This window comes from Mobula birostris, chromosome 9 (genome assembly GCF_030028105.1).
Source record: "Mobula birostris isolate sMobBir1 chromosome 9, sMobBir1.hap1, whole genome shotgun sequence".
Lineage (NCBI taxonomy): Eukaryota > Metazoa > Chordata > Chondrichthyes > Myliobatiformes > Myliobatidae > Mobula > Mobula birostris.
The window spans coordinates 147611363-147682660 of NC_092378.1; the positions used below are offsets into that span (position 1 = coordinate 147611363).

The 71298-nt window shown below is 48.5% G+C and overlaps 1 protein-coding gene across 3 annotated transcripts; it reads left to right on the top strand.

Annotated features, from left to right (window-relative positions):
* The first annotated feature begins 2098 nt into the window (after positions 1-2098).
* LOC140203173 (cytochrome P450 2K1-like) lies at positions 2099-44654 on the top strand. Of its 3 annotated transcripts, none has more exons than XM_072269086.1 (9): positions 2099-2329; positions 12805-12967; positions 15189-15338; positions 24285-24445; positions 32890-33063; positions 34758-34899; positions 34995-35182; positions 42353-42494; positions 44067-44654. In XM_072269086.1, exons 1-9 carry the CDS (start codon positions 2129-2131, stop codon positions 44243-44245), a joined length of 1500 nt encoding a protein of 499 aa, XP_072125187.1. In that variant the 5' UTR covers positions 2099-2128; the 3' UTR covers positions 44246-44654. The 3 variants fall into 3 exon arrangements, with proteins under 3 accessions (XP_072125187.1, XP_072125188.1, XP_072125189.1); XM_072269087.1 differs by having other exon boundaries at positions 32971-33063; XM_072269088.1 differs by lacking the exon at positions 2099-2329 and adding an exon at positions 4226-4456.
* The last annotated feature ends 26644 nt before the right edge of the window (positions 44655-71298 follow it).

Here is a 71298-nt window from a genome sequence, read left to right on the forward strand (position 1 = left end):
TACCCTTTGCCTCACTGTGTCAAATCTGGCCCCGTCAATCAGTGTGCTGTCCGCATTCTGTATGCCAGCCACTTCCATCAGCTCTTGTAGTTTGGAGGTTCCCATCAGCCTTATCAGCAGCGCCTACAAATCTCCCACAGCCAACATTCGTCCCGTGGTTTCTTCCTCAAAGGCCCTAATCCACTTCCCTGCACCCTCATGTGGGCTGGGCAAGGTGTTTTTCAGCCCTTCCAGGTCCTGGGATCCCCAAGGAATATACTGTACTTATCCCAATCCATTTACTAACAACGGCATCATTCTCCCTTTCCTTTCCCACATATCCTGACTCTCCTCCTCGCCTGACTCCCCATCTGCTTCTGAGCACGTTTTCACTGGCTGCCACATGATTCTTTCCGGGGTTTTCTTTCTCCCTTGGCCTCCTCGTGGAGTTCTTCCTTTCTGCCTTGAGCTAGCATTTGCTTGGGCCCATGTGAAATCCTCAAACTCCCATTGGAAATTCATTCTCTGCTGTAATTTCCTAATCTCTCCCTCTGTTTCTAATATCTGCCTTTTCACTCTTTCTTTTCCCCCTTCAAGACTTCTATCTCCTATTCTCTGCCTACACTCTCCTGCACCCTCTCTTTCGCTACTTAACTCTTGCTCTCCCGACAAGTTACCTTCTGCACTGGCCTGTTCAGTTCCGTGCCCATATAACAAAGATTTCTCTTCATCCCTTTTCGCTTTTAATTCCTGTAACCCTTTGATCTCTTCTTCTATTTCCCTTTTTCCTGTTCTATCTTTGCTCTGTCTTCTTCTATTACCTTCCATAGTTCCTCTTGCTCCTTTTCGTCATTCTTTCTTTCCTCCTCGGTATCGCCGACTTTAATTTCTCCATTTAGATCCACTTTTCCTGTTGTCATCGGACACTGCTTAAGGATTTCTTTCTCATAAAAGGGAAAAGGTTTTCCTACGTCTTTCAGGTCTGGGTATAGAGCTGAAGCCGGCTCCGTGTTATGCTTTTTCTTTTCTTTATCAGACTGCCCCTTTCGTTTCTCAGTGTCTTTTTTACTTACTATTAATATACTTACCGTCTTTCTTAACCTTGACACCCCGGGAATTTTCTGCTTAATATTTCTACTGCTGTGCTCTTGATTAGTCCTCTGAGCCTCCTTTTATCCCCAATTCTGCCAGATTCTTTGGATCGGAGAGACCCTTCGGCAGTTGCTTCACACTTCTGAGTCCCCGAGACCCCCCAAAACCAACAGAATTCTTAGTCCGAATTAACGCAAAAAGGGCTCATCTTTTTTCTTTGGGTGCACCCTTAATTCTGTTAGCCCCGTGAAGGTCCCCGAGGGACTGGGAAGCGTCCCAATCTGCCGTTCCTTTCCTCGCGGGTCTCTATCCGATTCTGTTCGTGACGCCAATTTTCTCGTGGTTTCTCGTTTCTCACAAACGACAAGGAGACGCAGAAAACTCGTCAAGACGTTTTAAACTTTAATTTGCTAATCAAAGCTGAGAGAATCAGAAAGCTAGTAGCTGACAGCCCACCGAAGCTTGTATATAGCATTTTTATAGCAATTTCCTATCTTAGCTACATTATCATATCCAGTCGGCCTGTGATTACTTATCATCAATATATCCGCTCTCGACTTTCCACTATTGTTTTACTCCCCAACTTAATTATGTCCTAGTTTACATTTTAGACCATATGTCCTTTCATCCCTAACCACAGTTATTTCTTAACTAGTCTTGCGTTGACATACTGCCACATATTTCATCACCTTACTCGCCACCGTTATCTTTCTACTTGGTTTCATTCTAGTTCTCGTCATGAATTAATAGTGATCAGGTCAAAGGTCATGGCTACAGAGTGAATACCACCTATTCAGCTAGCAGTGGTTACATAGTAAATATTGAAAATGCAAATTGTCCATTTGAGTAAACACTGCGCTTATTATTCAATGCGCATCTGGGAGGAGCGGCTACGGTTGTTGCTGCAGCAACGAGCGTAACCACGCCTCCCGCGTGCGGGTTAACGTCTCTCCGGTTGCAGAACTAAGCATTACAGTGGATCCGAGTTCGCTCAGTGTTTGCCTGGAATCCTGGTCCTGACTACTGGACGAAGTCGTAAATCAAAAGGTGCCGGGCGATGTCTTTCCCCGGTGTTTTCTCACTGGATACTGTGTTTTTGGTGCTCCTCTGCGCCCTCACCGTGTTGATTATCGCTTATTTTCGCAATGGGTCTAAATCTCACGCAGAGCTCAACTTCCCCCCAGGGCCCACTCCTCTTCCTATCATCGGGAACCTACACCTCCTGGGTCTAAAGAACTCCCACGTAACTCTCATGGAGGTAAGAGGAGTCGTGATCCAGACCAGCAAAGACTGCACATTGTGTATCGGTCCTACCGAGTGCCTGGGAGTGTCGTTAGCGATTCAATTCAGTATTCCGGGAAACACGGCAGGAAAGTTACACGTAACACACATAAAAAAAATGCTGGTGTACGCAGCAGACCGGGCAGCATCTATAGGTAGAGGTACAGGACTGACGAATGGTCTCGGCCTGATACATCGACTGTACCTCCTCCTATAGATGCTGTCTGGCCTTCTGCGTACACCAGCAATTTTTATGTGTGTTGCTTGAAATTTCAGCATCTGCAGATTTCCTCGTGTTTGCGAGGGAAGTTACATAATACTTTCGCAACTTCCAAAACAACTCCCACTTGGAAATTCCCCTCCAAGTCACTCATTTTCCTGACTTGGAAGCATATCGCCGTCCCATCATTGTCGTTGGGTCAAAATCATGCAATTCCCATCCCAATAGCACTGTGGGTGTACCTTTGCCTCAGGGACTGCAGCGCTTCAAGGCGGCAGCTGATCGCCACCTTCTCAAGGGCAACTAGGGATGGGCAATAAATGCTGTCTTAGCTGGCGATGTCCACATCCCAAACATTAATAGTTTAAAAAAAAACTTGTTGCAGATACTACCTGTTCGAGATAAAGCTAGTCAGTGTTTCGACAATAGGAGGTTTTCTGTTAGTACTTTTTCTGTAATGGATGAATATTTACAAGAAAAAAACCGTGCAACATGTTAGTCAATGCGTTAAGTTTTTCAAAATACATTTTAAAATATTAGTATTGCTGTTATTTATGTGCTCCCCCCGGGATGGTATGCTTCCACAATAATTGAGTGGCTTTCTCACCCGACCCGGCCACTCTCTATCCAGTAGCGGAAGAACCCTCGGTCAACTGGAGTCTTCATTTCCTCCCTTGGAAACCCCAGACAATTCGGATTGGCAGCGACATCTTCTCCATAATTTCCAACAGCACAGGAGAGGTTAACCAAAAGGTTTTGTGCTTAACCCCGCTTTATATTTATGGTTGCGAGGCTAAGCATAGCTCCAATGCCATACTTAAATTGGCTGACGACACCGTTGTTGTTAGCTGAATATGAGGTGGTGATGAATCTGCATATATCTGGGAGATTGAAAATCTGGCCAAGTGTGACCTCAACAGCAATCTCAGCAAGTTCGAAGAGCTGATTACTGACTTCAGGAGGAGGAAACCAGAGATCCACGAACCAGTTCTTATCGTGAGATCAGAGGTGGAGGGGGTCAGCAACTTTAAAGTTCTCGGTGTGTTACTTGGTTATGTGTGTGTACATTTTATTAGTTTGTCTTTTGTATTTGTAAAGTGTGCTGCCTTTTGCACAACGCCTGTTTGCCCAGTCGGGCATGGTCCTTCTGATTCGATGTTATGGTTCTTGGATTTACTGTGCCCGAAAGAAAGCAAATCTCAGGGTTGTAAATGGTGATATATATACTTTCAATTTAGAGCTATACTTGTAGCTCTTCCCTACCGAGCTTTTGCGGTAGTCGCGCCTAGCGTCCTTCAGCACGTACTCCCGCAGGCAGGAATGTGCCAGTCGGTAAAATTCCCCTGCGGACATCTCGATGTGCTGACAGACCAAAGGGCGTCTGGCATCAAGTTGATCTTTCAGCAACACGTGTCTCCGGGGGAATAACCACAGATCAGAATGTCCTGTTACACAGCAGCTCAAGATGAACTGTGACGCACGCTCATGCATCTTTCGCCGCACTCGCTTCGCCAATCAGAAAACTTGCTCCTGGGCTTAACAGCGACAGCAAACCTTGGCTCTTGGAATCGGACAGCGGACGTTTCTGCCTGGGCGAACAGCCCGGCGAAGAAACCTGCCGTGTCCATGGGTACAGCGATGGGAGCATTTAAATTTAGTTGGTGTTTGTGAACGTGTTAGTCTCTGTTATTGTCTACATGTTGTTGTTGTATTGCAGAATGTAATTTGTATTAAAGGGGTTTATATAAAATATACGCAAATTCAGATATTAATAGAATGGAGCCAGGGAGTGTAAACTGAGAGCAGCCGCCAGAGAGAGAGTCCACCTCTAACATGTGGAAGTTGTTTAAAGACCAGCTGATGCGCACACTGCAGGATGTCAAGGTACGGTAATGTGAGTTTGGATGACCAGAGCGGTTATGGAACATGGAACATAAAACATTACAGCACGGGAGCAGGCCCTGCGGCCTGCCGTGACCAATCGCTAATCAACCTAAGCTCTTCTCCCCATACAATGTCCATGTCCCTCAATTTTCCTCACATTCATGTGCCTATCTTAACGTCTCTTAAAAGTCCCTAAAGTATCTACTTCCATCATCACCCCAGACAGACCATTACAGGTATCCACTACGCCCTGTGTAAAAATTTTGCCTCTCACTTCTTCGAAATTAGCCTACTTCACCTTAAATGCATGTCATCTGGTATTAGAGCTTTCAACCTGAAGAGAAAGATATTGTCTGTCCACTCTCTCTGTGCCTCTGATAATCTTATAAAGCTCTGTCACGTCTCCCTGCAGCCTCTGGCTCGACAGCGAAAGCAACCCAAATCTGTCCTACCGCTCATGATAGTCATGGTCCGGTCCGTGAAATCTGCATTCCAGTTCACAGTCTGGTCCAGTTCCTTATTCCGGGTTTTCCCCAGTTTCTGTTCAAGCAGCTGATTCTCGTTTGTGCTGGCTGCATAAATAGCTTCAGGATTCAGCCTCTGGTGGCTGGACTGTTCTGTCATAATAGGGGGCGCTGGTGGCGGACCCAAATGCAAGACACGGACACTGAAGAACAAGGAACAGGACTAGGATGCAGGACCTGTGCTTGGACATGGTTGCACAGTTTTTTCTTGTAAATATTCAGGTATTACAGAAAAAAATACTTGGAGAAGACCTCCTAGTGTCGAAACACTGGCTAGCTTTATCTAGAACAGGTAATATCTGCAACAAGAGTTTTTTTAAATTATTAATATTTGGGATGTGGAGATCGCCAACTAAGACAGCATTTATTGCCCATCCCTAGTTACCCTTGAGAAGGTGGCACTGAGCTGCCTTCTTGAACCGCTGCAGTCCCTTAGGTGTAGCTACACCCACAGTGCTATTAGCATGGGAATTGCATGATTTTAACCCAGCGACAATGATGGGACGGCGATATGCTTCCAAGTCAGGAAGGTGAGTGACTTGGAGGGGGATTTCCAAGTGGTAGTTGTTTTGGAAGTTGCGAAAGTATTATGTAACTTTCCTCGCAAAAATGACGTATCAGGCCAAGACCCTTCATCAGTCCTGTACCTCTTACTATAGATGCTGTCTGGCCTGCTGCGCTCACCAGCATTTTCTGTGTGTTGCTTGAAATTCCAGCATCTGCAGATTTCCTCGTTGTTTTGAACTGTCTCTGTGTCCACGCCTTCACTAGGTAAGTCTGGCAGTTTGCCGCTACCTAGTGTAGGGGACCATCTGTATCCATGCCTTCGCGGGGTAGGTCTGGCCATTTCCCGCTACCTAGTTTTGGGAACCATCTGTGTTCACGCCGTCACTAGGTAGGTCCGGCCATCTGCCGCTACCTTGTGTTGTGAACTGTCTCGTCCTATTCTGCATTCTGTGTGATCAGTCCTGGCCCTACATCCTGTACCCAATTAGGGGTCCCGGGTCTTTGTTCTGTGTATCAGTCCCGGCCCTACGTCTTGCTTCCAAGGGGGGTCCTGGCTCTGTGTTCCATGTTCCTGTCTCTCCCTTGACCAAGGCTCTGCGTTCCTGGCTCTCCCTCGACCAAGTCAAGGCTTCGGGGTCTTGTCCAGTCCTAGCCACGATCCAAGAAGCTTGTCCAGTCCAAGCCTTGACTTTGTGTTCTCGTCTTGTCCATGTGTCTCGCCTAGCCCAGGAGTACCTTGCCCAGCCCGGTGCTGGGGTTCCCTTGTCCTGTTCAGGAGTCTCACGTCCAGTCCTGTTGACACTCCTTGCCCTATAGCCACGCCTTGCCCTGGCCAAGTCTGGCATCCGAGCCTGAGTCAAGTCCCAGGTTCTGGGTCCTTGCCCAGTCTCTGGATTGGAGTCCATACACAAGCCTCGAAGGACCCAAGCCTCGAGGTACCCCAGCCACGTCCAGCCTTGTATCCATGTCATGTGCTTGCCAGGTTCTGGGATCCGAGCCCGAGGCAAGACCTAGGTTCTAGGTCGTTGTCCAGTCTCTGGCTCGGAGTCCAAGCCCAGGTCCAGTTCATAATTCCTAATCTGGGTTCCCTGTTTCTTGGCCATGTCCTAGCCCAGGTCCAGCATCCTAGTCCTGTTCCTTGATCTTCAGTGACTGTGTCTTGCATTTGGGTCCACCACCAGCGCCCCCCATTATGATAATGATAGGACATGCTCTCTAATCAGGCAACCTTCTGGTAAACCTCGTCTGCACCCTCTCCAAAGGCTCAACATCCCTCCAATAATGGGGCAAGCAGAACTGAATGCAATGCAGGCGAACGAGAGTTTCATAAAGCTGCAAAGTAACTTCCAGAACTTTGAACTCAATGCTTCGACTTGCAAAGGCAAGCATGCCATCTGCCATCTTAACCATTCTGAAGACCTATGTCGCCACTTTCAGGGAGCAAAGAACTTGCACCCCAAGATCCCTCTTCTCATCAATACCAATAAGGGTCTTGCCGTTCATAGCGTACCCACCCCTCGCAATTTAAATGTAAAGAAATAATGAAGGTTCCGGCATCTGCAGTATTCCTGTTGTTAATGAAGGTTCTGGTTCTGGTGAAGAAGATGGTGCCAGCATACAACGTGACCAATAGCATTGTCCTTCAGACAATTCACAAAACTATTTATTTTACTTCTTCTATCAAATATGATTATTTTATAAAACTAAGTGCAATTGGAACCTGTGATTTACATTTTAATGGCGTCTTTTTGGGTCGATTAAACAATCTGCTGCTTTTTCATCTCTGAAGGAGGTCGGTGAGGTTTGCAGAGTGTGTGGTCTGTATGCCAAGAAACACCGCGGAGAGTTTAAAAAGGCAGGTTGCTGCCAACGGCTGCCTTTTGGATCGGGACTACCGAGCGTCGCGGGAGCTGAATTCAGAAGGAAGGCAGTTTTTTTAAAAACTTCTTCGAGTGCAAGAAGGACGACACTGCGCAGGCGCATGACGTCAACAGAACAGTGCGGAGAGTTTAAAAAGGAGACCACCCTATACAGCGGGCAGCTGTCAGAGCGGGCAGCGGAGTGAGTGGGAGCAGGGTGTAGGGCTTTGGCTTCCACGGGCTTCAGCGGTAAACGGGAAGAGGCGAGAGCGAAGCACCAACTCTTTTTTTCTCCCCACCACCCCACCCCACTTCGCGAATCGGCCCGGACAGACAGGAACAGCAGGGCTCTCACAGCTAACGGTACGAGCTAACGGTTTAAAAAGTACGTCTGTTTAGATTTCCAGAAGTTCGGAAGGAAGCCAAGAAGCAGTATCTCCAGGGTTGTAGTCTTGGGATTATTACCTGTACCACGTACTAGCGAGGGCAAGAATAGTAGGGTCAGGCAGATGATTGCGTGGCTGAGAGACTGGTGCAGGGGCAGGGCTTCAGATTCTTGGATAATTGGGATCTCTTCCCGGGATAGTATGACCTGTTCAAAAATGACAGGTTGCACCTGAACCCGAAGGGGACCAATATCCTGGCGGGAAAGTTTAATAGTGCTGTTAGGGAGGGTTTAAACTAATTCGGCAGGGGGATGGGAACCGGAATGACAGAGCAGAGGAAGGGGAAAACAGAAATAAATCTAAGATAGTGAGCAGTAAAGATGTCAGGAAAGACAGGCAAATTTGTAGCCATTGGGATGAGTTGCAGTGCAATAAAGTTGCAATGAAATAAGGTTGCAGTGAAATCAAATCGAGAAGTACCAAATACTAGTCTTAAGGTGTTATACTTAAATGCACACAGCATAAGGAATACGGTGGATGATCGTGTGGTACAGCTGCAGATTGGCAGGTATGATATTGTGGCATTCACTGAGACCTGACTAAAGGATGCATGTCTCTGGGAGCTGAATGTCCAACGGTACACGGTGTATCGGAAGGATAGGAGGGTAGGCAGAGGGGGAGGCGTGGCTTTATTGGTAAGAAATGATATTAAATCATTAGAAAGAAGTGATATACGATCGGAAGGTGCGGCATCTTTATGGGTTGAGCTAAGAAATTGCAGGGGTAAAAGGACCCTGATGGCAGTTATTTATAGGGCTCCAAACAGCTGCAGGGATGTGGACTACAAATTACAACAGGAAATAGAAAAGGCTTGTCAGAAGGGCAGTGTTATGATAATTGTGGGGGATTTTAAGATGCGAGTGGATTGGGAAAAATCAGGTCGGCACTGGATCTCAAGAGAGAGAATTTGTAGAATGTCTGCGAGATAGCTTTTTAGAACAGCTTGTTGTTGAGCCCACTAGGGGATTGGCTGTACTGGATTGGATATTGTGTAATGAACCGGAGGTGATTAGAGAGATTGAGGTGAAGGAACCCTTAAGAGGCAGTGATCATAACATGATTGAGTTCACTGGGAAATTTGAAAAAGAGAAGCTGAAATCTGATGTGTCGATATTTCAGTGGAGTAAAGGAAATTACAGTGGCATGAGAGAGGAACTGAGCAAAGTTGACTGGAAAGGGACACTGGCGGGAAAGACGCAGAGCAGCAGTGGCTGGAGTTTATGCCAGAAGTTAGGAAGGTGCAAGACAGGTATATTCCAAAAAAGAAGAAATTTTCGAGTGGAAGAAGGTTGCAACCGTGGTTAACAAGAGAAGTCAAAGCCAAAGTTAAAGCAAAGGAGAGGGCATACAGCGAAGCAAAAATTAGTGGGAAGACAGAGGATTGGGAAGTTTTTAAAACCTTACAAATGGAAACCAAGAAGGTCATTAAGAGGGAAAAGATTAACTGTGAAATGAAGCTAGCAAATAATATCAAAGAGGATACTAAAAGCTTTTTCAAGTATATAAAGAGTACAAGACAGGTGAGAGTAGATATAGGAACGATAGAAAATGATGCTGGAGAAATTGTAATGGGAGATAAGGAGATGGCAGAGGAACTGAACGAGTATTTTGAATCAGTCTTCACTGAGGAAGACATCAGCAGTATACCGGACACTCAAGGGTGGCAGGGAAGAGAAGTGTGTGCAGTCACAATTATGACAGAGAAAGTACTCAGGAAGCTGAATAGTCTAAAGGTAGATAAATCTCCCGGACCAGATGGAATGCACCCGCATGTTCAGAAGGAAGTAGCTGTTGAGATTGTGGAGGCATTAGCGATGATCTTTCAAAAGTTGATAGATTCTGGCATGGTTCCAGAGAACTGGAAGACTGCAAATGTCACTCCGCTATCTAAGAAGGGGGCAAGGAAGCAAAAAGGAAATTATAGACCTGTTAGCTTGACATCGGTGGTTGGGAAGTTGTTGGAGTCGATTGTCAAGGATGAGGTTACAGAGTACCTGGAGGCATATGACAAGATAGGCACAACTCAGCACGGATTCCTTAAAGGAAAATCCTGCCTAACGAACCTATTACAAATTTTTGAGGAAATTACCAGTAGGCTAGACAGGGGAGATGCAGTAGATGTTGTATGTTTGGATTTTCAGAAGGCCTTTGTCAAGGTGCCACACATGAGGCTACTTAACAAGAGCCCATGGAATTATGGGGAAGTTACATACGTGAATAGAGCGTTGGCTGATTGGCAGGAAACAGAGAGTGGGAATAAAGGGATCCTATTCTGGTTGGCTGCCGGTTACCAGTGCTGTTCCACAGGGGTCTGTATCGTGGCTGCCTCTTTTAACATTGTACATCAACGATTTGGATTATGGAATAGATGGCTTTGTGACTAAGTTTGCTGACGATACGAAGATAGGTGGAAGGGCCAGTAGTGCTGAGGAAACGGAGAGTCTGCAGAGAGACTGGGATAGATTGGAAGAATGGGCAAAGAAGTGGCAAGTGAAGTACAATCTTGGAAAGTGTATGGTTATGCACTTTGGCAAAAATAATAAACGGGCAGACTATTATTTCAATGGGGAAAGAATTCAAAGTTCGGAGATGCAACGGGACTTGGGAGTCCTCGTACAGGATACCCTTAAGGTTAACCTCCAGGTTGAATCAGTAATGAAGAAGGCGAATGCAATCTTGGCAATCATTTCCAGAGGAAAAGAGTATAGGAGCAGGGATGTGATGTTGAGGCTCTATAAGGCGCTGGTGAGACCTCACTTGGAGTACCGTGGGCAGTTTTGGTCTCCTTATTTAAGAAAGGATGCGCTGACGTTGGAGACGGTACAGAGAAGATTCACTAGAATGATTCCGGGAATGAGAGGTTTAACATATGAGGAACGTTTGTCCGCTCTTGGACTGTATTCCTTGGAGTTTAGAAGAATGAGGGGAGACCTCATAGCAACATTTCGAATGTTGAAAGGCATGGACAGAGTGGATGTGGCAAAGTTGTTTCCCATGATGGGGAAGTCTAGTACAAAAGGGCATGACTTAAGGATTGAAAGGGGCCCATTCAGAACAGAAAAGCGAAGAAATTTTTTTAGTCAGAGGGTGGTGAATCTATGGAATTTGTTGCCACGGGCAGCAGTGGAGGCCAAGTCATTGGGTGTATTGAAGGCAGAGGTTGATAGGTATTTGAGTAGCCAGGGCATCAAAGGTTATGGTGAGAAGTCGGCGGAGTGGGACTAAATGGGAGAATGGATCAGCTCAGGATTCAATGGCGGAGCAGGCTCAATGGGCCGAATGGCGGACTTCTGCTCCTTTGTCTTATGGTCTAAACCTGGAGACTTGGTACGAGCCAATGGTCGACTCCATTTCTGGCTGCTTTTAGAGGACCCTGCAGTTCATGTTGTATGTACTTCTGGTTTCTGGTTACTTCTCTTGTTTGTGATTTGACTCCTTTCTTATTGCTATTTTGCGTGATTTTCATCAGGGTAGACTGTCTCTCTGGCTTGCAAGCAATGAACTACACAGTGCTACATGGAACTAAACTGAATTTTCCTGGACTGTCTCAAGGATGCTGTGGTTTTGATCTGTCATATTCTGTGTTTTTCCCTTGCTCTTTGCCATTTGATCTTTTGTTCTGCATTGGGTGTTTGATGTTTTCTTTGACCGGGTTCCATGGTATTTCCTTCTTTCGTTGCTGTCTGTGGAATACAAATCTCAGGGTTGTATACTGTATGCATACCTTGATAATAAATGTACTTTGAACTTTGAACTTTAAAGATTGTAAACATTTGAAATATAAATGTTATAAACTTCGAAAAAAATAAAAAGCCCGGGTATTTCAGGTTTAAGACGATAGAATTACTCAGAGCCCATGAAGGATATAGAGGTGGCAAAAGGCAGCTGAAGCAGGGAATTTGGAAGAGCAAAAGAGTCATGGAATATCCTTGTTTTAAGTCTAATTATAAAACACTTTGAGTTGCCGTGGTAGCATACTGGTTCATATATCACAGCTCAGGGAATCGGAGTTCAGAGTTCAGTTCCGACACTGTCTATAAGGAGTTTGTATATCCTCCCCGTGAGGAGCGTGGGATTCCTCAGGATGCTCTGGTTTTCTTCCACAGCCCAAAGATGTACAGGTCAGGGCATTCATTGGTCATTACAGATTGTCCTGTGATGAGGCTAGGGTTAACTAGGAGCGTTGCTGAGCAGTGAGGCTTGTTGCACCAGAAGGGCTTGTTCTGCGCTGTATCTCTAAGGAAATAAACAAACAAACAACCAAACTAATAAATAAATAAAATGAAGACCTTCAACTGCCCTGAATGGTGGGAGCAAGTATAGAGGAGTGTTAGGAATGGATGACGTACACTCAGTGGACACTTTGCCTGGTACAGGAGTGGGACCCAGTGTGATCTTCTGCTGCTGTAGCCCATCCACTTCAAGGTTCAACATGCTGTGCGTTCGGAAGTGCTTTTCTGTTCACCACTGTTGTAATATGTGGTTAGCTGAGTTATTGTCATCTTCTTGTCAGCTTGAATAAGTTTGGCCATTATCCTCTGTCCTCTCTCATTAACAGTTTGTTTTTATCCACAGAACTGCCACTCAGTGGGAGTTTTGTTCACTGTTTGCACCATTCGCTGTAAACTCTACAAACCTTTGTGCATGAAAATCCCAGAAAATCAGCAGCTTCTGAGATACTCAAAGCACCCTGTCTAGTGCCAACAATTATTCCATGGTCAAAGTCACTTATTTCTTCCCCATTCTGATGTTTACACTGAACAACAAATGAACCTCTTGACGATGTCTGCATGCATTTATGAACTGAGTTGCTGCCACATGATTGGCTGATTAGATGTTTGCATTAATGAGGTGTCTGTGTGTACTTAATATAGTGGCCACTGAGTGTCGTTCCTGGGCTGTACACTAGTGGCCATTTCTGATGAAGTGATAATACAACTGAATATAAAAAAACAAGGATTTAATTGTTTAATTAATGAATTGATGATATAAATGTGTTCCTGCTATTTCAGCTGTCTGAGAAATATGGTCCAATCTTCACCATCAAGCTTGGGATGATGAGAGCTGTGGTTCTGGCTGGCTACGAGACAGTGAAGGATGCTCTTATCAACCATCCAGATCAGTTTGCAGGAAGAGCCCACATCCCAATATTTGATGACTTAAAACAGGGTTTCGGTAACTATCGACATCATTATTATCAAACCAAGTTACATTTGGTTGCATCCTCATTCTGCTCAGTTCAGTTCTTGTTGGAGGCTTGTTATTCTGAAGTGTAAAGCTTGCAATGGTCTCAGACACAACATGAACACACAAGATTAGGCAGGTACTGAAACTCCAGAGTAATACACACAAAGTACTAGAGGAACTCAGCGGGGCAGGCAGCACCTACAGAGAGGAATAAAGAGTCAATATTTCAAGCCGAGGCCCTTAATTGTGACTGGAAAGAAAGGGGGTAGAAGCCAAAACAAGAAGCTGGAGTGAGGGGAAGGAGTACAAGATGGAAGGTGACAGGTGAAGTCAATTTAGGGGAAGGTGGGTGGATGGGGAAAGAGTGCGGTTGAAGTGAGAAGCTGGGGGGTAAAAGTGAAACCAGGTGAGGGGGAGATTTGGTAGGTCGAGGAGAGGTAGGGTGGATGATGTGAGAAGCTGGGAGCATCTTCAAATGTCCTTGCAATCGTTTGCAAATTCTGCTTAATATACTCTCTTTATACCCAGGTAATTTATCCCTGCGGAAATTTTCATTGGTGTACAGAGGGAGTGTGGTACTATTGGGGGGTGAAAGGACTCACCAAGCTGGACTTCCACAATAAAAGATCGTGTGGCCATATTTTAAAGAATTTGTTCTGCCTGTTATCTTTGCCAGTGTTGATCCCTGTAACAACACACATGCAGGTTATTGGGATCATAGGCTACCATAATTTACCCCTAGTATAGGCATGTGATTGGACAGTCATGACCTAGAAAGATATATGGCAATGTAAGAACAGAGGCTGTTTCTTGGTGTTTGGTGTAAGTATGTTGTATTGTAGGCCATCAACTAATTAAATATAAAAGAAAACATCTAACTGCAATGAGTCAAAGACAATGGAAAAAGGCAAACCAGATGTCTTTGTTCCAGCCATGTGGTAGAAGCAATAGATGCTGCCATTTTGTGAGACTGTTCTGCAACCTCCATTTTGTGAACTGGTTCTGCTCAGATGTAGCTGGATCAAACCACTTAGAAGTGAACAAATAAAGCACCTACGAGCTCATTTCCAAATAAGACATTGTTTGTGAGATGCTCGTATATAACACCTTTCAGCCTTGTATTCATCAACCAGTCACAGCGGCTCCATGCAGTGGGTTATGCCCCTCAACAGTCTCCAAAGCTATGATTGAGGGTAAAGGCCACAGGGGTAATCTGTGGCTGCCCATTTCCTTTCCTTCTCCTGGCAGTCACCCAGGTAATGTTCTCCTGAATCCAAGGGGTGACGAACTTCCTGCAGCTCCTATCTGTGACTTCCATATGAGTCAAAGGTCAGCGAGCTGCAGCTGCGGCTCCAGTTGCTTATCATGTTCTATCAGGACCTGCAACTCAGTGCACCTGGGTGCAGATATGGTTATCCAGCAGCGGGATGGACTCCCAGAATTCCCACATGTCACACACAGAACAAAACACAGCCCTGGAGCCATTCTTGCCGCACTAACTGGGCCCCCTAATATGAGGAATGAAGAATAAAGAAATAGGAAAAGAAACTTATCAGCCTGATATCACATAAGTCCAATGAGCCAATGGCACTCCAACACTGGCCCACTCATACAATGACCACTCTGCTTGCTCCTACCTTATTATTCACCTTCCTAACGAATCCCATTCACTGATTGGATGCAACCAGCTCCGAAATCTGCCATGAAGCTCTACTGTTTCGTAAGCTTCAGCCACATACCAAAATGATATCACTGCTTCCTCGCGTGCTCCTCCTCACCGGTTGGGTGCAGTTTTGGGAGGGAGGGAAGAATAAAATTCATGACTTAAATTGTTGGCCTAGGTTACCATTGTTTATTTAATTAATTATTTGTTGAGCCACATTGCGGAACAGGCTTTTCCGGCCCACGTGATCACAGAGAGAAGTTATAAACTCCTTACAGGCAATGGTGGGAAATGAACCCCGGTCACCTGTTCTGCAAAACCTTATGCTAACCATACACTACCGTGCTGCCGCATTGATATTTGTGTTGAGAAGTTAAAATAAAAGCTCCAAATTAATTAAGAGTTGAGTACTGAATTGCCTAACGTGAGTCTGGTAGCGATAGGTCACCACTATAACTCCATTAGATAGAAAGCATATTTCCTCATGTTTGATCAGTTTTCATTTGGGTAGCAGGTTGCATTGACAACTTGTCTGAATAATTATAGGCATCGCTTTCAGTAACGGGGAATCGTGGAGGCAAATGCGAAGGTTCACCATTTCCACTCTACAGCACTTTGGGATGGGCAAGAAAACTATTGAAGATAAAATCATTGAAGAAGCCCATTTCATGATAAAAATGTTTGAATCTCATAAAGGTAAGTCCAAGTGAGTAAACTTAAAAAGCATAGAACATAGAACACTGCTGTAAAGGCCCTTCAGCCCACAATATTGTGTTGTCCTTTTCACCTACTGTAAGATTATTAATCTAAACCTTCCCTCTGACATAGCTCTCCATTTTTGATCGTCCATGCTCCGATCTACGATTTTCCTAAATGTCTCTGATATATCTGTCTCCACCAGCACTTTTCATGCACTCACCACTCTCTGTGTGAATACTTACTAACATCTCCTCTGTATCCATCAATCACCTTAAATTTATCCCCTTGTAGTGGTGTGCTGCACACAGCGCTAGAATAACCACACGGAGTCGGTGAGTTGGAGTTGCGATAAAGAGATTTATTCAAACTTCGCGGTCTGCTTTAAAGCCTTCCCGTTCCCGCACTCCCTGGGGTGGGACTACTATGGGGAATGCACATTCGCAGCCTCCCCCTCCTGTCTTCTCCTATCATTTTGGATGTACCCCTCCCCCTCCAACTTTCAAATCCCTTACTCAGTCTTCCTTCAGTTAGTCCTGACGAAGGGTCTCGGCCTGAAACGTCGACTGCACCTCTTCCTACAGATGCTGCCTGGCCTGCTGCGTTCACCAGCAACTTTGATGTGTGTTGCTTGAATTTCCAGCCACTGCAGAATTCCTGTTGTTTACCCTTCCCACGTACGGGTTCTTCCCCCTGCTGGTGAAGATGGCCTGGCGCCCTTTTTGGGGCCGGCCCTCTGCCTGCGCGCGCTGTTTCGTGAGCCGGTTCGTGTGTGCTAGAAAGTGGGTCGCCACATAACCGCACCCCCCCCCCCCCGCCCAGAACCGGCGATACCTCCCCCAATGTCCACAGTCTGGATCGGCCTCTGTTTCGGAGGTCTTGCCCTGCGCCGCTGTGCCTGAGCCTGGACCGGCTGCGCCAAGTCCACATGGGCCGGTTTGAGTCGGTCCACCGTGAAAACCTTCTCTCTCCCCCCAATGTCCAGCATGAACGTGGACCCGTTGTTCCTGATTGCCTTAAACGGCCCTTCATAGGGTCGCTGTAGCGGTGTCCGGTGTCCGCTCCGTCGTACAAAAAGAAACTTACAATTCTTCAGGTCTTTGGGTACGCAGGTCGCGCTCTGTCCGTGCTGTGAAGTGGGTATGGGCGCCAGGTTACCAAGCCTCTCCCGTAGTCTGTCCAGGACTGCTGTGGGTTCTTCCTCTTGCCCCCTTGGGGCTGGTATGAACTCTCCTGGGACGACCAGGGCTGCGCCGTACACCAACTCGGCCGACGAGGTGTGCAGATCCTCCTTGGGCGCCGTGCGAATTCCGAGCAGGACCCAGGGAAGTTTGTCCACCCAGTTAGGCCCTTCCAGGCGGGCCATGAGAGCCGACTTCAGGTGACGGTCCGTTTGACTGTGGGTGGTAGGCAGTTGTGTGGTGTAGCTGTGATGCTAAAAGGCTGGCCGTAGCTGACCATAGTCTGGAGGTGAACTGGGCGCCCCTGTCGGAGGTAATGTGGGCCGGTACCCCGAAGCGTACTACCCAGGTTGCGATCAGTGCTCGGGCGCAGGATTCGGAGGTGATGTCGGTGAGCGGGACCGCCTCTGGCCATCTCGTGAACCGGTCTATCATAGTTAGGAGGTACCACGCTCCTCACGACACTGGCAGGGGCCCCACGATATCCACATGAATGTGGTCGAACCTCCGGCGGGTGGGTTCAAACTGCTGCGGCGGGGCTTTGGTGTGCCGCTGCACCTTGGCCGTTTGGCACTGCATGCATGATTTGGCCCATTCACTGACCTATTTACGAGCCCATGCCACACGAACCTGCTGGCGACCAGCCGGACGGTTGTCCTGATGGAGGGGTGCGCTAAGTTGTGAATGGACTCGAAAACCCGCCGGCGCCAGGCTGCTGGGACGACGGGGCAGGGTTGGCCGGTAGCTACGTTACACAGTAGGGTCCTCTCACCTGGGCCTACGGGGAGGTCTTGGAGCTGCAAACCGGAAACCACTGTCCTGTAACTAGGGATCCCCTCGTCTGCCTGCTGTGCCTCCGCCAGCACTGCATAGTCCACCCCCTGGGACAGGGCCTGTATGGTAGGTCTGGATAGTGCGTCCGCCACGACGTTGTCCTTTCCTGAGACATGCCGGATGTCTGTGTGTGTACTCGGAGATGTAGGACAGATGTCGCTGCTGGCGGGACGACCAGGGGTCGGACACCTTCGTGAACGCAAAGGTAAGCGATTTGTGGTCTGTAAACGCGGTGAAGGGCCTACCTTTTAAGAAGTACCTGAAATGCCGGATTGCCAGGTATAGTGCCAATAGCTCCCGGTCGAAAGCACTGTATTTGAGTTCGGGTGGTCGTAGGTGTTTGCTGAAGAACGCCAAGGGTTGCCAGCGACCCTCGATGAGTTGTTCCAGCACTCCCCCGACTGCTGTGTTGGATGCGTCTACCGTGAGGGCAGTAGGGACGTCCGTTCTGGGGTGCACTAGCATCGCGGTGTTTGCCAAGGCTTCTTTGGTTTTAACGAAAGCGGCTGTGTCCTCTTCGTCCCAGGTAATGTCCTTGCCCTTACCCAACATCAGAGTGAACAGGGGGCGCATGGTTCGGGCTGCTGAAGGGAGGAAACGGTGGTAGAAATTCACCATACCCACGAATTCCTGCAGGCCTTTGATTGTGTTGGGTCGGGGGGAGTGGCGGACCGCGTCTACCTTGGCAGGCAGAGGAGTTGCTCCGTCTTTAGTAATCCTGTGGCCCAGGAAGTCGATGGTGTCGAGTCCGAACTGGCATTTGGCCGGGTTGATGGTAAGGCTGAATTCACTCAGGCGGGAGTAGGGCTGGCGGAGGTGGGACAGATGCTCTTGACGGCTACTACTGGCTACGAGGATGTCGTCCAAATAGATGAATGCAAAGTCCAGGTCACATCCCACCGCGTCCATCAGCCGCTGCATTAGTCTGTGCGGCATTCTTTAGACAAAATGGCATTTGGAGGAATTCGAAAAGTCCAAACGGGGTGATGAGTGCTGATTTGGGGATGTCGTCAGTATGTACCGGGATTTGATGGTATCCCCGGACGAGGTCTACCTTGGAAAAGATCCTTGCGCCTTGTTTGTTTGCTGCGAAGTCTTGAATGTGCGGCACAGGGTAGCTCTGGCGTTGTAGCCTCGTTCGGTCTGCGGTAGTCACCGCATGGCCTCCAGCCCCCGTTGCCTTGGGACCATGTGCAGGGGGGAGGCCCATGGGCTGTCGGACCGTCGTATGATCCCCATTTCCTCCATCTTCTTGAACTCCTCCTTCGCCAGTCGGAGCTTGTCCGGGGGAAGCCTTCGAGCACCGGCGTGGAGGGGTGGTCCCTGAGTCGGGATGTGGTGCTGTACTCCGTGTCTGGGCATGGCTGCCATGAACTGCGGTGTCAGTACTGATGGGAAATCCGCCAGGACCCTGGTGAATTCATCGTCGGACAGCGTGATGGAGTCCAAGGGTGGGGCTGGCAACTTTGCTTCACCTAGGGAGAACGTTTGAAAAGTCTTAGCGTGGACTAATCTCTTCCCTTGCAGGTCGACCAGCAGGCTGTGGGCTCGCAGAAAATCCGCCCCCAGGAGTGGTTGGGCCACGGCGGCCAGTGTGAAGTCCCACGTGAACCGGCTGGAGCTGAACTGTAGCCGCACCGTGTGGGTGCCGTAGGTTCGTATTGTGCTGCCATTTGCGGTCCTCAGGGTTGGTCCGTGTTCTCTGTTGTGGGTGTCGTAACTCGTTGGAGGTAAAACGTTGATCTCCGCTCCGGTGTCGACCAAAAAGCGGCGTCCCGACTGCTTGTCCCAGACGTACAGGAGGCTGTCCTGATGGCCAGCCGCCGTAGCGATCGGCGGCGGCTGAGCCTTGGCGTTTCCCGGGAATTTGCAGGGTGGTCTACAGCGGCGGGCCTCTGTGCCCCACCACTGGTGGTAGAAGCACCATCGTTCGTTGGGCTCTGCTGCCGGGCCTGGTCTGGTCTGTCGTTGGGCACGTGGCTTGATGATCTGTGCGACGGATGACCCTCTCTCCTCCTTGGCATTCCACAGCACATCTGCCCGGGCCGCCACCTCCCGGGGGTTGCTGAAATCTGCGTCGGACAGCAGCAGGCATATGTCCTCGGGCAGTTGCTCTAGGAACGCCTGCTCAAACATGAGGCAGGGTTTGTGTCCTTCAGCCAGGGCCCGCATTTCGTTCATTAATGCCGACGGCGGCCTGTCTCCCAAACCATCCAGGTGCATTAAGCGGCGTGCTCGTTCGCGCCGTGAGAGTCCAAAAGTCCTTATGAGCAGTGCTTTGAATGCTGTGTATTTACCGTTCTCCGGAGGCGACAATATAATCTCCTCAACTTGTGCAGCAGTCTCCTGGTCGAGGGAGCTCAGCACGTAGTAGTAGCGAGTGGACTCCGAGGTTATCTGCCGAATGTGGAATTGTGCTTCTGCCTGTTCGAACCACAGACGGGTCCTCAGCGGCCAAAAGCTTGGCAGTTGTAAAGAAACTGCGTGAACAGATTTGGCGTCGGTCATTTCTGGCCCAAATATTGTTTGGGCCGTCGGGGTCACCAAATGTAGCGGTGTGTTACACACAGCGCAAGAATAACCACAGGGAGTCGGTGAGTTGGAGTTGCGATAAAGAGATTTATTCAAACTTCGCGGCCTGCTTTAAAGCCTTCCCGTTCCCGCACTCCCTGGGGCGGGACTGCTGTGGGGAATGCACATTCGCAGACCCTTCCCACGTACGGGTTCTTCCCCCTGCTGGTGAAGATGGCCTGGCGCCCTTTTTGGGGCCGGCCCTCTGCCTGCGCGCGCCGTTTCGTGAGCCGCTTCGTGTGTGCTAGAAAGTGGGTCGCCACATCCCCTCATATTAGCCATTTCCACACTGGGACAAAGTCTCTGGCTGTCCACTCAATCAACGTCTCTTGCAAACCTCCATCAAGTCACCTCCCATCTTCCTTCACTCCAAAAACAAACCCCCTAGCTCATTCAGTCTATCCGCAGTAGAATGGGAAGCAGTGTATTTCATCTGTGTATTAAAAAGTACCAGAAATTCGTATTCCAGAAAAAGCTCTTGGTGTCTCAGTGCGTGCTTGCTCAGCCTTCAGCTCACTGGTTACTGATCTGACTGATGTCTGTCTTTGTACTAAACATTGCTGCCAAAGTCATGAGCTGGACATCAACAAGAAGAGTCAATTCAGGGTACTTAATAAAGAGTTGAAAGTTCAAATGTATTGCCCAAGTACATTATGTCAGCAGATAGTACCCTGAGAGTCGTTTTCCTTCAGACGTTCACAATAGAACAATGAAATACAATAGAATCAATGAAAAACAACACTCAAACAAATACTGACAAACAACCAATGATGCAAATTGGGTAAATATAAACAGATAATACATAATAATAATAATAAATAGCCACAACTGGAAAAATAGCAGCAATGATAATATTCACGATGATTAGTATAAAAAAATTACTTGCTTTCATCCATAACTATTAATACATATCAATAATTTTCTGAAATATCCTGAAATAAGTGCCCAAATTTCAGAAAATATGTAAAACATATCCCTTACCTTAAGGAGAAATCACAAATGATGCCCTGTTATCAAAATATCATCCTATTAATTGGTTATAAACTATATATAAAATTGTAACATGGTGCATCTCGCATCTAGTCACCACAAACATATAACCACAATATACTTACAAAAGAGTAGTAAGGATGCCATAAGGGTATGAAAGGATATAACTGATAATAGATTCTGTAGTTCTAAATTCAGCCTGACGGAAAAACATTAATCTTTCATGTTGTTAGATTGACTACCAAAAATCACTTGATTCATGATTAATAGAAGCTCTTAATATATATAAACTACACACCCAATACTTGTGAAATTTCTACAGCATCTGATGAAGCATTGGCGTACCATAACTACCCTGTCCATTAATAACCAAAAAAGAACAACTACCGTTATCAAAATAAACGGAGGGCGTCTCACTAAGCCACCATGGTTCTGTCCAGCTTTAATTCTGCCCTCTAATTTACTGAATCGTATGAAAATAGGGTATGAAATCAGAGACAACCAAACAAATTATACCTTTGCACACCTATATTTATTTCCTGCGGAGCATGAAGAAAGCTCACCTCTGTCCCAGGATATTGATGGAACTTTACCACTGTACTGTTGAGAGCATACTCACCAACTGCATCTCAGTGTGGTATGGCAATTGCCCAATATCGGTCCACAAAGCACTCCAGCATGTGGTGAAAACTGCCCAGTGGATTATCGGCACCCAGTTGCCCACCATTGAGAACATCTACCATAAACGCTGCCTGGGCAGGGCGAAAAACATTATCAGGGATGCATCTCCCCCTAACCATGGCCTCTGAAATGGTAGGCGCTACAGGAGCCTCTGCCCCCGCACCAGTAGGCACAGGAAGAGCTTCTTCCCTGAGGCTGTGACACTGCTGAACCTCTCATCACAGCACTAAGCAGTACTGCATCCGTATTGTACTGTCTCAAGTACTTTTATATTTGTGTGCTGTAGCACGTTTTTTATTCACAGTTATTTTGTAAATAACACTATTCCTTGCATTTCTGGTCAGATGCTAAATGCATTTCATGGGCTTTGCATCTGTACTCGGCACAATGACAATAAAGTTGAATCTAAAAAAAAATCTAAAATATATAGACAATTTGAAATTACACGCTCCTTCATCAGTAAAGCTAAAAGAATTATTTGAAATAGTAGAAATATTTTCTAAAGATATAAACATGAACTTTGGAGTAGATAAGTACAGAACATTAAACATGAAGGGAGATGCAAAAGAGCTAGAAGAATATAAAACAATACAACCGATGGAGGAATATGAAACATATAAGTATCTAGGATATCAACAAGCAAAGAAAATAGATCACAGTGTGATAAAGGGAAAACTTTCTACAGAATTTACTTCCAGGCTTAAAAAAGTCTGCCATAGTAAAAATATAACAAAAGCAATTAACACTTTCTCCATACCCATATTAATATATTGTTTTGGCATAATATTGGTCTGAAACTAATCTAGAAACTTAACAAAGAAACATAAGACTTGAAATGACAAATTTTGGAAACACAACAAACACTCAAACACACTTAGATTAACACTATCTTGTACAGAAGGAGGAAGAGGAATAACAGATATTAAAAAATTATACAACAGTCAGATAAAACTTTTAAGGATATATTTTCATCAACAACAACATGTTGTAGCAATATATGGAAGCATATGCAATTCTGATAAGAAGTACACACCACTAAACTTAAATGAAAGCACAACCCAGAAAAATAAAGAAATTATCAGTACAGAAGAAAAGGTTAACTATTGTCCGTATCTAGGAGATGCACCTTTAGCAGCAATTACAGTCTTGAGCCTGTGTGGATAGGTCTATATCAGCTTTGCACATCTGGACACTGCAACTTTTCCCATTCTTCTTTACAAAACTGCTCAAGCTCTGTCAGACTGCATGTGGATTGTGAGTGAACAGCCCTTTTCAAGTCCAGCCACAAAAGCTCATTTGGATTGAGGTCTGGACTCTAATTTGACCATTCAGGACATTAACTTGGTTGTTTTTAAGCCATTCCTCTGTAGCTATGATTTTATGTTTGGGGTCATTGTCTTGCTGGAAAGCAAATCTTCTCCCAAGTCGCAGTTCTTTTGCAGACTGCATCAAGTTTTCCTCTAGGATCTCCCTGTATTTTGCTGCATTCATTTTACACTCTACTTTCACAAGCATTCCAGGGCCTGCTGCAGTGAAGCATCCCCACAGCATGAGGTAGTCACCACCATGCTTCACGGTACGGATGGTGTGTTTTTGATGATGTGCAGTGTTTGGCTTACAGCAAACGTAGATTTTAGTCTGGTGGCCAAAATGTTCAATTTTGGTTTCATCATACCATAGAACCTTCTTCCAGCTGACTTCAGAGTCTCCCACATGCCTTCTGGCAAACTCTAGCCCAGATTTCATGTGATTTATTTTTTCAACAGTGGCTTTCTCTTTGCCATTCTCCCATAAAGCTGCAACTGGTGAAGCACCCAGGCAACAGTTGTTATAGGCACAGTCTCTCCCATCTCAGCCACTGAAGCTTGTAGCTCCTCCAGAGTTGTCATAGGTCTCTTGGTGGCTTCCTCTCTAGTCCCCTTCTTCCATAGTCACTCAGTTTTTGAAGATGGCCTGCTCTAGGCAGATTTACAGTTGTGCCATATTCTTTTCATTTCTTGATGACTGACTTCACTGTACTCCAAGGGAGAGTCAGTGACTTGGACATTTTCCTGTTTCCAGTTCCTGTCTTGTGCTTCTCAATAACCTTTTTACGGAGTTGCTTAGAGTGTTCTTCTGTTTTCATGGTGTAGTTTATCCCAGGATACTGACTCACCGTCAGTTGGATCTTCCAGGCACAAGTGTATTTTTGCTGCAATCAATTGCAACACCTTGACTGCACACAGGTCTCCAAACATAGATCTCCATTTAACTAATTATGTGACTTCTAAAACAATTTGGCTGCACCAGGGATGATCTGGTGAGTCGTATTAAAGGGGCGGGGGGGGGGAATACTTCTGCGATCAATTACTTTGCATTTTTATTTGCAATTAATTTAGGCCACTTTGTAGAGATCTGTTTTCACTTTGACATAAAAGAGTCTTTTTGTGTTGATCAGTGTCCAAAAAGGCAAATTAAATCCACTGTGATTCAATGTTGTAAAACAATAAAACACGAAAACTTGTGGGGGGGGGGGTGGATGAATAATTTTTATAGGCACTGTACATAACATTTAGAAATCAATAAGTGAAAAACACCAGAAATATGCTGAATTTAAAGAGGAAAGTGAAAGACTATTCAGGACACTTAATAAAGAGTCAAATGGTATTCAGCATTTTCAGTAACTTGTGAATGCTCTCTGTCTCTGCAGGCCAAGAATTTAATCCAACCATTGAGTTAAGTGCTGCTGTTGGCAATATCATCTGTTCCATAGTTTTTGGTGATAGATTTGATTATGATGACCAAACCTTCATCAGTTTGGTAAAGGCAATGAATGAAAATTCTGAGCTTGCTGGTTCTGCAGTGCTTCAGGTAAGTAAGACCATAAGACCATAAGATGTAGGAGCAGAATTAGGCCATTTGACCCATCAAGTCTGCTCTGCCATTCAATCACAGCTGATCCTTTTTCCCCTCCTCAGCCTCACTCCCCAGTCTTCTCCCCATGACCTTTGATGCCATCGTCAATCAAGAACCTATTAAGCTCTGCCTTAAATACCTCCACAGCTGCCTGTGGTACTAAGTTCCACAAATTCACCATCCTCTGGCTCAAATCTCATTGTCCACCAGAAGTGCAACCACACATTCAGTACCATTACCCGTACGTCTGCTCGTTGATGGAAATATCTGATCACCCAAACATGTGGCAGCACTCAATGCATAAAGACATGCAGACATGATCAAAACATTCAGCTGGAGTACAGACCAAATATCAGAATCGGGGAAATGTTAGCTTGATTGTGCAATGATCATTGCTGCCATATGGGGTGAGTTCAGTATCTCAGAAACTGCTGATCTTTTGGGACTTTCACACACAACAATTTCCGGAGTTTACGGAGAATGATGCAAAAGAGTAAAAAACAGCTAGTGATAGTGGTTCTGTGGGCAAGAATGCCTTGTTCATGAGAGAGGTCAGAGGAGGATTGGCAGACCGGTCCAAGCTGACAGGAAGCCGACAGTAACTGAAACAACCACACATTGCAACAGTGGTGTGCAGAAGAGCATCTCTGAACACACACCACATCGAACTTTGAATTGGAAGTACTGCAGAAGACCATGAGCATACGCTTTATTAGGGACGGGAGCTGCCCAATAAAGTCGCTACTGAGTCTATTTCAATTGTAGTGTATTTGCAAAAAGTCCCAGCAGTTATTTTTGGGATTTGCAAGTACCTGCCCTTCAATTCATTAACAAAGCAACTTATATAGTCGACCAGTGAGTTTGTCATAGAGAAATGTTCTCCATTGGTCTATCAGTTGGCCGCCATTGTGTACCATCCAGTGGTTCCACACAGTGTTCAGACATGGCCTTTCGACTCTGTGGATCTGTCCTTCCAGACATACGTTCCTGATCAGAACAACTGTGGTAATAAACACCTATCAACAACTGCAATTAACATCAAGGATCAACTTTATTTGCCATACACAGTAGTGTGCCAAAGTCTGAGGCTCAAATATGTAGCTACACTGCCTAAGACTTTTGCACAGTACTGTATATTGGTTAAAGTAGAAAGGTGGCTGGGAATCAGAAATAAGAGCACTTAGCTTTGTTTTAGCTCAGTAATATTGTGTTATTTGAAAACTGTGAAGACGTAACATACAGTTCTGTGCAAAAGACTTAGCCCCCCAGCTATAGATATGTGCCTAAGGATTCTGCACAGTACTGTACATTTGCATGTATTAGGAACTTGCTGTGGTGTGTTGGTGCGAGATGCAACTAAAAGAGCAGCAACATTTAACAAAATAAAGAATAAAAAATATGTAAAGAATACAGTTAAAGTAAAAATATGAGGTAAAATATTCATAAATGCATAAACACCAGCATGTATTTACAATGTAAACAGCATTATAAAAAGTGATTTAAGATATTTAAAGTGCAGTGCAGTGATGGAGGTAATAGATAGAGAAAGAACCAGTGGATGTGGTATATTTGGATTTTCAAAAGGCTTTTGACAAGGTCCCAGACAGGAGATTACTGTGCAAACTTAAAGCACACAGTATTGGGGGTATGGTATTGATGTGGACAGAGAATTGGTTGGCAGACAGGAAGCAAATAGTGGGAATAAACGGGACCTTTTCAGAATGGCAGGCAGTGACTAGTGGGGTACCTCAAGGCTCAGTGCTGGGACCCCAGTTCTTTACAATATATATTAATGACTTAGATGAGGGAATTAAATACAGCATCTCCAAGTTTGCGGATGACACAAAGCTGGGCGGCAGTGTTAGCTGTGAGGAGGATGCTAAGAGGATGCAGGGTGACTTGGATAGATTAGGTGAGTGGGCAAATTCATGGCAGATGCAATTTAATGTGGATAAATGTGAGGTTATCCACTTTGGTGGCAAAAACAGGAAAACTGATTATTATCTGAATGGTGGCCGATTAGGAAAAGGGGAGGTGCAACGATAGCTGGGTGTCATTATACACCAGTCTTTGAAAGTGGGCATGCAGGTACAGCAGGCAGTGAAAAAGGCGAATGGTATGCTGGCATTAATAGCAGGAAGATTCGTGTACAGGAGCAGGGAGGTACTACTACAGTTGTACAAGGCCTTGGTGAGACCACACCTGGAGTATTGTGTGCAGTTTTGGTCCCCTAATCTGAGGAAAGACATTCTTGCCATAGAGGGAGTGCAAAGAAGGTTCACCAGATTGATTTCCTGGGATGACAGGACTTTCATATGATGAAAGACTGGATTGACTAGGCTTATACTCATTGGAATTTAGAAGATTGAGGGGGGAGCTTATTGAAACGTATAAAATCCTAAAGGGATTGGCCAGGCTAGATGCAGGAAGATTGTTCCCGATGTTGGGGAAGTCCAGAATGAGGGGTCACAGTTTGAGGATAAAGGGGAAGCCTTTTAGGACCGAGATTAGGAAAAGCTTCTTCACACAGTGAGCGGTGAGCCTGTGGAATTCTCTGCCACAGGAAACAGTTGAGGCCAGTTCATTAGCTATATTTAAGAGGGAGTGAGATATGGCCCTTGTGGCTAAAGGGATCGGGGGTATGGAGGGAAGGCTGGTACAGGGTTCTGAGTTGGATGATCAGCCATGATCGTACTGAATGGCGGTGCAGGCTCGAAGGGCCGAATGGCCTACTCCTGCACCTACTTTCCATGTTTCTATGTTTCTATGAAGGTAGGGATGGCCTACCGTAACTGGCGTGGTTGATCAGGTTAACTACCTGGGTGAAGATATGTTTCAGATGGCATGACATTTTTGTTTTAATAGCTTTATAGCACTTTGCTGAAGGGAGTTTTTGGAAAAATTATTTTGATGAGTGGGTAGTGCCTGCAGTCATTTTTTAGCACACCTAATTTCACATTTTTAACGATTTGTTGCCACTTCTCTAATCCATGTAGGTTTTTGGTATTGATGATCAATTGCTTGTTTTGATGTTGATAGCATGGAATAGAACTTTATTGCCATTGCTCAAGACAACGAGATTACGGTGCTACTCCTGCCCCTGCAAAACAGATATTTACAATGATTATTTAAAGATGGCGCCGGTAACTGGCGACTTTGCGCGTGCTCTCCCGAGCAAACAGCCCTCGCCACTATCCTATACCCGAGAAACCCTCCCAAACCTTCACTTTAGAAAGATAAAGATCAACAACACCCTGGCGAAGCTACTGACCCAGCTGGAGACCACCGCGCAAGAACTGCCTCTGAAACTCCGGACCGCACCTGGACCCGACCAGCGAGGCCCACCATGTTCCCGGAGACCCGCGGTCTGCAACCGTGCCGGAGCGCTTGGAGACACGGCCCATTCCGACCAGAAGCTCTCCGGAGCAGGCGACCACACAGGAGTGACGGCAGAGACCCCAAGGTGCCCCGGACGATTCCCCGGAGCGACCACCGTAAAGCCCCGTTGGTGGCCATCCACAGCTGCCGGAAGTGAGCCCTCCGCCGCCGACCTCGGAAATCGAGCCCGAAGCTCGGCCTGAGCGGAGGCTTCCGCAACTGTGACTCGGTTTAAATACTTGTTTCAGCAAGGAGCCTGGCCTTCCGGGATTAAGTGTCGGCTTCGGGGCCTGACCCAATCGACAGCCCGGGCCCCCGGCAGCTGGAAGTGGCAGGGGAGCCTCCCACGTTGCTCGGCCCGACCCGGAGCGTCTAACGACGCGACCGGCCGATCGATTCCCGCGGGGCGCGTCCACCAACATCAAAGAGCTGACAACAACACACTGCAGCGATGGAGACCTGGAAAGATGCACTACTTACCAAGGAAGCGTGGGAAAAGAGCTGGGCTGCTGGTCAGATTGAAGCTGAGGGGCTTCAGAGTCCCTGTGCCCACCAACCTACCAGCTAACGTGCAAGCCATAGAGAACAAGGTGGATGATCTTAAAGGGAGACTCACCTACCAGGGAGATGCAGAACTGCCGTGTATTCTGCTTGACCGAGACCTGGATCTCCCCTCCCACCCCGACTGTGCCATCTGACCAGAGGGATTTTCGATCCATCGGGTGGACCGCACGGCATCTTCGGGCATGACGAGGGGAGGTGGTGTCTGCCTATTGATCAACACTGGGTGGCACTTGGACACAGTGGCACTGACAAGCTCCTGCAGCCTGGACCTGGAACACCTGTCGGTGAAGTGTCGTCCCGACTATCTGCCACGGGAATTCACCTCGGTCGTACTGACAGCAGTCTACATTCCCCCCCAGGCGGATGTGGAGTGTGCTCTGAACATACAGTATGCCAACATCAGTGAACTTGAGACCAGGTATCCGGAGGCTTTTCTCATTACAGCTGGGGACTTTAACCAGGCCAACCTCAGAAAGGCGCTGCCAGAGTTATACCAACATGTCTCCTGCCCCACTGGAGGCCCGAATATACTTGACCACTGCTACACAGCAGTCAAGGATGCCTACTCTTCCGTCAACCTCACTTTGGAAAATCAGACCATCAGGCCGTACTCCTCCTCCCGGCTTATGAACAGAAACTGAAGTGGGAGGTCACGGTGTCAAAAGTGGTGTTGGGTTGGACGGAGGAAACGGATGAGGTCCTCCGTGACTGCTTTGAATTGGTGGACTGGTTAGTATTCATGGACTGGGCAGCTAATCTCGATGAGTATGCCTCAGCTGTCACGGACTTTATTTGGAAACGCACGGAGGACTCTGTGTCTCGCAAGACGATCCAGGTATTCCCTAACCGGAAACCTTGGATGAATTATGAGGTCTAGTCCCTTTTAGAGGCTAGAGCTGCGGCTTTTAGGTCTGGGGATACCAGCCGCTACATGGAATCCAGGCGTGAACTCCAGAAAGCCATTAAGGGTGCCAAGAGGCAATATCAGGCTAAGTTGGAAGCCCAGGCTAACCAGAGGGATGTCAGTAGACTGTGGCAGGGTCTAAATGAAATCAGTGGGCGCAAAGAGAAGGCTGGGAATATCAATAACTGTGGCGCTTCTCTTCCTGGCGAACTCAACGTATTCTACGCAAGATTCGAACAGAAGAGGAGCGTCCCTCCAGATGAACCAGACCTGGTGGCCTTGAGATTCATCGTCACTGAGGAGGACATTAGAAGGGCCTTCCTGAATATAAATCCAAGGAAGGCGACGGGCCCAGATGGCGTCCCAGGATGGGTTTCCCGGACCTGTGCAAGCGAGCTAGCTGGAGTGTTTGCTGACATCTTCAACTACTCCTTGCTTCAGTCTAAGATCCCCTCATATTTTAAGAAGGCAACGATAATCCCAGTGCGGAAGAAGAGCAAGGTGGCATGCCTGAATGACTATCGACATGTGGCTCTGACATCAATTGCTATGAAGTGCTTCGATAGATTGGTTATGGCACACATCAACCACAGCCTACTGGTCAACCTGGATGCTTTGCAATTCGCCTACGAATGCAACAGATCAACAGCAGATGCCATCTCTCTGGCCCTACATTCCTCCTTAGAACACTTGGAGAATAAAGACGCATACGTAAGGCTCCTTTTCATTGACTACAGCTCTGCCTTTAATACCATCATTCCAAGTAAACTGATTCCTAAGCTCCGGAACCTGGGCCTTAGCACTCAGATCTGCAGCTGGATCTTCAACTTCCTCACAGACAGGACCCAGTCTGTAAAAATAGGGGACAAGCTCTCCTCTACAATCACTCTGAGCACCAGTGCCCGACAAGACTGTGTACTCAACCCCCTGCCGTGCTCACTGTACACCCATGATTTTGTAGCGAAGTTTTCATCAAAGTCAATGTATAAGTTTGCTGATGACACAACAATTGTAGGCTATATCTCGGGTAATTATGAGTTTGAGTACAGAGAGGAAATTAAGAACCTGGTGGCATGGTGCGAAGACAATACCTATCCCTCAACGTCAGCAAGACGAAGGAATTGGTTGTTGACTTCAGAAGGAGTAGCGGACCGCACGACCCAATTTACATCGGTGGTGCGCAAGTGGAACAGGTCAAAAGCTTTAAGTTCCTCGGGGTCAGTATCACAAACGACCTGACTTGGTCCAACCAAGCAGAGCTCACTGCCAAGAAGGCCCACCAGCGCCTTTACTTCCTGAGAAAACTAAAGAAATTTGGCCTGTCCCCTAAAACCCTCACTAATTTTTATAGATGCACCGTAGAAAGCATTCTTCTGGGGTGCATCACAACCTGGTATGGAAGTTGTCCTGTCCAAGACTGCAAAAAGCTGCAGAAGATCATGTACACGGTGCAGCACATCACACAAACCAATTTTCCGTCTGTGGACTCACTTTACACTGCACGCTGTCGGAGCAGTGCTGCCAGGATAACCAAGGACACGACCTACCCAGCCAACACACTTTTCGTCCCTCTTCCCTCCGGGAGAAGGTTCAGGAGCTTGAAGACTTGTACGGCCAGATTTGGGAACAGCTTCTTTCCAACGGCGATAAGACTGCTGAACGGATCCTGATCCAGATATGGGCCGTGCCCTCCAAATATCCGGACCTGCCTCTCGTTTTTTTTTGCACTACCTTACTTCCCATTTTTCTATTTTCTATTTATGATTTATAATTTAAATTTTTAATATGTACTAATTGAACTGTTTTTAATATTTAATATTTGTAATCCAGGGAGCGTGAAGTGCAAAATCAAATATTGCTGTGATGATTGTACGTTCTAGTACCAATTGTTTGGCGACTATAAAGTATATGGCTTAATTTGTTTTAAGAAATCCCATATTTACATGCAACAAGTGATTTTGATAGTTCATAGCACTCAAATGTCATTGTTAAGCTGGGGTAAAGCATTATTCAGCTGCAGAAAACCCTCGGGAAGAAGTCGTTTTTCAGTCTTACTGTCTTGCCTCAGAGTTTCTGTATCTCCTACCAGATGGCAGGAGATTGAACAGACAGTGTTCAGGATGGGTTGGCTCTTTAATAAGGTTAAGAGCATGTCGTTGGCATTTACAGTTGTAGATTGTCTCCAAGTCCAGTAGTTGAGTCCCAGTAATGTGCTGAGCCACACTAATCACTTGTTGGAGTGGTGTGTGATCAGTTTTACTGCAGCTTGAGTACAACACTGCAATTCCGTATGTCAGTATGCTCTCTATCACACTTTGACAAAAGTTGGCCAGCAATGTTTGGAGCAGATTAGCTCTCCAGAAGCACCTCAGGTAGTATAGTCACTATGATAGATTCATAGAAAAGTACAGGGTCAGCAACAGGCCCTTTGGCCCATCTAGTCCATGCCGAGCCATTTAAACAGCCTACCATGTTCCTCAGTGCCCTACCATTCACTATGCAAGACCTACCCTGGTTGGTCCTACGGAGGTGCAACACCTCGCGCCTCTGTCATTTTTCAGTGGATTTTTTTTCCATTTGGTCCAGATTCCCCCGCAAGCCATGGTAATCTTCCTCACTAATCACCGTGCCTTCCCTATTATCATAGTTATGTTGACAGAACAAGAGAGCTTCTCAGTGATGTTCATCCACAAAAACCTGAAGCTGGAATCCCTTTCCACTAGCTCACCATTTATGAATAGCAGGGCTTGTTTGGCCAGGACCTCTTGCCCTCCTGAAGTCAATTATCATTTTTTGTTTTCTTAATGTTGAGTGATCGGTTGTCATTCCTGCACCAATCAGACAGAGTTTCAGCACCTCCTCTCTGTTTGGTATTGCTTGTGATTAGGCCAATCACAGTCATGTCATCTACAAATTTGGTGATTGACTTTGTAGCATGAGCGGGAATGCAGGGATAGGTAAAGAGAGAGTGGAGAAGAGGGTTCAGTGCACACCTCTGTGGGGCACCGGTATTCAGGGTTGGGGGAGGGGTGTTGATGTGCACTTGCCTAGTATCACCATGTGAGAAAGATAAGTGAAGAAGTTCAAGATCTAGATACAGATTGATAGGCAAAGACCTACATTGTGGAGCTTGGCAGCGCTTGTTCGGTAGTGTTTTTTTAAAGGCTGAGTTGAAATTAACCAAAACCATCCTGATGCAGGTGTCTTTGTGAGCTCAGTGTTCCAGCACTGTCTGAAGGGGGATCAAATTGGCATCTTTAGTTGACCTATTGACCTTGTAGGCAAACTGGTGCTAGTTCAGGGTCGCTGGTAGGATATCCTTGATGTGGGACATGACCAATCATCTCAAGCACTTGGCAACTATGGGAGTGAGTGCCCATGGTCTGTGGTCATTAGGACATGTTGCCACTGATTCCCCAGGAATTAGTGTGATGGTGGCTGCTTTGAAGCATGCTGCAACTAGAGCCAGGGACAACGAGATGTTGTAAATGTCTATCAGAATTTCCTTCGACTTAAAAACATTACTATCAAAATTATTGTTCTTATGTTACAGCTTTATAATGCTGTTCCCATACTGGGATTTCTATTCCGTAAAAAGAAGATACTTTTGAAAAATCAAAACTTGATTTTGCAGTTTATGGAAGACTTCATAACCAAGAACTACCAGACACTGGATGCAAATAATCCAAGGAGCTTTATTGATGTGTTCATGTTAAAGCAGCAGCAGGTATGTTCCACACCAGCTCATAGTTTGCATGTTACCCTTTTTATAGAATTCCACAGTTATTGAAGTATTTTGAATTTAATCCCTCAGGACTATGGTGGGATTCAAATTCCTGTCTCTAAGCTCCTGTGTTCTAAAAGGAGGATGAGGTAACCATGGCTGACATGGAAGTCAAAGACACCAGCAGCATGGAAAGTGTCAGGGGGTAGACGTGAGCATTTATAGAGAGAAGGCGCTTGGGAAGCTGAAAGGTCTGAAGGTAGATAAGTCACCTGGATCTGATGGATGACACCCCAGGGTTCAGGAAGAGCTAGCTGAGGAGTTTATGGAGGCATTACTAGTGATATTTCAAAAGTCACCAGATTCTGAAATGGGTCTGGCGGACTGAAAGGTTGCAAAAATCACTTCAATATTTAAGAAGGGTGAGAGGCAAAAGACAAGAAATTATAGGTCAGTTAGCCCAACTACAGAGGTTGGCAAGATGCTGGAGTCCATTACTAAAGATAAGGCTGCTTAAAAAGATAAGATCCCATGGTATTACATGATTGATCCATGGTATTAGCGTGGATAAACGATTGGCTGACAACAGGAGGCAAAGAGTGGGAATAAGAAGGGTGTTTTCTCTTTGGCTGCTGGTGACTCGTGGAGTTCCATGGGGGATGGTGTTGGGAACACTTATTTCACATCATACGTTAATGATCTGGATGACGGAATTGATGGCTTTATGGCCAAATTTGCAGACAATATGAAGATATGTGGAGGGACATGTAGTGTTGATGAAGCTGGGAGCCTTCAGAAGGACTTGGGCACATTAGGAGAATGGGCAAAGAAGTGGCATATGGAATACAGTGTAGGAAAATGTATGGTAATGTACTTTGTTGGAAGAAATACAAGCATAAACTCTTCTCTAAATGGGGAGAAAATTCAGAAATCAGAGGTGCGAATTAACTTGCGAATCCTTGTACAGGATTCCTCAAATGTTAACTTGCAGGTTGAGCTGGTAGTAAGGAAGGCCAATGCAATGTTAGCATTCACTTCTTGAGGGCTAAGGTATAAGTGCAAGAATATAATGCTGAGGTTTTATAAGGCATTGCTGAGACTGCACTTGGAGCATTGTGAGCAGTTTATTCCCTTATCTAAGGAAGAATATTCTGGATTTGAAGAGGGCTCCAGAAGACGTTCACAAGAATTATTCTGGGAATGAAAGGGTTCACATATGAGGAGAGTGTGATGGCTCCAGGACCGTACTTTTGGGAAGAATGAAGGGATCTCTTTGAAATCTGTTGAATATTTGGAAGTCTGAATATTGAGAGTGTGGTTGTAAAGAGAATGATTCCTGTAGTTCCTATATTGGACGGGGTGGCGGGGGTACGGGTGAGCGGGAGGTAGTTCCAGGACCAGAGGGCACAGCTTCAGAACGCAAATAACAGTGATGAAGTGTAACTTATTCAACCAGAGGGTGGTGAATTTATGGAATTCTTTGCCACAGTTGGTTGTGGTTGCCACATCATTTAGTATATTTTAAGATAGGTTAATACCTTCTTGATTAAGTAGAATGTCAAAGGTTATAGAGAGAAAGTAGCAGAATGGGGTTGAGAGGGTTAATAAATTCATCATGATGGAATAGTGGCGAAGTCTTGATGGGCCAAATGGCCTAATTCTGCACATGTATCTTATGATCTTATCATCTTTTACAGGAATCAGGTAACCCAAATACATATTTCCATAAAAACAACTTCGTACACACAGTCACCGACCTGTTTGGTGCTGGAATGCTGACAACTTCGACCACCCTTCGTTGGGCTATGCTACTGATGATGAAATATCCACAGATTCAGGGTGAGGAGCACCTGATTGATGACTGTTTTTCCTCATGTGAGAATCTGTGCTGTCACCCTGCTGCTGAGTGCATTAACCATCTCCTTGTGTTCCAGAAAAAGTCCACAATGAAATCAACACGGTGATTGGTTCTGAGCGGTTCCCCAGAACTGAAGATTGGAAAAATTTGCCGTACACCAATGCAGTGATCCACGAAATCCAGAGGTTTGCTAACGTTGTGCCATTGAACATCATGCACTCAACAACAGAGGACTTGAACTTCAAAGGATATTTCCTTCCAAAGGTACGTGAGGTGAAATGAGTGACTGATTGCCGGCAATTGTTCTATGAAAGTGCAAGTGGGTTGTTTGTGACGAAATGCTTAAAATTTCTTTGTGTAGTTTTATGTAACTTATAAAACTGACATATTCAACTTTTTGGAAGCATCAAGCATGGGTCAAGGGATGAGATACGGAGGGAACTTGCAGTAAAATGGACTTTGTTTTTTGTTCTAATTGTGTCTCTCTTGTATCATTTTGTATCAAGGATATTGTTGTGAATGTTGTCTCTCTGGAATTTTCACTCCACTCTTTCAGAAGGGAAGGAGGTAAAGAGAGGAAATTATAGACCAGTTAGCCTGACTTCAGGGGTTGGGAAGGTGCTTGAATCCATTATGAAGGATGATGTTTTGGGGTACATGGAGGCCCATGATATAAAAAGGGCCAAAATCAACATGGTTTCCTTCAGAGGAAATCTTGCCTGACAAATCTGTTGGAATTCATTGAGGAAACAACAAGCAGGGTAGACAAAGGAGAGTCAGTGGATGATGTTACTGGGATTTTCAGAATATGGGCTCAGTTCAGAAAATTTAATAGTCTTCATAGTTTTCCTCTCTCTAGCCCTATTTTACATCATCATCTTTTCCTAACTTCTATGCAGGATTCAACATTTTACGACTGGCATAAGAAGCGCTTTCGGCGCTTTGGAGATCTTTTCTTTGAAAACCGTTTTGCAACTTTTCAACAATTGTCTGCTATGCTTAATCTATCTAATGCTCATTTCTTTAGATACCTTCAAATTAGACATTTCATTAACCCTTTGATATCAAACTTTCCTGAGATGCCTGAGAAAAATGTTCTGGATTTGTTTCTTTGTATTAATCTATTGAGTAAAGGTTTAATTTCTGCTATTCGGGATAAGTTGGTGATTTTGAGGCGTCCCCCGTCGATAAAATTAGAACTGCCTCGGAAGAAGATCTAAATATCTCCTTATCTGATGCAGTTTGGGATTCAATTCTTAAGTCAGTCAACTCAACCTTTACTTTACTTTATTGTCACCAAACAATTGATACTAGAACGTACAATCATCACAGAGATATTTGATTCTGCACTTCACGCTCCCTGGATTACAAATATTAAATATTAAAAATAGTAAAACTTAGTAAATATTCAAATTTTAAATTATAAATCATAAATAGAAAATAGAAAAATGGAAAGTAAGGTAGTGCAAAAAAACCGAGAGGCAGGTCCAGATATTTAGAGGGTACCTCCCAGATCCGGGTCAGGATCCGTTCAGCAGTCTCATTATCATTGGAAAGAAGCTGTTCCCAAATCTGGCCGTATGAGTCTTCAACCTCTCTATGTGCTCGCCACCGCCTTTTGCAGTTTAAGGTTGTACACAGGGCTCACATGTCTAAAACTATATTATCACGTTTTTACCCTGACATTGGTCCTGTCTTTGATAAGTGTAAAGGGGCTGAGGCTTCCCTTATTCATATGTATTGGACCTGTCCTAGTCTAGAGAAATTGTAGAGGGAGATTTTTTTCAACCCTATCTTATATTCTTAATTGCCATTTAGAACCTGACTCTCTGGTTGCTCTTTTTGGCACCTTGGGTGATGTAAATTTGCACTTCAGTCTGACTAAATGCCGAACATTATCTTTTGCCTCTCTCTTGGCTAGACGGTTAGTTCTCCTTAGGTGGAAAGATGCTGCCCCACCCACTCACGTTCAGTGGCTTAGTGATATTATGGTCTGTTTGGACCTCGAAAAGATTAATTATTCACTTCTCAATTCAGGCATAAAGTTTCATAAGGTGTGGGGACCTTTTCTTGAATATTTTTACAATTCTTCTTTTGGGTAAGTTTCTCCTTTATTTTTATATGCTACAATCCTTTACTTTCAGCTTTTTTTGTAAGTTATACGGTTTTTTGTTGTGAATTACATTATAATTTTGATAGTCAGCATTATACTTTTCTTTTCTATATATATTTACAGTTCTCTGGGGTTGAATGCTCCGATTGATTTTTTTCTTTTATATGCACAATGGTGGCCTGGGTGTTTTTTTCCAGTAAGTGGTTGGGGCGGATACTAATTTTACATAATTCTCCTTCGGGTGCTTTTTTTCTTAATTGTTATGAATTACATATTGGATTTGTTTGTTTCGCACTGTATAAATCTCCATTTTGTTGTTTGGTTCTCTTCTGGAGTTTCTTGTAGAAATGCATAAAAAATTAATTTAAAAAGAAGAAGGCCATTCACAAGGTACCAACATGAGGCTTCTAAACAAGATATGATGATGGTGAAAGTCTTGTGATCCTATGTGCCTGTGATTTTGCTGCAAGCAGGTGTCTTATTGCACCTGTGCATACTCGTACTTGGACATCCAATGATAATCTCAACCCGAGATGAAGCCCACACCCTGTCCATCACAGGCAAAGCTCTCCTCAGTGTTGAATAGATCTACATGGAATGCAAACACAAGGAAGTAGCGTCCATCATCAACGGCCCCCATCATCCAGGCCATGCTCTCATTTCTCTACTACCATCAGTCAGGATGTTCAGAAGCCACAGGTCCCACACTACACAGTGCAGGAGCAGTTAATACCCTTCAGTCACCAAACTCCTGAACTGGCATGAATAAAATCAGTCACCAATGCTCAGAACTGACTCTACAACCTACAGACTCACTTTCAAGGATTCTTTACAACTAATGCTTTCTGCATTACCTTCATTTGCAGTGTTTTTCTTCTTGCTTGTCAGACTTTGACTGTGTATCGTTTCTTTCACAAAATTCTGTTATATTTCTTTTTTCCTGTAAATGCGTGCAAAAAAATGAATCTCAAGGTAGTTCATTGTAGCATATGTGTCACACCCTGGTAAAGGCTAATGTTGTAGGGTATTTCATCTAATAGTCTTCCTATATAAGCAGAGTTTGTGTTATTGTTAAAGGTAACGGGTGCTTAGAAATGTTAGCCATGCAATCAGGAGAGAAGGCTGGGGGAGCAGGTTTTTTTTGTTAAGTTAATATTCATAAATATACTTCCTTTAATTATGTGGGATACGCAGTCTGTTATTTCCTGGCAACGAGCTGTAACAGGGCAGGAAATCACACAGCATTCACACAAACTGAGCCACGTGTGAGAGAGACATCCCAATCTCACGGATTTGGCAGGGTATACTTCCTAGACGTACGCGACCAAAGAATGGTGGGTTTCTTGGTGCTGAGTTGTGAGATTGCCAGCAAGGGATAAGGAGCTGTTTCCTGAGACGCCCAGGAAGAAAGGGAGTTTATCTTTGATACCAAATTGACTTCCAACTTTGAACTTTTGCAGTAAGGCTGAGAGATATAAATGGTACCTGAAGGAGACCTCTCTCACCCAGAGATGGTAAGCACCTAGAATAAGTGTATGTTGAACTTACTGAGATGTTGGAGCAAGCTTGATTAAGCAGATGATTAAGCAGTTGATTAACTCAGGACTGACAGCAGAGGTCCAAGCACTTCTGAGAGACTGGTATGCTGTCTTCTGACACAACAACTTGAGTCTCACTGTGGACAAGACCAAAATGATGATTGTGGACTTCAGTGAGGTGGAATCCGGCCACTTCTCATTGCACATAAACATCTCTGTTGTAGAGTTAGGAGCACCAAGTTTCACGGAGTGTACGTAATGGACAATCCCACCTGGTCCCTCAACACCACATCAGCGTCTCCACTTCCTGAAGAGATTGAGGCCAGTGAGGCTTCTCCTCTACTCTAGTGAATTTTTACAGAAGCACCATCGAGGGTGCCCTGACCAACTCCATCACTGTCTGCTACAGCAATTGCAAGGCGTCTGACTGCAACTCCCTACAGGGGGCTGCGAGAACTGCAGAGAAGATAGTCGGGGTCTCTCTTGCACTCATCAGAGATATTTATCAGGAGTGATATGTCTGCAGGGGCCCAGGGATTGCTACTGATCCCTCTCACTTATCCAGCAATCTCTGACCTTCGACCATCAGGCAGGAGGTACAGTGGTATTAGGAGAATATCTATCTGGACCTGAAACTACTGAACACCCCGTCACAACCCAGGACTCATCACACATGAAGCGCCAGCAGCATTATACTTTTTAACTTGTGTCATAACTGTACCTTATTATTTCTTAATTTAATCGTGGAAATATAATTTGTGCTATGTGTGTGAGACTTCTGTACTGAGTTGTGCAGCTTGGCCCAGAAGAACGTTATTTCATTTGGTTAAATGACAATAAACTGAACTTGAATTTGAAACTTCAGATAAGTGAGTGACAGAGAGGGAATTTCAGAGGTCAATGCACTGCTGGTTCCGTAAGGTTTCATAGCCAGGGAAGGTGTTGGGGATGAGCTCCCACTACCTATTAAATGCTCCCCACAGCATGCATCTCAAATAGACTCTAACAATCAAGTCCAGCTCCTGGCCTTCAAGTGTGGCTTAACTACTGATCCTGGCGAAAGTGTTTCCACTGGCAGCAGAAAGGGAAAGGGTGGATTTCTGGCAACTTAAAACCAGCTGCTTCGGGCAGATGGGGCTCATCAGCCATGCTTGGCAGCTCATCGAGGAGAAGGAAACATGTGATTTCAAACCTTCACTGCCTTGGAGCTCTGCCCACTCAGGGGGAAGAGATGGAATCCAGATGGCAGTTGTACATTGAGTTCAACACTGACTGGCAACTCCTGCGATGCCACTGGTGCCAAACTGAATTGGTGTTTGTCATTCCTTTGGATGTTGTGGTGTATTGTGTAGTGAGGAGAGGCTGTTGATAGGCAAACTTGCAGTCAACAGGATGAGCTGCAATGTAAAAGGTGGACAAAATCAAAAGGTGGACGGCAGAGCATCAATGGCTGAAATTTCTGGAAGCAATATGGATGGCACAGGATATATACATCCCAAAGGGGAAGAAGCATTCTAGGGCCAAAATTACACAATCCTGGCTAACAAGAGAAGTGAAAACCAACAGAAAAGCCAAAGAAAGGGCATATAATAGAGCAAAAATTACTGGTTAGAGGGTTGGGAAGCTTTTAAAAACCAACAGAAGGCAACTAAGAAAAGTCATTAGGAAGGTAAAGATGGAATACGAAAGTGAGCTAGACAATAATATTAAAGAGGATACTAAAAGTTTCTTCAGATACATAAAGTGTAAAAGAGAGCTGAGAGTAGATATGGGTTCATGGAATATGATGCTGGAGAGGTAGTAACAGCGGACAAGGAAATGGCAGACGAACTAAATAAGTATTTTGCATCAGTCTTCACTCTGGAAGATACTGTCAGAATGGTGGAAGTTCCAGCTGTCAGGACTCATGAAGTGTGTGGTTGCCATTATGAGACAGAAGGTTCTTGGGAAACTGAAATGTCTGAAGGTAGCTAAGACACCTGGACCAGATGGTGAAAATCCCAGAGTACAGAAAAGCTGGCTGAAGAGATCGTGGAGGCATTAGTAATGATCTTTCAGGAATCACTAGAATCTGCAATGGTTCTGAATGACTGGAAAATTGGAAATGTGACTCTACTCTTCAAGAAGGGAGGGAGACAGAAGAAAGGAAACCATAAGCTAGTTAGTCTGACCTTGCTGGCAGCGAAGATGTTGGAGTCGATTATTAAGGATGAGGTCTCAGGGTACTTGAAGGCACATGACAAAATAGGCCTTAGAGAGCATGGTTCCTCAAGGGAAAATCTTGCCTGACAAATCTGTTTGAATTCTTTGAAGAAATAACAAGCAGGATAGAGAATGGAGAATCGATTGATGTTGTGTACAAGTTAAGAGCCCATGGTGTCACAGGAGAAACTGTAGCATGGATAAATCAGTGGCTGATTGGCATCAGGCAAAGAGTGGGAATAAAGAGTCTTTCCTGGTTCCTGCCGAGACTAGTAGGGTCTGTGTTGGGAATGATACTTTAAGGAGCTGCTTTACTCAGGACTGTATTTCAATGACCCGGATGATGGAACTGATGGCTTTGCTGCAAAGTTTGCAGACAATAAGAAGACAGGCGGAGGGGCAGGTAGTTTTGAGGAAGTAGAAAGGCTACAGAAGGACTTAGACAGATTAGGAGAATGGGCAAAGGCGTGCCAGATGGAATACAGTGTCGGGAAGAAAATGGTTATGCACTTTGCTAAAAGAAATGAAAGGGTTGATTCTTTTCTAAATGGAGAGAAAATACAAAAAAAACTGACAGGCAATGGGGTTTGGGAGTCTTGTGCAGGTTTCCCTAAAGGTTAATTTGCAGGTTGTGTCTGTGGTGAGGAAGGCAAATGCAATGTTAACATTCATTTCAAGAGGACTACAATATAAAAGCAAGTATGTAATGTTAAGATTTTCTAATATATGGTGAGGCCTCACTTGGAGGATTGTGTGCACTTTTGAGCCCCTCATCTTAGAAAGTATGTGTTGAAACTGGAAAGGGTTCAAAGGAAGTCCATGAAGATGATTCCAGGATTGAATGGTTTGTCCAATGAAGAGTGTTTGATGGCTCTGGGCCTGTATTCACTGGAATTCAGAAGAATAAATGGTGAACTAATTAAAACCTATGGAATGGTGAAAGGCCTTGATAGAATGGATGTGGAGAAGATGTTTCCTTGCAGTAGGAAAGGCTAAGACCAGAGGACACAGCCTCAGAATAGAGGGATGTTCCTTTAGAACGGAGATGAGGAGGATTTTTTTTTTTCTCCAGAGGGTTGTGACTCTGTGGAATCCTTTGTCACAGGGCTGTGGAGGCCAAGTCTTTATGTATATTTAAGGCAGATTGATTGATTCTTGATTGTCCATCACATGAAGGAATATGAAGGGAAGTCAGGAGATTGGGACTGAGAGGAAATTTGGATCAGCCATGATGAAATGGTGGAGTTGACTCAATGTGCCAAATGGCCTAATTCTGCTCCTATATCATATGGTCTTATGGTCTTTGGATTGATCAGCTATGTGGAGCATGAGAGCCTGCTGCATGGGCAATAGCTATCCCTCCATATCATACTGCCCTGACCAGCATATCACATAGACAGCTAGGATACAACATTCATGGTTGATCTTGGCTGAGTGAAGGACTTTGGAGATCTGTTAGAGGTACGAATGTACCTAAAGTGTGGAATAGTTGCAAAGTTTGATAATTCTGTTCTGGTGAAAATACTTTCAGCGATAATCCTCAAAGGGAATAACAACCTAATTTGTAAATTACATTCTTAGGGCACACCAGTGATCCCTTTGCTAACCTCGGTGCTGTGTGACAAAACTCAGTGGAAATCCCCAAATGACTTCAACCCTTCCAACTTTCTGGATACTGAAGGCAAGTTTGTGAAGAGAGATGCCTTTACTCCTTTTTCAATGGGTAAGAAGTTTAGATTACTGGATTGTAGGTTAGTGGGATTTCTCCTCTGACCTTGGCCCATTTGTCGGAGGGATTGTTTATATCAGATGGTAAAGCAAACATATGTAGATGGTGGAAAATAAGTCACAGTCATTGAGCATGGAAACAGGCCATTCTGCCCACTATTCTATGCCAACCACTGTGCACCAATCAGTATCAATCACATCTTCCAGAACTTGGAACTGCTATTTTCTATTCAATTTCAGTGATTATCCACATGTTTCCTAAATGCTGTCAACAACTCTGTTTAAACTACTGTCTCAGGCAGTGATCCCGTCTATACCCCTCAGTTTCATAACTGCACTCATACACACCGTGGCCACTTTATTAGATACACCTGCTTGTCAATTCAAAATTCTAATCAGCCAATCATGTGGCAGAAATTTAGTGCGTAGAAACAAACAGACATGGTCAAGAGGGACAGTTGTTGTTCAGAGCAAATATCAGAATGGGGAAGAAATGTGAGCTCAGTGACTTTGTCAGAGGAATGATTGTTGGCACCAGACAGGGTGGTTTGGATACCTTAGAAACTACTGACTTCCGAGGATTTCACGCACAACAGTCTCTAGCGTTTGCAAAGACTGATGTGAGAAGAAAAAAGCATCAGTGACTGGCAGTTCAGTTGGAAGAAATGCCTTGTAATTAAAAGTGGGTCAGAGGAGAAAGGCCAGACTGGTTTAAGCTGACAGAAAAGGAACAATAACTCAAATAACCATGTGGTACAACACGGGTGTGTAGAAGAGCATGTCTGAATGTACAACATGTTGAACCGTGAAGTGGATGGACTACAACAGCAGAAGACAATGGCCATACACACAGTGCTCACTTCATTAGGTACAGGAGCTACTTAATAAAGTGGCCACAGAATGTAGATTCATGGTGTTACACAGCACAGAAACACATCTCCTCCTATACTGCCTCACTCAAGGGAAAACCATCAAAACCTTCCTTATGACCGAAGTGCTTCTTCCAGGGGACATCCCAGAGATGTCCTCAGTCCCCACTCCAGCACTATCACATTGTGAAAGTAAATCAGAGTGTTATGGAAATACTCATTAGGTCAATCAGCGTCAATGATACGTGAGTGAAATTTATCATTTCAGCTAATACTTTTTGGTGGAACTAGCAATACTTGGGAAACAATGGTTGAAGTTGCAGAGAAGTGGGGATGCCTCCGGAGGTGAAGGGAATGTCCATGACAGGGTGAAGATCAAGAGAAAATAAAGATGAAGATGAGGGTGGTGCTGGCTGAGTGAGTGACAAAGATACATGGGAAGTGGCAGATAATCTGACGAGAGGAGGTGAATAAGGACAGGGGAATATGGCCAGAACAATGAGAAACACACGATGGTTGGAAATCTGAATTGAAACAGAAAGCAGAGAACTTACAGCAAGCCAGGCGGCATCTGTAGAGAGAGAAATACTGTTACCTTGCATTCCCATTATAAAATGTTACTGTTCAGTGTCTTGGGGTGAGGGTGACTAACTCTGGTTTTTGAAAATTGACATTGTTTTGCCACTTTGTTTTTGCAGGAGCCAGGGCCTGTGCGGGGCAGCCCCTGGCCAGGATGGAGCTTTTTCTTTTCTTTACCATCCTGATACAAAGGTTCAGGTTTCAAGTCCCGCCGAACGTTACCAATCTGGAGCTCTCGTCAGATATGGGCTTCAACTTAATCCCAAAGTACCAGAACGTGTGTGCAGTCCATCGCTGATGTAAACACATCATTTCCTGACTTGTCTTGTTTTATCTCCTTTTCATTATTTTTGTAACCCTCTCATCAGAGCTGGTATAGAAACTTAACTCGTTAGCTAACTCTGCTAATGACCATGAGACTCAGTGATGAGAAGGCCACCTTTCATAAGCAACACACGTTCAGGGTTGGTATGATTTGGGGTTCAACCAAACAGGATAGTATGGATGTTCATAATTAAGCGACATAGGTTGTAGTGAATGCTGTGTAAAATACTGTCCAGACACAAATTTTGGTAGCCAAGAAATGAGAGATCGTGCACCGTATAAAATTAGAAAGTACATTTACCAAATTGTCAACATTAACAAAGAGTTACCAAAAAGTAAAAGAAAAATAAAAGGGCCCATTTCAATTAAACTAGTTCAATGTGCACTTAAGTGTTGGAGCTTACTTCTGGATTAGTCGGAGTTGTATTACTTTCCAAATGCACTGGGCCTATGGTCTGCATCAAAAACACCTGCCACATTCTGAACTATCTCCAAAGGTCATCTTGAATGAACTAGCTCTCTCTGGAGTATTGGCCCTTCCTCCTTGGAGGCATTCACTTGCATAACGCACTTCTTACAACTGGAACTCTCCTTCCAACAGCATTCTGCAGCATCTCCCTTGTGCCCCGCTTGGCAGGTATCACCAAAAGACCCCAAACCAGACTGCTGTCCTTCAGACACAAAATGCTGGAGGAACTCAGCGGGCCAGGCAGCATCTGTGCAAAGGAGTAAACAGTTGACGTTTCTGGCCAAGACGTCGAATGTTTAGTCTTTTCCATAGATGCTGCCTGGCCTGCCGAGTTCCTCCAGCATTTTCTGTGAGTGGCTTGGATTTCTCGCATCTGTAGATTTTCTCATCATTTTCATCTGCTGAAATCTGATTCCACCCAGCTCTCCCGAATCTTCCACTGGACAGAAAGTTGCAATTGACTGACACAACATTCCTAAATTGGACAATTCCTTATCTTTAGCCGAAGCCAAAGCGCACTTTACTGCTTTTACAGAAAACTACTAAAATAAAATACCTCACAGCACAGCAGTAGAAATCTTAACCAGAACATTTATTAATGTCATGGTCCCGTCCGGCAACGCCCCATCTTGCTATTACCTCCTTGATTAGGTTTTAATCTCCTCGTCCGATTTCCAATTATTCCCAGTTTTCATTAATTACAGCACAACTACTTTCCATCAGCGAACTGAGGATAAGAACCCTGGCGTCACTGTTATGCCTCGCCAGTTCGTTGGTCCATTCTAGTGTGTGTAAACCTCGTTTCCCGATTCCTTCGGACTGTTAGTTCTAAGCTCCGCACCTTTCCCTGGATAATCTACGTAAACCTGTCTCCGTGTAAAGATCCTCCTGAATACCTGTTCCACGGTCGCGGCTGCGCTAACGCCTCACGACCCTGTCTCCGTGCCTGTGTCCTGCTCTTTGGTTCGTCCCCAGCCACGTGCTTGCAACAGAATGACCTGGCCAGAATGAACCCAGCGGACACGGATCCCGTGCAACAGGCCTTCGCCAGCCAGAGCTACCTACTGGGCGCCCACGACCAACCGCTCAGAGAGGTCACGGAAAACCTTCGTGCGCTGTCCATGAATGTAAGGAAGGACAGTGAGCAGGTTGACCGGGTATCCGCTTCCCTTACTCCGTCCCTTCCAAGAACCCCGTCTGACCAAACCACACAGCCTGGGATGGCTACGCCCCTTGGGTCGGCAACACAAGCCCTTCGAGAGCCGTACGTACCCGAACCGGACCCCTACGCTGGGGACCAAGGGAAGTGCCAGGCCTTCTTATTACAATACTGTTTGGTCTTTGAGTAACAACCACGTACGTACACCTCGGACATATTAAAAATTGCGTACATCATTAGGCTGTTACGAGGGAATGCCTTGACATGGCCCACCGCGATCTGGGACAACCGACCAGAGGTCTGTTCCTCTTTCTCCTCCTTCGTCTCCGAAATGAGGAAGGGTTTTGAACAGCCCATTCGCGGTAAAGACGTCGCTAAGCGCTTGCTCACTCTCTGTCAGGGTTCGCGAAGCATAGCAAAATACTCCATCGAGTTCCGAACATTAGCGGCCGACTCTGGGTGGAAAGACGAGGTACTGTGGGAAGTGTTTCGGCAGGACCTCTCAGATAAGATAAAAGATGAATGGGCAGCGAGGGATGACGCGGACAGCCTGGACTCTCTGATCTCTCTAGCCACCAGGCTAGATAATCGACTTCAAGAGTGTCTGAGAGAGAAGACGAGTCGCCCCACTCCTCGGGTCATCCCATGGCCACCTTACCCTCTTCAGCCAGCCTCCCTTCCCCGGCCGCTCCAAGTATAGCTCCTGCTCCGCCCGTCCCCACTATCCTGGGGGAGGAACCGATGCAGGGATGGAACCGTCTCTCCCCTGCCGAACGACTTCGGAGGCGGAGAGCAGGAGATTGTTACCATTGAGGCCAGCCTGGACATTTCCGGGATACTTGTCCTCTGCGGCCAAAGGGAGGGCTCACCAGTAGAACGGGGGACCCTGGTGAGCCGGACGACACTGCCTTCAGTCCCCCAGACACGGATGCAGATCCCGGCTACCGTGAACTATCAACAACAGTCCCAGTCCCTATCCGCCTTGGTGGATTCTGGTGCCGAGGGAAATCTGCTGGACGAGACCATAGTCTCCCGGACCAGAATACCTAGGGAGCCATTAAGCACCCTTCTGGAGGCCCAGGCGCTGGGTGGAAAACTGCTGGCTTGGGTTACCACTGTACGCCACCCCTGATCTTGATTCTGTCCGGAAACCATCGAGAGGAGGTAGCATTTAATCTCATCCACTCTCCTGTAGTTCTAGGATAGCCCTGGCTGAACCAACACAACCCCTACATCGACTGGTGTACTGGGAGGATAGCCAGTTGGAGCCCGTTTTGCCACGCCACCTGTCTGCGGTTGGCCCCATCCCCTAGGGAGGCTACCGCGACCTCGCCTGTCTTGGAACCCCTCGACTTGTCCGGAATCCCTGCAGAATACCATGACCTGGGACATGTATTCAGCAAACAACGGGCTCTTTCCCTACCTCCGTACCGATAGTATGATTGCGCTATCGACCTTCTCTCCGGGGCTTCGTTAACTGCCAGCGTCTTTATAACTTGTCCGGACCGGAGAGAGCGGCCATGCGGAAATACATTCGTGAGTCCCTCGCGGCGGGCGTTATTCGACCTTCATCCTTCCCAGTGGGCGCCGGTTTCTTCGTTGCAGAGAAAAAGGACGGGTCGCTTTGTCCCTGTATTGATTACAGAGGCCTAAACAATTTAACAGTTAAAAATAAGTACTTACTGCCCCCTATTAACTCGGCATTTGAACCAGCTCACGGAGCCACCAGCTTCTTGAAGTTGGACCTTCGAGGCACCTACCATCTAGTTAGGATGAGGGAGGGAGACGAGTGGAACACGGCCTTTAGTACACCATTGGGCCACTTCGAATACGTGGTCATGCCGTTTGGCCTCGCCAATGCCCCCGCCGTTTCTCAATCCCTAATAAATGATGTGTTGAGGGACTTTATTAACTCCTTCGTGTTCGTCTACCTAGATGATACCTTATTATTTTCCATCAGCCTCCAGAAACACATTCACCATGTCCGTCTAGTCCTCCAGAGACTGCGGGAGAACGGGTTATTTGTGAAGGCGGAAAAGTGTGAGTTCCAAGTTCGCTCAGTCAGCTTCCTGGACTACATCATCAAGAGCGGACAAGTGAGGGCAGATCCCGAGAAAATCCGGGCGATGGAAAAATGGACCAGACCCACGACCCGCAAACAACTTCAGCAGTTTCGGGGATTTGCAAACTTTTACCGCCGATTTATCAGGGATTACAGTCGGGTGGCGGCGCCCCTCACCCGACTTCCTTCTTCCACAACACCTTTTCTTTGGGACTCCGAGGCCGATTCCGCTTTCACGGAACTAAGGAGACATTTCATGACAGCGCCCATCCTGGTCCAACTGGACCCCTCCCCTCAATTCATTGTTGAGGTTGACGCCTCCGTCTCTGGGGTGGGAGCAGTCCTGTCCCAACGATCGAGTCCGGTCGAGAAGCTTCATTCTTGTGCCGCCTTTCCTCGCCGGCTGACCCCCGCCGAGCTGAACTACGACGTGGGGAATCGGGAACTACTGGCGGTCAAGCTAGCATTGGAGGAGTGGAGGCACTGGCTGGAGGGGGCGGAACACCGGTTTCTTGTTTGGACTGATCATAAGAACCTGGGATTTATTCAGACCGCCAAACGTTTGAACTTCCGCCAGGCCCGTTGGCATTATTTTTTGGATGATTCAAGTTTTCTCTCACATACTGTCCAGGGTCCAAGAACGGGAAACCTGACGCGCTCTCCCGCCAATACAATTCCAAGGAGGACACTTCCAGCCCATAGACTATCCTCCCACAATCCTGTGTGGCGGCAACTCTCACCTGGGAAATTGAGTCCATAGTAAAGGAAACCCAACGGGATGACCGTGACCCCGGCAAGGGACCCGCCGATCACCTTTTTGTGCCTGATTCCGTCAGATCTCAGGTTCTCCTGTGGGGGCGCACATCTCGGTTCGCCTGCCACCCCGGGAGTGATCGTACCCGGGCTCTCCTGAAAAGACACTTTTGGTGGCCTTCCATGGAGGCGGATACCCGTTCCTATGTCTCTGCGTGTTCCGTCTGTGCCCGTGGAAATGCCTCCCATCGGCCACCTGCGGGATTACTTTGTCCCCTACCTGTCCCTGGTCGTCCTTATTCGCACATCGCCCTAGATTTCGTCACCGGTCTACACCCTTCACACGGAAGCACCACCGTACTCGTCGTGGTAGGCCGGTTCTCCAAGACGATGCACTTTGTAGCCCTCCCTCAACTCCCTTCTGCTCAGGAAACCGCAGACCCTCTCGTCCGCCTCCACGGAATTCCCGCGGACATCGTCTCCGATCGAGGTCCCCAATTGGGCTCGCAGTTAAGGAAGGCCTTCTGTCAAGCCTTGGGTGCCCAGTCAGCCTGTCATCCAGCTTCCACCCACAGACGAACGGGCAAACGGAACGGGTCAACCAGGATTTGTAGGAGTCGCTACGTTGTATAACAACTAACAACCTGTCTACCTGGAGCAGCCAGTTCGCGTGGGTCGAGTACGCGCGCAACTCTCTGGTTGGTACTGCCATCCGAAAGTCTCCCTTCGAGTGCTCGCTTGGGGACCAAACCCCGCTGTTGCCCGCGCAAGAAGAGATTGCGGTACCGTCTGTTCAGGCCAATGTCGATCGGTGCCACAAGGTTTGGGAGGACACACACGCACGGCCCTGAGGATTGCTGATCGACACCGGACTCCGCCTGAGTGTGGCTGACATCCAAAGTCATTGCTCTCAAAAACGAGCTACAGAAACTCGCCCTCGCTTCCTGGGACCTTTCGAGGCCGGAAGTATCATCCACTCCATAGCAGTCCGACTTAAACCACCAAGATCTATGCATATCCACCCTACTTTTCAGGTTTCTCAATTAAAACCTCTTTCCATCAGCCCCTTGTGTCCTCTGATCGAAACCCCTTCACCTGCCCGGATCATCGACAACCATCCGGCATACACAGTCCGGCGGCTTCTAGATGTGCGCCGTCGTGGCAGGGGCCTCCAATACCCGGTCGACTGGGAAGGGTACGTCCCGCTCCTTCATCCTGGACCCCTCCCTCATCCAAGACTTCCATCGGGATCATCCGGATAAGCCTAGACGCTCGCCTGGAGGCTCCCATTGAGGGGTTGTAGTATCATGGTCCCGTCCGGCATTGCCCTATCTTGCTATTATCTCCTTCATGAGGTCTTAATCCCCTCGTCTGATTTCCAATTATTCCCACTTTTAAGGTGACCATTCCATCTTCAGATCTTTTATTTTCTGAAGAGCCCTAGCCTAATTACAGCAACATCACACATTACTGGCCTAGACACTCTCGGATCTCTGCCATACTGCTAGTGCCTTCCACAGTGAAGACTGATGCAAAATACTCAATCAGTTCATTCACCATTTCCTTTTCCCAAAATCACAGGACTTCCTCTCAGCATCATCTTCTAGCGGTCCAATATCTAATCTCGCCTCTCCCCTCACACTTCAAAAAGCTGAAGAAACTTTTGGTATCCTCTTTGATATTATTGCCTACTTTACCTTTGTATTCCACTTTCCATTCTTTATGACTGTTCAGTTGCCTCCTATTAGCTCTTAAAAGCTTCCCACTCGTCTGACTTCCCATGAATTGTTGCTCTATTATATGCCCTCTTTGGCTTTTACGATGGGTTTGCCTTCTCTTGGAAGCCACAGTTATGTCATTCTGCCTTGAGAATATTTCTTCCTCTTTGGGATGTATATCTCCTGTACCTTCTGAATTGCCCCCAGATATTACAGCCATTGTTGTTCTGCCTTCATTCCTGATGGTGTTCCTTTCTGATCACTTTTGGATAGCTCCTCTCTCGTACCTCTGTATTTCTCTTTACTCCAGTGTAATACTGATACAACTGACTTTAGCTTCTCCTCAAATATCAGGGTGATTTCTATCATAGTATCACTTCTCTCCTCAGGGTTCCTTTACCTTAAAACAATACATTGCAAAACACCCAATCTAGAATAGCTGATCCCCTAGTGGGCTCAACCATGAGCTATTCTGAAAGGATATCTGATACACAGTCTAGAAAATCTCCCTCTTGGGATCCAGCACCAGTTTAATTTTCCTAATCTATCCGCATATTGAAGTACCTCCTGACTATCACAATATTTAACTTCTGATATATATTTTCTGTTTTCCATTATAGTTTGCAAACAACATCTTTACTACTGTTTAGGGGTTTATATATATTTCCCATCAGTCTTTTTATCCTTGCAGATCCTTAGCTCTACCCACAATAATGCAACACCTTGCTGTCCTATGTCACCCCTTTCGAACGATTTGATAACATTTATTAACAACAGACCACGCCTTTCCCTCTTCCTACCAGCCTGTCCTTTAAATACAACATGTACCTGTCATGGTCCGGTCCTTGAAGTCAGTAGTCCGGTTCACGGTCTGGTCCATCGAGCCTTGATCCAGGTTTTCCTGACAATCCTCTTTCTGGCTTGTTGAGCTCTAATTGAGTCAGCTGATGCTCTTAGGGGCTGGCTGCATATACACCTTCAGAAACCAGGGTGTGGCTGCTGGATTGTTCTTGTCCTTACTCCTTGTATCCCTTGCTCTGCCTTCTGTTTCCTCGCCTGAAGCCCTGCCTTGTCTTGCCGGTAACGCTCGCCTCGCCCGAAGTTCTCGTCTCGCATTGATTTGCCAGAAACCTTGCCTGGTGTTGCCGGTAACTCTCGCCTCGACTCGCCTGCAGTCCTGTCCTGGAACCACCCTGTACCTTGCTCCCTTCCTATCCCTTGCCTCCGCCCAGGTAAGCCAGGCCGTCTTGCCGTTAACTGGGGTTGGTTCTTTCCCTTCCTGTCCCATGCCTCTGTCGGGTGGTGATCCGCGCCCTGCCCGGGAGGAGCCTACCAAGCCTCGGCTCAAGTCTCCTGCCTCCAGCCTCGCCTCGCCTCAAGTCTCCTGCCTCCAGCCTCGCCTCGCCTCGCCTCAAGTCTCCTGCCTCCAGCCTCCAGCCTCGCCTCGCCTCAAGTCTCCTGCCTCCAGCCTCGCCTCGCCTCAAGTCTCCTGCCTCCAGCCTCGCCTCGCCTCAAGTCTCCTGCCTCCAGCCTCGCCTCGCCTCGCCTCAAGTCTCCTGCCTCCAGCCTCCAGCCTCGCCTCGCCTCAAGTCTCCTGCCTCCAGCCTCGCCTCGCCTCAAGTCTCCTGCCTCCAGCCTCGCCTCGCCTCAAGTCTCCTGCCTCCAGCCTCGCCTCGCCTCAAGTCTCCTGCCTCCAGCCTCGCCTCGCCTCGCCTCAAGTCTCCTGCCTCCAGCCTCCAGCCTCGCCTCGCCTCGCCTCAAGTCTCCTGCCTCCAGCCTCGCCTCGCCTCAAGTCTCCTGCCTCCAGCCTCGCCTCGCCTCAAGTCTCCTGCCTCCAGCCTCGCCTCGCCTCGCCTCAAGTCTCCTGCCTCCAGCCTCGCCTCGCCTCAAGTCTCCTGCCTCCAGCCTCCAGCCTCGCCTCGCCTCGCCTCAAGTCTCCTGCCTCCAGCCTCCCCTCGCCTCAAGTCTCCTGCCTCCAGCCTCCCCTCGCCTCAAGTCTCCTGCCTCCAGCCTCCCCTCGCCTCAAGTCTCCTGCCTCCAACCTCCCCTCGCCTCAAGTCTCCTGCCTCCAGCCTCCCCTCGCCTCAAGTCTCCTGCCTCCAGCCTCCCCTCGCCTCAAGTCTCCTGCCTCCAGCCTCCAGCCTCGCCTCGTCTCCTGCCTCCAGCCTCCAGCCTCGCCTCGCCTCGTCTCCTGCCTCCAGCCTCCAGCCTCGCCTCGCCTCGTCTCCTGCCTCCAGCCTCCAGCCTCGCCTCGCCTCGCCTCGTCTCCTGCCTCCAGCCTCCAGCCTCGCCTCGCCTCGTCTCCTGCCTCCAGCCTCCAGCCTCGCCTCGCCTCGTCTCCTGCCTCCAGCCTCCAGCCTCGCCTCGCCTCGTCTCCTGCCTCCAGCCTCCAGCCTCGCCTCGCCTCGTCTCCTGCCTCCAGCCTCCAGCCTCGCCTCGCCTCGTCTCCTGCCTCCAGCCTCCAGCCTCGCCTCGACTCGTCTCCTGCCTCCAGCCTCCAGCCTCGCCTCGCCTCGTCTCCTGCCTCCAGCCTCCAGCCTCGCCTCGCCTCGCCTCGTCTCCTGCCTCCAGCCTCCAGCCTCGCCTCGCCTCGTCTCCTGCCTCCAGCCTCCAGCCTCGCCTCGCCTCGTCTCCTGCCTCCAGCCTCCAGCCTCGCCTCGCCTCGTCTCCTGCCTCCAGCCTCCAGCCTCGCCTCGCCTCGTCTCCTGCCTCCAGCCTCCAGCCTCGCCTCGCCTCGTCTCCTGCCTCCAGCCTCCAGCCTCGCCTCGACTCGTCTCCTGCCTCCAGCCTCCAGCCTCGCCTCGCCTCGTCTCCTGCCTCCAGCCTCCAGCCTCGCCTCGCCTCGTCTCCTGCCTCCAGCCTCCAGCCTCGCCTCGCCTCGTCCCCTGCCTCCAGCCTCCAGCCTCCAGACTCGCCTCGTCTCCTGCCTCCAGCCTCCAGCCTCCAGCCTCGCCTCGTCTCCTGCCTCCAGCCTCCAGCCTCCAGCCTCGGCTCGTCTCCTGCCTCCAGCCTCCAGCCTCGCCTCGCCTCGTCTCCAGCCTCCAGCCTCGCCTCGCCTCGTCTCCAGCCTCCAGCCTCGCCTCGCCTCGTCTCCAGCCTCCAGCCTCGCCTCGCCTCGTCTCCTGCCTCCAGCCTCCAGCCTCCAGCCTCGCCTCGCCTCGTCTCCTCCCTCCAGCCTCCAGCCTCCAGCCTCGCCTCGCCTCGTCTCCTGCCTCCAGCCTCCAGCCCCGCCTCGCCTCGTCTCCTGCCTCCAGCCTCCAGCCCCGCCTCGCCTCGTCTCCTGCCTCCAGCCTCCAGCCTCGCCTCGCCTCGTCTCCTGCCTCCAGCCTCCAGCCTCCAGCCTCGCCTCGCCTCGTCTCCTGCCTCCAGCCTCCAGCCCCGCCTCGCCTCGTCTCCTGCCTCCAGCCTCCAGCCCCGCCTCGCCTCGTCTCCTGCCTCCAGCCTGCAGCCTCGCCTCGCCTCGTCTCCTGCCTCCAGCCTCCAGCCTCGCCTCGCCTCGTCTCCTGCCTCCTGCCTCCAGCCTCGCCTCGCCTCGTCTCCTGCCTCCAGCCTCGCCTCGCCTCAAGTCTCCAGCCTCCAGCCTCGCCTCGCCTCGTCTCCTGCCTCCAGCCTCCAGCCTCGCCTCGCCTCGTCTCCTGCCTCCTGCCTCCAGCCTCGCCTCGCCTCAAGTCTCCTGCCTCCAGCCTCGCCTCGCCTCAAGTCTCCTGCCTCCAGCCTCCAGCGTCGCTTCGCCTCAAGTCTCCTGCCTCCAGCCTCCAGCCTCGCCTCGCCTCAAGTCTCCTGCCTCCAGCCTCCCCTCGCCTCGTCTCCTGCCTCCAGCCTCCAGCCTCGCCTCGCCTCAAGTCTCCTGCCTCCAGCCTCGCCTCGCCTCAAGTCTCCTGCCTCCAGCCTCCAGCGTCGCTTCGCCTCAAGTCTCCTGCCTCCAGCCTCCAGCCTCCCCTCGCCTCAAGTCTCCTGCCTCCAGCCTCCCCTCGCCTCAAGTCTCCTGCCTCCAGCCTCCAGCGTCGCTTCGCCTCAAGTCTCCTGCCTCCAGCCTCCAGCCTCCCCTCGCCTCAAGTCTCCTGCCTCCAGCCTCCCCTCGCCTCAAGTCTCCTGCCTCCAGCCTCCCCTCGCCTCAAGTCTCCTGCCTCCAGCCTCCAGTCTCCCCTCGCCTCAAGTCTCCTGCCTCCAGCCTCCCCTCGCCTCAAGTCTCCTGCCTCCAGCCTCCCCTCGCCTCAAGTCTCCTGCCTCCAGCCTCCAGCCTCCCCTCGCCTCAAGTCTCCTGCCTCCAGCCTCCCCTCGCCTCAAGTCTCCTGCCTCCAGCCTCCCCTCGCCTCAAGTCTCCTGCCTCCAGCCTCCCCTCGCCTCAAGTCTCCTGCCTCCAGCGTCCCCTCGTCTCAAGTCTCCTGCCTCCAGCCTCCCCTCGCCTCAAGTCTCTTGCCTCCAGCCTCGCCCCGCCTCAAGTCTCCTGCCTCCAGCCTCCAGCCTCACCTCGCCTCGTCTCCTGCCTCCAGCCTCCAGCCTCGCCTCGCCTCGTCTCCTGCCTCCAGCCTCCAGCCTCGCCTCGCCTCGTCTCCTGCCTCCAGCCTCCAGCCTCGCCTCGCCTCGTCCCCTGCCTCCAGCCTCCAGCCTCCAGACTCGCCTCGTCTCCTGCCTCCAGCCTCCAGCCTCCAGCCTCGCCTCGTCTCCTGCCTCCAGCCTCCAGCCTCCAGCCTCGGCTCGTCTCCTGCCTCCAGCCTCCAGCCTCGCCTCGCCTCGTCTCCAGCCTCCAGCCTCGCCTCGCCTCGTCTCCAGCCTCCAGCCTCGCCTCGCCTCGTCTCCAGCCTCCAGCCTCGCCTCGCCTCGTCTCCTGCCTCCAGCCTCCAGCCTCGCCTCGCCTCGTCTCCTGCCTCCAGCCTCCAGCCTCGCCTCGCCTCGTCTCCTGCCTCCAGCCTCCAGCCTCGCCTCGCCTCGTCCCCTGCCTCCAGCCTCCAGCCTCCAGACTCGCCTCGTCTCCTGCCTCCAGCCTCCAGCCTCCAGCCTCGCCTCGTCTCCTGCCTCCAGCCTCCAGCCTCCAGCCTCGGCTCGTCTCCTGCCTCCAGCCTCCAGCCTCGCCTCGCCTCGTCTCCAGCCTCCAGCCTCGCCTCGCCTCGTCTCCAGCCTCCAGCCTCGCCTCGCCTCGTCTCCTGCCTCCAGCCTCCAGCCTCCAGCCTCGCCTCGCCTCGTCTCCTGCCTCCAGCCTCCAGCCTCCAGCCTCGCCGCGCCTCGTCTCCTGCCTCCAGCCTCCAGCCCCGCCTCGCCTCGTCTCCTGCCTCCAGCCTCCAGCCCCGCCTCGCCTCGTCTCCTGCCTCCAGCCTGCAGCCTCGCCTCGCCTCGTCTCCTGCCTCCAGCCTCCAGCCTCGCCTCGCCTCGTCTCCTGCCTCCTGCCTCCAGCCTCGCCTCGCCTCGTCTCCTGCCTCCAGCCTCGCCTCGCCTCAAGTCTCCAGCCTCCAGCCTCGCCTCGCCTCGTCTCCTGCCTCCAGCCTCCAGCCTCGCCTCGCCTCGTCTCCTGCCTCCTGCCTCCAGCCTCGCCTCGCCTCAAGTCTCCTGCCTCCAGCCTCGCCTCGCCTCAAGTCTCCTGCCTCCAGCCTCCAGCGTCGCTTCGCCTCAAGTCTCCTGCCTCCAGCCTCCAGCCTCGCCTCGCCTCAAGTCTCCTGCCTCCAGCCTCCCCTCGCCTCGTCTCCTGCCTCCAGCCTCCAGCCTCGCCTCGCCTCAAGTCTCCTGCCTCCAGCCTCGCCTCGCCTCAAGTCTCCTGCCTCCAGCCTCCAGCGTCGCTTCGCCTCAAGTCTCCTGCCTCCAGCCTCCAGCCTCCCCTCGCCTCAAGTCTCCTGCCTCCAGCCTCCCCTCGCCTCAAGTCTCCTGCCTCCAGCCTCCAGCGTCGCTTCGCCTCAAGTCTCCTGCCTCCAGCCTCCAGCCTCCCCTCGCCTCAAGTCTCCTGCCTCCAGCCTCCCCTCGCCTCAAGTCTCCTGCCTCCAGCCTCCCCTCGCCTCAAGTCTCCTGCCTCCAGCCTCCAGTCTCCCCTCGCCTCAAGTCTCCTGCCTCCAGCCTCCCCTCGCCTCAAGTCTCCTGCCTCCAGCCTCCCCTCGCCTCAAGTCTCCTGCCTCCAGCCTCCAGCCTCCCCTCGCCTCAAGTCTCCTGCCTCCAGCCTCCCCTCGCCTCAAGTCTCCTGCCTCCAGCCTCCCCTCGCCTCAAGTCTCCTGCCTCCAGCCTCCCCTCGCCTCAAGTCTCCTGCCTCCAGCGTCCCCTCGTCTCAAGTCTCCTGCCTCCAGCCTCCCCTCGCCTCAAGTCTCTTGCCTCCAGCCTCGCCCCGCCTCAAGTCTCCTGCCTCCAGCCTCCAGCCTCACCTCGCCTCGTCTCCTGCCTCCAGCCTCCAGCCTCGCCTCGCCTCGTCTCCTGCCTCCAGCCTCCAGCCTCGCCTCGCCTCGTCTCCTGCCTCCAGCCTCCAGCCTCGCCTCGCCTCGTCTCCTGCCTCCAGCCTCCAGCCTCGCCTCGCCTCGTCTCCTGCCTCCAGCCTCCAGCCTCGCCTCGCCTCGTCTCCTGCCTCCAGCCTCCAGCCTCGCCTCGCCTCGTCTCCTGCCTCCAGCCTCCAGCCTCGCCTCGCCTCGTCTCCTGTCTCCAGCCTCCAGCCTCGCCTCGCCTCGTCTCCTGTCTCCAGCCTCCAGCCTCGCCTCGCCTCGTCTCCTGCCTCCAGCCTCCAGCCTCGCCTCGCCTCGTCTCCTGCCTCCAGCCTCCAGCCTCCAGCCTCGCCTCGCCTCGTCTCCTGCCTCCAGCCTCCAGCCTCCCCTCGCCTCAAGTCTCCTGCCTCCAGTCTCCCCTCGCCTCAAGTCTCCTGCCTCCAGTCTCCCCTCGCCTCAAGTCTCCTGCTTCCAGCCTCCCCTCGCCTCAAGTCTCCTGCCTCCAGCCTCCCCTCGCCTCAAGTCTCCTGCCTCCAGCCTCCCCTCGTCTCAAGTCTCCTGCCTCCAGCCTCCCCTCGCCTCAAGTCTCCTGCCTCCAGCCTCGCCCCGCCTCAAGTCTCCTACCTCCAGCCTCCAGCCTCGCCTCGCCTCGTCTCCTGCCTCCAGCCTCCAGCCTCGCCTCGCCTCGTCTCCTGCCTCCAGCCTCCAGCCTCGCCTCGCCTCGTCTCCTGCCTCCAGCCTCCAGCCTCGCCTCGCCTCGTCTCCTGCCTCCAGCCTCCAGCCTCGCCTCGCCTCGTCTCCTGCCTCCAGCCTCCAGCCTCGCCTCGCCTCGTCTCCTGCCTCCAGCCTCCAGCCTCGCCTCGCCTCGTCTCCTGCCTCCAGCCTCCAGCCACGCCTCATCTCGTCTCCTGCCTCCTGCCTCCAGCCTCGCCTCGCCTCAAGTCTCCTGCCTCCAGCCTCCAGCCTCCAGTCTCGCCTCAAGTCTCCTGCCTCCAGCCTCCAGCCTCGCCTCGCCTCAAGTCTCGTGCCTCCAGCCTCCAGCCTCGTATCGCCTCAAGTCTCAATTCTCCTGCCTCCAGCCTCGCCTCGCCTCGTCTCAAGTCTCCTGCCTCCAGCCTCGCCCCGCCTCAAGTCTCCTGCCTCCAGCCTCAAGTCTCAATTCTCCAGCCTCCAGCCTCCAGCCTCGGCTCGCCTCGTCTCCAGCCTCCAGCCTCGCCTCGCCTCGTTTCCTGCCTCCAGCCTCCAGCCTCGCCTCGCCTCGTCTCCTGCCTCCAGACTCCAGCCTCCAGCCTCGCCTCGCCTCAATTCTCCTGCCTCCAGCCTCCAGCCACGCCTCATCTCAAGTCTCCTGCCTCCTGCCTCCAGCCTCGCCTCGCCTCAAGTCTCCTGCCTCCAGCCTCCAGTCTCCAGCCTCGCCTCAAGTCTCCTGCCTCCAGCCTCCAGCCTCGTATCGCCTCAAGTCTCAATTCTCCTGCCTCCAGCCTCGCCTCGCCTCGTCTCAAGTCTCCTGCCTCCAGCCTCGCCCCGCCTCAAGTCTCCTGCCTCCAGCCTCAAGTCTCAATTCTCCAGCCTCCAGCCTCGGCTCGCCTCGTATCCAGCCTCCAGCCTCGCCTCGCCTCGTCTCCTGCCTCCAGCCTCCAGCCTCACCTCGCCTCAAGTCTCAATTCTCCTGCCTCCACCTTCCAGCCTCGCCTCGCCTCGCATCAAGTCTCAATTCTCCAGCCTCCAGCCTCGGCTCGCCTCGTCTCCTGCCTCCAGCCTCCAGCCTCGGCTCGCCTCGTCTCCTGCCTCCAGCCTCCAGCCTCGGCTCGCCTCGTCTCCTGCCTCCAGCCTCCAGCCTCGCCTCGCCTCGTCTCCTGCCTCCAGCCTCCAGCCTCCAGCCTCGCCTCGCCTCAAGTCTCCTGCCTCCAGCCTCCAGCCTCTTGCCAAGCCAAGTCTCTAGCTTCCAGTCTCCAGACTCTTGCTAAGCCAAGTCTCTGGCCTCTAGTCTCAAGCCTCAAGCCTGAAGACTCCAGCCTCCTGCCAAGCCTCGTCTCTAGACTCCAGCCTCGTCCTGCCTGCTTGCCAATCCTCGTCCTTGTCCAGTCTCTGGCTTGAAGTCCAAGCCTGGGCTGCTAGCTCTCTTGTCCAGTCCTGTTCCAGGTTCCTGGTTTTCGTGTCCATATCCTTGCCATCGCCCTGTATCCTAGTCCTGTCCCTAGTACTTCAGTGTCTGTGTCTTGCACTTGGGTCCGTTCCCAGTCAGCGCCCTATGACAGTACCCTGGACGTTAAGCTCCCAGCTATAATCTTCTTTTGTCCATGACATCATATATGTCCATCAGTAATTGTGGTACGTTCATCTACCATATTCCATATACCACGTGCAATAAAATACCAACTACCCCATCCTCAGCACTATCACTCCAATTCCCATCCCCCTGACAAATTAGATTAAACCCTCCCGAACAGCTCCAGAAGACCTGTCCACAAGGATGTTAGTCCCCCTCGGGTTCTAGTGTAACCCAACCCCGTGTACAGGTCATGCCTTCCCTGGAGCAGATCCCAATGATTCAGAAATTTGAAATCCTGTCCCCTGCACCAGTTCCTCTACCACGCATTCATCTGCCAAACCATTCTATCCTTCACCACTGGTACATGGCACAGGCAGGAATACACAGGTTATTAACCGTGATGTCCTGCTTTTTTGCTTTCAAGCCAGCTACCTAAAGTCTCTCTTCTAGACCTCCTCATCCATCCTACCAATTTTATTTGGAGTCATTGTATACCAAGACTTGAGGCTGCTCAACCTTCCCCTGCCGTGGACCCAGTCTGAGACACCCTGTTCCTGGCACCTGGGAGGCAACATACCATCTGGGTGTCTCTATCACACCCACAGAATCTCGTCACTGTTCCTCTGACTATGGAATCGCCTATCACCGCTGCAGTCCTCTTCATCTCTCTTCTCTTCTGAGCCTCAGCACCAGACTCAGTGCCACAGACCCGGTCACTGTGGCTCACCGCTTGTAGGTCATCCCCCTCAACAATATCCAAAGTGGGATACTTACTATCCCACTTCTGACAGACACCCAGTTACCTGCAACCTACGGGTGACTATCTCCCTGTAGCTCCTATCCATCACCTCCTCATTCTCCTGTATAAGCCCATGATCATCGAGCTGCCTAATCAATTCCTTAATTTTATTCGCTGAGGAGCTGCAGCTCAGGGGCCTGGTGCAGATGTGGTTATCCAGGAGGCTGGGGGTCTCCCAGAATTCCCACATCTCACCCATAGAACAAAACATTGACCTGGAGACATTCTCGTTGCACTAACAGCGCCCTGGCAGATCATGAATGAAGGAAAAAAAGAAAATTACCAGATACTTATTTCGCCCAATCCTGATGAGCCAAAGCCTCTCCAAGAATGGCCACTCCACTTGCGGCTGCCTTTCCTGTGGAACCTCCCAGGTTTTCTCGGCTGCTGAGTTAAGGCAATACACAGGCCGGTCCGGCCAAACTGGTGAGACTGAGGCGCCTCTCCCACCGCAAAGCCCGGTTTGTGTGAATTTCTACCCGGTTACAACTCAGTGCGAAGAAATAACAGACAGCACACTGCATATGATTAGAGCAATTATATTTATGAATCCTAACTTAACTAAAAGGTTCATAAAGAAAAGGAAAAAAAAAACAAAACGGGCCCTTTATAAGTAAACAGTCGAATGTGAACAAGGTTGAGTTCAACTGTTCCCAAAATTCATACTCTCCGATCCTCAGTCGATTTCGGCACCTGGATCACACCCAAACATTGCTTCTACAGAAAGACTATTACGTACGTAGTAAAACTGTTCCCAGCGTGATACACTTGTATTCGCTCATTCTAATGTATCCCGCCCAGTGACTGGTCACAGTCCAACTCTGGAAAAACTGCCGCGAAGGGCTGCTTTTTTTTTTTTACCTTGGCTGCGACCCTAAGTGAAAATGCAGCTCTCTACCAGCGCTCCCGCTCAGTGATTTGTCATAGTGCAACTGTAATGTACTGTTCTACCTTACAGCCAAACAGAACATTATAGGCACAGGTGTACGCTAAAGATGGAACCAATTTGACGTCAATAACTTTTTAACCTAAAACGTTAACTTTGTCGTGGTTTCTCGTTTCTCACAAACGACAAGGAGACGCAGAAAACTCGTCAGGACGTTATAAACTTTAATTTGCAAATCAAAGCTCAGACAATCAGAAACCTAGTAGCTGACTGCGCATCGAGACTTGTATACAGCATTTTTATAGCAATTTCCTATCTTAGCTACATTATCATATCCAGTCGGCTTGTGATTACATATCATCAATATATCCGCTCTCGACTTTCCACTATTGTTTTACTCCCCAACTTATTTATGTCCTAGTTTACATGTTAGACCATATGCCCTCTCATCCCTAACCACAGTTATTTCTTATTTAATCTTGCGTTGACATACTGTCACATATTTCATCACCTTACTCGCCACCGTTATCTTTCGACTTGGTTTCATTCTAGTTCTCTTCATGAATTAATAGTGATCAGGTCAAAAGTCATAGCTACATAGCGAATACCCTCTATTCAGCTAGCAGTGGTTACATAGTAAATATAGAAAATACAATGTGTGCATTTGAGTAAATACTGCAATACATAGAAAATACAATGCATGCGTTTGCATTTTCAAATATAATCGACCCTTTGAGACCCACAGGGTCTCATACAGAGAGAGAGGACTGAGAGTCTATGCACAAAAGCTCAAATAAATCCCCGCATTTACTCCCAAATTTGGGTTAAACTATAGTTTCCTGCGCTTAGGACTCAAAGTGTTCTTTCCCTACCTCCCTAGGCCGCTGAGCCAAAAACCCATCCTTTCGTATCTGAGACAGGGGAAAAGACTCAGGAGCCTTCACAGTCTAATCCCCACATATTTCATCTATCTCCTGTTCGTCTTGTGTGTCTCGTAGACTGTACGAATACATCATCGGTGTCTCCTTCTCCACAGGGCTCGACCCAACAATTTCCAGGAGCATCGGAAACCGTTTCATTGCAGCACGCACTACAAGCGACTTGAGGCATGGAAGAAAACAGCACAGAATGACCGCACAGCTTAGCAGTACAATACCGATGGTTACTGCAGTCTTGGTCAGCCATGCTCCCCATCCTCCTAGTTTACTATTTAACCAGTCAAAGAACTGGTGTCCAAACCCTGCATTTTGTTTAACTTCCTTTCTTAAATTTTTCAGTTTATTCATTGCTCTGGTAAACGATCCCTCCGGACTAGTGTTATTCGGTATAAAAGTACAGCACTGTTCCCCAAACATTACACAAACCCCTCCTTTCTCTGCCAATAGCCAGTCTAGTACCTGTCTATTCTGCCACGCCACTCTACTGGTTGCATCTAGCTGCTGTCCCAAAGCCTCTAGTGCATCATCGGTGTAGTTAATGAATCTCTGTTGATTATAATATATATAATGTGTCCATTCAACATTTTTGCTAACCCCTATTATATGTATGAGTGCTTCCCAGCCCGCAGCAATCTCATTTCTTGCCTTAAACTCGTTAGGTATACCCTTCGGCTATTCTATACTGTCGATCCGAATCGTCAGGTCGGGCTCATATTTTCTCTTCCTCCGTTTTAGTGTCTGTTGCCGCGAGGTATCAAACTGTATTTCAGGGGATACTACAACTTCTGCACAAGAGTATCTGAGTGTATCATCCCGGGGGGGGGGGGGGTGGCGGACTGGTCTCCCCCAAGTCGTCCCTATTATCTGAAAGAGTACTACCATCCATAACCCCATCCTTAGGGTCCTCTCGCCCGTCCTCAGGACCAAACATTTCCCTTATTACTTGGTCAAGTTCCTGCGGTTCAGTATCAGCTTCTTGTTGCTCTTGTCTGTCCCCTACTGTTTGTTCCTCTTCACCACTTACCTCGGGTGGCCCGCCTGACTGTACCTGCGGGATTGCTCTAGTGCAGTGATTGAGATGATACCAGGTGGAGCGTCCTTCCACTTGAACTGCGGTGGGCGATGCTTTAGTTACTGTAAAGGGCCCTTCCCTTCTGGGTTCGTTCCACTTTCTTCGAAACGCTCGCACGTAGACCTGATCGCCTGGCTTGATTGGTCCTTCCCCTTGATCGATCTCTGGCTCTTTCTGTTTTTCCTGTGCCTAAATAGACTTATGTATCATAGTTAATTGCCGCATGTATTGTTTTAATTCCAATTCCAATTGTTCCAAACTAGGCCCTTAATATGGTCCTCTCCACCGGGGCACTGGCCTGGGCCTTCCGGTTAGCATTTCATGCGGTGTTAGACACGTCATCCGATTCGTCTGCATGCGGTAACTCATTAATGCTAACGGTAATGCATCGACCCAGTTGAGTTTAGTATCTGCACAGATTTTGTTTATTTTGGTTTTGAAGGTCCCATTAATTCTTTCCACCACAGCCTGCGACTGAGGGTGATAAACACATCCGAATCTCTGCTTTATTCTCAGTGCTCGCAGTACGAACTTAACCACTTTTTGCATGAAATCTGAACCATTGTCTCAGCTAATTTCTGTCGGTATCCCAAACCTTGGGATCACTTCATTTGTCAGGAATTTCACCACTGTTCCTGCCCCTGGATCTATCTGGGGTACTGCCTCTACCCATCTGCTGAATCTGTCGATTACCAGCAACATGTATCTTTTCCCTCTTACTGTTTTTATCATGTCTACATAGTCAATCACTAGGTGTTTCAATGGCCCTTCAGGTACGGGTATACGACCTATTGGGGTTGTAATCCCTTTCCGAACATTATTCTGCGCGCATACCTCGCACTGTGACAATACATGGTCGACTGAAGCCTGTAAATAGGGCGACCAAAATCCATCCTCTTTAATTTTCCTTATTACTTCCTCCCTTGCATAATGATCCATCCCATGTGCTTCTGAAATCAGGATAGTCAGTAAAGGGGTGGGAGCTACCAATAGGCCATCTTCCGAGGTCCATAGCCTATCTGAGTTCTGCTTGGCCCCCCTTCGTCTCCACAGAGTTTGTTCTGCCAAAGTTGCCTTTCCCTGTATTTCAATTAGGTCCTCTACCATAGGTTCTGGCTCTAGACTTACCTGGGGTGCGATGACAACGGATGTACACCCAGACGCTTTCCTGGCTGCTTCATCTGCAGCTTGATTTCCCTTTGTTACTGCATCGTTTCATTTTTTATGCGCCTGGCATTTTACTATAGCTAGTGCTTTAGGTTTCATCAGTGTTTTTATTAGATCTAAAATCTGCTGACAGTGCTGTATGGGATCTCCATTGCTCTTTTTAAAACCTCTCTGTTTCCACACTGCCCCAAACAAATGACACACTCCATGAGCATATGCTGAATCTGTATAGATATCTACTTTCTCTCCTTCCATCATTTCGCTGCCGTCAAAGCTCTGATTTCCGCTGGCTGGGCGGAGCATGGTTGGGGACATGCCTCTATTCTTAAGACCTTAAAGTCGGCTTGATCCTGTTGCACGACTGAGAACCCTGCGTGATTCCCATCGTGATCTCTGTAACAAGAGCCATCTACGAACAGGACCTTTTTATCTTCGTCCTCTAATGGTTCTGATCGTAAATCTGCTCTCAATTTAGCGAATGTCATTGTTTTCCCTACACAATCATGGGGTTCTCCTTCATACCCCAAAGGGACATAATCTGCTATGTTACTGGTGGTGCATCTCTGTATAGTTATATCTGGAAATGTCAGTAGCATCTGATATGCGGCTATCCTGGCTGGTGTCAACACGAATTTCCCTCTTTCCAGTAATTCTGCTACCTTGTGGTGTGTGTACAGAATCACAGGATAGCCCATGGTTACGGATGATGCCTTTTCATATGCATAGTATAGTGCCACCAATCCCTGGTAACAAGGTGGGTACCCCTGAGCCACCTCATCCAGTTTCGCACTGTAGTATGCTATCGGTTGCTTTGCTTTACCTGTGCCAGTCTCCTGCATTAGAACTGCCGTGGCATAACCTTCCTGTCGATTGGATACGTACGGATTTAAGGCCTTCTCGTAGTCAGGCAAAGCTAACGCTCGGGCTGACTGCAGTTCCTGCTTTATAGTATTGAAAGCCACTTCCGCCTCCTCATTCCACTGTAGATTACTCCTCAAGCTTGTATGTCCTGCTTCCTTCATTATTTTCCTTAGTGGCGTTACAATTTCAGCATATTCCCCAATCCAATCTGAACTATATTCTGTCAGTCCCAGAAACGTTATCATCTGTCTCACTGTCTGGGGCTTGGGAGCTTTAGTTATAGCCTCAATTTGAACCGGCGCTATCGCCCTCGCTCCCTTGCATATCACTCTACCTAGGTATTCTACCTGTTGCTTGCAAAATTGCAGCTTCTTTCCAGATACCTTATGCCCTCCATGCGCCAGTCTCTCTAAAAGGGTTATGGTATCCTGTTCACACCGTCCCTCACTTTCGGAGCAAATCAACAAATCATCCACATACTGTATCAATGTACTTTCCAACGAGATGCCCTCTAGGTCCGCCTTTAACACTTGATTAAATACGTGTGGTGAATGTTTAAATCCTTGCGACATTCTAGTGTAGGTATACTGGTTGTCTCTGTATGTAAATGCCAATAGGTACTGACACTGATCTGCCAGGGGCACGCTGAAAAAAGCCGAGCACAAATCAATCACTGAAAAATAGTCTGCCTCTGGTCGAGCATTAGTCAAGAGCGTGTGTGGGTTGGGAACTACCGCTGGCCAGTCCTCCATTACCTCATTCACCGCTCGCAAGTCATGATCCAGTCTCCATTTAGATTTATCCACTTTAAGGACAGGTACCAGTAGGGTATTACATGGGCTGTAAGTCCTTTTGAGTACTCCTGCCTCCAGTAGCCCCTGTATCGTTGGCGCTATTCCCTCTTCTGCCTCTGGTTTCAAGGGATATTGTGGTCTCCTGGGTGGAACTGCTCCCTTTTTCAGCTTTATTTCTTCCTGACTGGCTGTTCTTATTCTCCCTACATCCGTGTCATGTTGTGACCTGAGAATAGATGGTAACTTATCCAGCCTGTTATCTCTCTGCTGGCCTTCCTCCTTTCCCAATAACGTCAGGTGTGGTTGGGGAGTTACTTCGACCTCCTTTGTTGTTCCTACTATATCTATATCTACCTCTATTTTAAAGTAGTCTGCCGATACCCACACCTGTGGCATAATTTTCCTCCACACCGCTACGGTTGCAGCGTCCTTTACTAAGGGTCCCAGGTCTTTCGACTGATGTCCCTCATTTACCAGCAGCGTTATGTGCGACTCAGCTTCCAGTATCCTGTACCGTTTCTCCAAGAAGGTATTCCACCTGACTTGCAGGGCTGCCCCTTGTCTCCCAATTATTACAGCTTCTCCTCTTAGGTGCTGCCGGTAACCTGCCTCCTTGTGCCATCTCTCCCCTAACTCTTTGTTCTGAGTTTCATCAAAAATCACTGTGCAATGTAACTCGTATTTGGACGCTGGAGCCTGGGGCAATATAGCCTGCACGCCCTTTTTCCATTTTTCCCTGGTTTCCCAGATCAGATTTTCTATGTCTCCTATCCAAAAGACATTAGCTTTCTTGACTCCCCGTATTAGTAATTGAGCATTTACTGTTTCCACATCAACCCACTTCTGGTACATTCTAATTTTAATTCTAGTTTTAATAGGGCATCTCTGCCTAGCAAATTTATCGGAGTTCCTTTAGACACTAATATCGGCAAAACTATGCCTTTGCTGCCGATCCTTAATCTCACTGGAGCTGCACATTGTGTCAACTGTGTTTTTCCCGAGAACCCTACAGTCTTAATAAATTTTCCTGATATGGGAAGGTGAAGGGCATACTCCGGCTGTACGCAAGTATATGTGGCTCCAGTATCTATCATCATTGGTGTCAGCTGCCCTTCTGACACAACCTGAACAATGGGTTCCTCTTCTGCCTCCCTTGTTATCACTGGGTAGTGTCCCTTCCCACCTGGGTTCTCTGGGCACCCCTAACGTTTTGCATAGGGGTTCACGGGTCCACTCGGCCCTGCGGGGACTGGTGCTTGCCTAGACTGTGGTTCCCATCTCATTGGTTCTTACTACGTGATGGCCCATGGCTTACGTGGGCAGTCCCTTCTCATGTGCCCTGGCTGGTTACATCCCCAGCACAGTCTCTGTATCTCTTTTCCTCCTTGTTTCCTTACTGGCCCGTCCTGCCCATAACCTCTCTGCCCCGCTCCTTGGGATTTCCAGTCCTGTCTGGGCTGCTGTTTAACTTTATCCTGCCCCGACAGGGCATTTGCGGAAAAGCTCCCCCAAAGACGTTTATTATTAGCATCGGGTTTTCTCGGCTCTGTCTTACGGCACGACCGGTCCCTCCATGTAATGGCATTTCATTCATTTCAACGGCTGTGCTTAAATCGGTCACTGCTGGCAGCATCTTCTTGCCTTTTCCTTTTTCCTTCTTTTTAAGTTCTTCAAGCTGCATTCGTATCAGCTTTCTTTACACTTCTTCTTGCTGCTCAGTCAACTTTCGTTTGTCTTTTCGATATTTTTCGACCGCATGGACTACGTGGTCCCTGAATTCCTGTGGGGTCATTGACATCAGTCCAACCACTTCCTCAAGTTTAGACTTAACTTGGGGAGGCATCGCATCCAAAACAGTATTTCGGAACATCACGGTCATAAATGGGTTGCCTTCCACCTCTTGTTCAGTTTCCAGTCTCCACCTTTTCAACTGATTTTCTGTATAGGCTGCTGGATTTTAAGTGTCTCCCAGTGTATCTCCTTTCCTGGCTTTGGGGTCCATTTTGGGTGGATAGAGCTCCCTGAGGGCCCCCCATACCCTCTGCCTCACTGTGTCAAATCTGGCCCCGTCAATCAGTGTGCTGTCGGCATTCTGTATGCCAGCCACTTCCATCGGCTCTTGTAGTTTGGAGGTTCCCATCAGCCTTATCAGCAGCGCCTACAAATCTCCCACAGCCAACATTCGTCCCGTGGTTTCTTCCTCAAAGGCCCTAATCCACTTCCCTGCACCCTCATGTAGGCTGGGGAAGGTGTTTTTCAGCCCTTCCAGGTCCTGGCATCCCCAAGGAATATACTGTACTTGTCCCAATCCTTTTACTAACAACGGCATCATTCTCCCTTTCCTTTCCCACATCTCCCGACTCTCCTCCTCGCCTGACTCCCCATCTGTTTCTGAGCACGTTTTTACTGGCTGCCACATGATTCTTTCCGGGGTTTCCTTTCTCCCTTGGCCTCCTCGTGGATTTCTTCCTTTCTGCCTTGAGCTCGCATTTGGTTGGGTCCATGTGAAATCCTCAAACTCCCGTTGGAAATTCATTCTCTGCTGTGATTTCCTAATCTCTCCCTCTGTTTCTAATATCTGCCTTTTCACTCTCTCTTTTTCCCCTTCAAGGCTTCTATCTCCTATCCTCCGCCTACACACTCCTGCACCCTCTCTTTCGCTAGTTAACTCTTGCTCTCCCGGCAAGTTACCTTCTGCTCTGGCCTGTCATTTGCCGGTGTTTTCTCACTGGATACTGTGACTTTGGTACTCCTCTGCGCCCTCACCGTGTTGATTATCGCTTATTTTCGCAATGGGCCTAAATCTCACATAGAGCTCAACTTCCCCCCGGGGCCCACTCCTCTTCCGATCATCGGGAACCTACACCTCCTGGACCTAAAGAAGTCCCACATATCTCTCATGGAGGTAAGACGAGTCGCGATCGAGACCAGCAAAGACTGGACACTTTGTACCGCTCCTACCGACTGCCTGGGAGTGTCGTTAGCAATTCAATTCAGTATTCCGGCAAACAGGGCAGGAAAGTTACACGTAACACACATAAAAAAATGATGGTGATCGCAACAGACCAGGCAGCATCTATTGGTAGAGGTACAGGACTGACGAATGGTCTCGGCCCGATACATCGACTGTACCTACTCCTATAGTTGCTGCCTGGCCTTCTGCGTTCACCAGCAATTTTTATGTATGTTGCTTGAAATTCCAGCATCTGCAGATTTCCTCGTGCTTGCGAGGAAAGTTACATAATACTTTCGCAACTTCCAAAACAACTCCCACTTGGAAATTCCCCTCCAAGTCACTCACCTTCCTGACTTGGAAGCATATCGCCGTCCCATCATTGTCGCTGGGTCAAAATCATGCAATTCCCATCCCAATAGCACTGTGGGTGTACCTACACCTCAGGGACTGCAGCGCTTCAAGAAGGCAGCTCAGTGCCACCTTCTCAAGGGTAACTAGGGATGGGCAATAAATGCTGTCTTAGTTGGCGATGTCCAGATCCCAAACATTAATAGTTAAAAAAACACTCTTGTTGCACATACTACCTGTTCTAGATAAAGCTAGTCAGTGTTTCGACTATAGGAGATTTTCCCTTAGTATTTTTTCTGTAATAGATGAATATTTACAAGAAAAAAACCGTGCAACATCTTAGTCAATGCGTTAAGTTTTTCAAAATACATTTTAAAATATTAGTATTGCTGTTATTTATGTTCCCCTCCACCCCCCGGGATGGTATGCTTCCACAATAATTGAGTGGCTTTCTCGCCCGACCCGGCCACTCTCTATCCAGTAGCGGAAGAACCCTCGGTCAACTGGAGTCTTCATTTCCTCCCTTAGAAACCCCAGACAATTCGGATTGGCAGCGACATCTTCTCCATAATTTCCAACAGCACAGGAGAGGTTAACCAAAAGGTTTTGTGCTTAACCCCGCTTTATATTTATGGTTGCGAGGCTAAGCACAGCTCCAATGCCATACTTAAATTGGCTGACGACACCGCTGTTGTTAGCTGAATCTGAGGTGGTGATGAATCTGCATATATCTGGGAGATTGAAAATCTGGCCAAGTGTGACCTCAACAGCAATCTCAGCAAGTTCGAAGAGCTGATTACTGACTTCAGGAGGAGGAAACCAGAGATCCACGAACCAGTTCTTATCGGGGGATCAGAGGTGGAGGGGGTCAGCAATTTTAAATTTCTCGGTGTGTTAGCTAGTTATGTGTGTGTACATTTTATTACTTTGTCTTTTGTATTTGTAAAGTGTGCTGCCTTTTGCACAACGCCTGTTTGCCCAGTCGGGCAAGGTCCTTCTGATTCTTGGATTTACTGTTCCCGAAAGAAAGCAAATCTCAGGGTTGTAAATGGTGATATATATACTTTCAACTTAGAACTATACTTGTAGCTCTTCCCTACCGAGCTTTTGCGGTAGTCGCGCCTAGCATCCTTCAGCACGTACTCCTGCAGGCAGGAATGTGCCAGTCGGTAAAATTCCCCTGCGGACATCTCGATGTGCTGACAGACCGAAGGGCGTCTGGCATCAAGTTGATCTTTCAGCAACACGTGTCTCCGGGGGAATAACCACAGATCAGAATGTCCTGTTACACAGCAGCTCAAGGTGAACTGTGACGAAGGCTCATGCATCTTTCGCCGCACTCGCTTCGCCAATCAGAAAACTTGCTTCTGGGCTTAACAGCGACAGCAAACCTTGGCTCTTGGAATCGGACAGCGGACGGTTCTGCCTGGGCGAACAGCCCGGCGAGGAAACCTGCCGTGTCCATGGGTACAGCGATGGGAGCATTTAAATTTATTTGGTGTTTGTGAATGTGTTAGTCTCTGTTATTGTCTACATGTTGTTGTTGTATTGCAGAATGTAATTTGTATTAAGGGGGTTTATATAAAACATACGCAAATTCAGATATTAATAGAATGGAGCCAGGGAGTGCAAGCTGAGAGCAGCCGCCATAAAGAGAGTCCACCTCTAACATGTGGAAGTTGTTTAAAGACCAGCTGATGCGCACACTGCAGGATGTCAAGGTACGGTAATGTGAGTTTGGATGACCAGAGTGGTTATGGAACATGGAATATAAAACATTACAGCACGGGAGCAGGCCCTTCGGCCTGCCAAGTGACCAATAGCTAATCAACCTAAGCTCTTCTCCCCATACAATGTCCATGTCCCTCAATTTTCCTCACATTCATGTGCCTATCTTAACGTCTCTTAAAAGTCCCTAATGTATCTACCTCCATCATCACCCCAGACAGACCATTACAGGTATCCACTACTCCCTTTGTAAAAATTTTGCCTCTCACATCTTCGAAATTAGCCTCCTTCACCTTAAATGCATGTCATCTGGTATTAGAGCTTTCAACCTGAAGAGAAAGATATTGTCTGTCCACTCTCTCTGTGCCTCTGATAATCTTGTAAAGCTCTGTCACGTCTCCCTGCAGCCTCTGGCTCGACAGCGAAAGCAACCCAAATCTGTCCTACCACTCATGATAGTCATGGTCCGGTCCGTGAAATCTGCATTCCAGTTCACAGTCCAGTCCATGTTCCTTATTCCCGGTTTTCCCCAGTTTCTGTTCAAGCAGCTGATTCTCGTTTGCGCTGGCTGCATAAATAGCTTCAGGATTCAGCCTCTGGTGGCTGGACTGTTCTGTCATAATAGGGGGCGCTGGTGGCGGACCCAAATGCAA

Excerpts from the sequence above, each read along its gene's own strand:
- LOC140203173 (XM_072269086.1), top strand. The coding sequence starts at position 2,129 with ATGTCTTTCCCCGGTGTTTTCTCACTGGATACTGTGTTTTTGGTGCTC. Across the intron at positions 15,339-24,284 it reads AATGTTTGAATCTCATAAAG|GCCAAGAATTTAATCCAACC; the intron begins GTAAGTCCAAGT and ends CTGTCTCTGCAG. Across the intron at positions 33,064-34,757 it reads TCATGTTAAAGCAGCAGCAG|GAATCAGGTAACCCAAATAC; the intron begins GTATGTTCCACA and ends CATCTTTTACAG.